General features: G+C 37.6%; 2 protein-coding genes across 7 annotated transcripts in view; one reads left to right on the top strand and one right to left on the bottom strand.

The window, feature by feature from the left end:
* The window catches only part of LOC110464008 (nose resistant to fluoxetine protein 6-like), a 35498-nt gene extending 22954 nt beyond the window's left edge, over nucleotides 1-12544 (bottom strand). Inside the window, exons 1-7 of one of the 2 annotated variants that reach the window (XM_021519012.1) lie at nucleotides 12007-12544; nucleotides 11290-11447; nucleotides 10240-10327; nucleotides 9343-9421; nucleotides 7170-7402; nucleotides 3457-3630; nucleotides 252-345 (exon numbers count right to left, since the gene is read on the bottom strand). In XM_021519012.1, the coding sequence (XP_021374687.1) occupies nucleotides 252-345; nucleotides 3457-3630; nucleotides 7170-7402; nucleotides 9343-9421; nucleotides 10240-10327; nucleotides 11290-11447; nucleotides 12007-12361 (1181 nt within the window). In that variant the 5' untranslated portion in view covers nucleotides 12362-12544. Of the gene's footprint in view, nucleotides 1-251; nucleotides 346-3456; nucleotides 3631-7169; nucleotides 7403-9061; nucleotides 9117-9342; nucleotides 9422-10239; nucleotides 10328-11289; nucleotides 11448-12006 lie in introns of those variants that run through there. The other variant, XM_021519013.1, reaches the window with a different exon arrangement.
* A 23436-nt stretch (nucleotides 12545-35980) lies between these two features.
* On the top strand, nucleotides 35981-70429 carry LOC110464011 (zinc finger protein 62 homolog). 5 transcript variants are annotated; one of them, XR_002464459.1, is made up of 4 exons: nucleotides 35986-36197; nucleotides 52912-56013; nucleotides 62401-62527; nucleotides 70343-70429. XR_002464459.1 is itself a non-coding variant. In XM_021519018.1 (2 exons), exon 2 carries the CDS (start codon nucleotides 53351-53353, stop codon nucleotides 55064-55066), a length of 1716 nt encoding a protein of 571 aa, XP_021374693.1. In that variant the 5' UTR covers nucleotides 35981-36044; nucleotides 52912-53350; the 3' UTR covers nucleotides 55067-59107. The 5 variants fall into 5 exon arrangements, 2 of the variants coding, with proteins under 2 accessions (XP_021374693.1, XP_021374692.1); XR_002464458.1 differs by having other exon boundaries at nucleotides 62401-62520; nucleotides 70343-70427; XM_021519018.1 differs by lacking the exons at nucleotides 62401-62527; nucleotides 70343-70429 and having other exon boundaries at nucleotides 35981-36044; nucleotides 52912-59107.
* Nucleotides 70430-72089: the final 1660 nt, after the last annotated feature.

Here is a 72089-nt window from a genome sequence, read left to right as displayed (position 1 = left end):
GGTTTAGTTTGTTTGTTACATCCTATTTGTACTATGGTCCTTTAAATACGTGCCAGGTGTTGGTGGTGGAGGAAAGCCGGGGTTCCCCAAGAAAAACCACCAACCTACGGCCAGTACCTGGCGACTGCTCCGCTTAAGGTCTCGAACCCGCGACCCAGTGGTGGAGGGCTAGAGGTAGCAGAATGTCAGACTCCTTAACCACTTGGCCACCACGGCCCCTCCCCCGAGTACCAAACCTTGTTTGTATTTACCTCATAAAGAAGAAGGTATCCACGGATACCGTTCCATTGAGGATCGCCTGGAAGCTGAACCGCTGTATATACTTTCCTGCTTCTACAACATTATCTGGAACAAATACAAATATTGTTGATGAATGACAAAACTTCTATTTTAAGATGAAAAACACTGAGCTACATCAAAGTTGTCTGTTATTAAATGATGTAGCACCCCTCAGGCTGTAGAACAGTTTTCTGAAGAAAGGGGTTTCACGCCTGTTGGGCTAGCTACAGAACAGTTTTCTGAAGCTAAGGGTTTCACGCCTGTCAGGCTAGCTACAGAACAGTTTTCTGAAGCTAAGGGTTTCACACCTGTCGGGCTAGCTACAGAACAAGATTTAACCTAATAATACAGCAGACATCATTGAAGGTTGCCATTCATTTTATTCACCAACTGTACATGTCTCGCAATCCAAAGTACAGGATTGATACACGCCTCTCGCTCAAAGTTATTAAGGATGATCAATCTCATGCATTGCATACACTACAAAGGGTATCTATAGTTTAAACATATTTTATAATACAAAGATACAAAGGGTATCATTTCACCAGTTATAATTGTGGAGTACCACTTCAGAGCTGTTTTATTTGGAGTATTCTGTCTTCTATTTAGAAGATGAAACAATGGAACAGTAGTTTTTTGGCCTAGAGTTACTTCCCTTGTCTAGGTGTTAATCTGTCTTTTTGATGCTGCAAATATTTCTACTTCTTTGATCAAGACGTTAACAAATTATAGGATTGGCAGAAGATTGGTCCTAATTATAAGTTGGATCCTAGTACTTTCATGTTTTCTTCCCTTGTTAATTGTTTTTTTTAAACTAGAATGTTTTCAGGTCACAAGGGCCNCCCCCCCCACACACACACACACACACACACCCTAATAAGTATTTTTAGAAGCAGAAACCTTGATCTAGACCTTTTTTAAAGTTTTAAAACCACTATTCCACAACTATGTATATCACAATGTATAGGAATCCATGTCAAATATATTCCACTGAAGAGACTTTTATACTTTGAATATTCTCCCTTCAGCGCGCTGTAGAAGATAAAACAACCAAAAAGATTTTTTTCTGGCTTCGAGTAACTTCCCCTGTCTATAATTCTTTGTTGGCTTTGTGGCCCATAAATCAGAAACTCATTTGATGCTGTGTATTTATATATAATTCCTGGTGACCGCATTGGTAGACTGTAGTCTCTATATCTAAAAATCATGACTCCAGCAGTTTTTCTGGGTTTTTTTGTGTGTTTTTTTGTGTTTTTTTTCTATTTTCAAAAATTCTGAATATTAAACAATTATAACTCTGTAAAATGAACTGCAACATATAATTTTTATGCCATTTTGCCTTTGAATAAATCTTATACAATTATGAAAATAGTAAAAAGTGTAATATCAAAGTTTTACTTTCTACACAAACAATGTCCATATTAAACGTGTCGCAACAATTCAAGACCGACTGGTCCCTTTGTCTGCCTATGACTGAGTGAGCGATTTGATTTGTATTTTTTACTTGTAGATATTGTACAAGTGTGACAAAATTGTATATTTTTTATGTCACTCGACCCGAGAAATTCCGCCTATCGACAGAGAGCATATAAACACTGCATCAGATGGTAAAAGATGCAGTTTCACTAGACAACTAGACTCCTACTTGTACAGGTAAAGATGCAGTTTCACTAGACAACTAGACTCCTACCTGTACAGGTAAAGCTGCAGTTTCACTAGACAACTAGGCCCCTACCTGTACAGGTAAAGATGTAGGTTCACTAGACAACTAGACCCCTACCTGTACAGGTAAAGATGTAGGTTCACTAGACAACTAGACCCCTACCTGTACAGGTAAAGATGTAGTTTCACTAGCCAACTAGACTCCTACCTGTACAGGAAAAGATGTAGTTTCACTAGACAACTATAGACTCTTACCTGTACATTTATGTCACTCGACCCGAGAAATTCCGCCTATCGACAGAGAGCATATAAACACTGCATCAGATGGTAAAAGATGCAGTTTCACTAGACAACTAGACTCCTACTTGTACAGGTAAAGATGCAGTTTCACTAGACAACTAGACACCTACCTGTACAGGTAAAGATGCAGTTTCACTATAGACAACTAGACTCCTACCTGTACAGGTAAAGCTGCAGTTTCACTAGACAACTAGACCCCTACCTGTACAGGTAAAGATGGAGTTTCACTAGACAACTAGACCCCTACCTGTACAGGTAAAGATGCAGTTTCACTAGACAACTAGACACCTACCTGTACAGGTAAAGATGCAGTTTCACTAGACACATAGACCCCTACCTGTACAGGTAAAGATGAAGTTTCACTAGACAACTAGACTCCTACCTGTACAGTTAAAGATGCAGTTTCACTAGACAACTAGACCCCTACATGTACAGGTAAAGATGTAGTTTCACTAGACAACTAGACGCCTACCTGGACAGGTAAAGATGTAGTTTCACTAGACAACTAGACCCCTCCCTGTACAGGTAAAGATGTAGTTTCACTAGACAACTAGACGCCTACCTGGACAGGTAAAGATGTAGTTTCACTAGACAACTAGACGCCTACCTGGACAGGTAAAGATGTAGTTTCACTAGACAACTAGACGCCTACCTGGACAGGTAAAGATGTAGTTTCACTAGACAACTAGACGCCTACCTGTACAGGTAAAGATGTAGTTTCACTAGCCAACTAGACTCCTACCTGTACAGGAAAAGATGTAGTTTCACTAGACAACTAGACTCCTACCTGTACAGTTAAAGATGCAGTTTCACTAGACAACTAGACCCCTACATGTACAGGTAAAGATGTAGTTTCACTAGACAACTAGACGCCTACCTGTACAGGTAAAGATGTAGTTTCACTAGCCAACTAGACTCCTACCTGTACAGGAAAAGATGTAGTTTCACTAGACAACTATAGACTCTTACCTGTACATTTATGTCACTCGACCCGAGAAATTCCGCCTATCGACAGAGAGCATATAAACACTGCATCAGATGGTAAAAGATGCAGTTTCACTAGACAACTATACTCCTACTTGTACAGGTAAAGATGCAGTTTCACTAGACAACTACACTCCTACCTGTACAGGTAAAGATGTAGTTTCACTAGACAACTATAGACTCTTACCTGTACAGGTAGATTTAATTCACAAATTAAAGCTATTTGCTTACCGGCAGTCATTGATAAACTGGCAAAGAGGTAGGTATGTCCGAGGATAATCCACCACATACTCAGCACACGCATACCGTTGAGAGAGGTCAGATGGCCGGTGGCGGTGGACGTGGTCAGCAGTTTTCTCGTGTTGGTCAGTATGGAGAAGGATACCATCACCTGACAAATCTTTACTGTGTCACAGAGAAAAAACAATGATTTTTAGCCTGTGCAACACATTCAAAAGTAGACATTTTTTTAATAAAATCTGCATTATAAGAGAATCTAAGACATTGAATCAGTCGATCACCGAGAAATATGGCTTCCAAGGTAATTATCATGTAAGGTTTGAAATTAATCTCTTACTAGTTGCTACAGAACATTATGGAAAGATGTTTAAATGGAAAAAAAGATCTACTTACTACAATCATTATGCTTACATATAATATACTTATCAGAAATAATGCATTAATATAACTGCTCAAACAAAATGGGGGACTAGATTCATCTATAATCAGGAAACTTGGGGGAAAATATATGCTATTCCTTTCAGGGTAACAGAAAATACAAACTTGCAATGGTTGCGATTTAGAATTAATCATTATTTTTTAACAACCAATTCTTAATTATACAAAATTGGACTTGTAAATAACCCACAAAGTGTTTTTTGTATCATAGAAAGGGAGACAATTACCCATGTTTTATGGGAATGCAGGGAAGTACAAAAATTTCTGAGCAATTTTGAAAGACTTTTAAGTGCTCTTACTATTCCTTTCTCACTAAATAAAGAATCAATGATCTTTGGTTTATCACCTATATTAACCACTCTTTTGTTTTATGTTATACATTGTCTTCTGCAATTAGAATAAGTAGCAATCACTGCTGGTGCAGGTATACATGTACAGTGTAAGTCAGATTGGTGTTTTTTAATGTACTTTAAAACTCTCTCTCTCTCTCTCTCTCTCTCTCTCTCTCTCTCTCTCTCTCTCTCTCTCTCTCTCTCTCTTGCATTAGTGATTGTATAAAATCAGATGATGATGAGGATGAGGATGAGGATGAGGATGATGGCGAGGATGAGGATGATGGCGAGGATGAGGATAATTTCAATAGTCGATATGTGTGAATGTGTGGATGTGTGTTGATGTGATGTTCTGTATAATGTACATGTTCTGAAATTATTGAAAAATTAAAAAATTAAATAAAAAAATATATGCTTATATAGATCAATTCTGCTGTATCTGTCTTGGTGTAACTTTTGGTTCATGAATACTAACTTGAAATTTGAAGATTCATTTTGTTTGCAAAAGGTAGAGTTTGCAGTTTTCACTATATAATATGATTGCAGCATTGCATGTTAACAGAAATGTGTCATGTTGGCAGAGAAATAGAATCTATCACTCTAGTGTGTAGTCAGAGAAATAGAATCTATCATTCCAAAAATGTATGTAGAAGAAGAACAAGATGCCCAAGGGCCTTATAAGCGGTCACCTGAGTTATATCATAGGTACTGGTAGCTTTATTTTATTGTTTAGATGTGATGTGGAAATCAGCATGTAAACTAAGTGAAATACAATACTTGTCATGTCATCAATGGATAAGAATTTGAAAATATTGGTAAATGTTCCCTTTGGGGCCCCGCCCTAGCCCCTGGGGATGGGGCAGGAATCCCAATTTTACAAAGTAATACTCTCATTCACCCAAGATGATTCTGACTAAGTTTGAGTAATTTTCTGCTGAAAATGGATAAAATATATACCGAAAAGTGTTATTTCCCTATATAAACTATATTAAACTTTACCCCCTCCCTAAGGGAGAACGGATAGCTCGGGGTCCTGAAATTTACAATTTAAATAAAGCCCCTGATGATTTTCTTTCCATGCAGAGAAAATGAATGTAGTACCTCTGAGTCTGGAAGTGAAAAATTTGGAAATATTGGTTAATTTTCCATTTGGGGCCCCGCCCTGGCCCCTAGGGTTGGGGTAGGAATTTCAATTTTACAATTTGAAACCATCTCCCTCCAAGGATAATTCTCACCAAGTAAAAATAATTTCCTACAAAAAGTTGTCAAAATATACCCAAAAGTGTTATTTCCCTAAATAAACTATAGTAAACTTTACCCCCTCCCCAAGGGAGAACGGATAGCTCGGGGGTCCTGAAATTTACAATTTAAGTAAAGCCCCTGATGATCTTTCTTTCCACGTAGAGAAAATCACTGTAGTACCTCTGAGTCTGTAGAAGAAAATTTTTGAAATATTGGTTAGATTTCCCTTTCGGGCCCCGCCCTGGCCCCAGGGGTTGGGGTAGGAATCTCAATTTTACAATTTGAAACCATCTTCCTCCAAGGATAATTCTCACCAAGTAAAAATAATTTCCTACAGAAAGTTGTCAAAATATACCCAAAAGTGTTATTTCCCTATATAAACTATAGTAAACTTTACCCCCTCCCCAAGGGAGAACGGATAGCTCGGGGGTCCTGAAATTTACAATTTAAGTAAAGCCCCTGATGATCTTTCTTTCCACGCAGAGAAAAAGAGTGTAGTACCTCTGAGTCTGAAGAAGAAGATTTTTGAAATATAGGTTAATTTTCACTTTGGGGCCCTGCCCTGGCCCCAGGGGTTGGGGTAGGAATCCCAATTTTACAATTTTGAAGCCTCATCTACCAAGGATGATTCTGACCAAGTTTGAAAAAAATCCATCCACTGGTTCTTGAGAAGAAGTTGAAAATGTAAAAGTTTACGCACGACGCACGACGGACGACGACGGACGAAAAGCGATTAGAATGTGAAAAAATGTGAAACTTTCTTAATCATTACTCCAGTTTTCTGGTAAAATGGTCCAAATCAACAAATGTCGCGGAATGATGAAATATGGCTTATCTTTGCAGATCAGTTGTCAGTCTCATGTTTTATTGGTTTTATTCCTTTTATTTTTTTACTAAAAAAGATTTCAGCAGAATCTGATGTGGAGAATGGCTTTGTACATTATGTATCTGTGAAAAGTAGATGAAGATCTTGGTATTTCGGAATTGTTAATCTTTTTTAGGTGATCATGAAGTGACCACCCAATCCTGAGTAAATTCTTACAGTTCTATAAATTTTGCAAAAATTTCAGATGATCAAGAAAACTTACAGTCACAATAATTCATTCAGAAATATGGGTGTGTCATTGAAATGTTAACAGAATTTTGATATTTTTCAGATATAAGTATCCAGGAGTCCTAATGAAGGTAAATCACATAAGAATTCCACTGAAGGTTTTTAAAACATACAGTAACATTCTCTAATATCATTTTGGATAAAAGTTTAGTGGGAAGGGTCAGGGAACTGTCGCTATTCAGATAGCTCACTAATTGGTCATAGCAACTGCATTATAGCTGGGGTTCGTGGTTTGAATTCTAGACTGGATCTCTTGCATTTTCACTCTGCTTTTGATTCATTTTGTCATTTCATCATAATTATTTCCTCATAAATGTTCTGCAACTTGTGATTTTCTGTTCAGAAACAATCAATCAAAGCTTTACAAAATGTCTATAAAAAAGTTTCTAATTCATAGCTACAGCGTTTGGCACTGATGTGAGGACATTTTGGATGTGTTACTGTACTTATTTTAGCTCATTCACCCCTAAATTTCATAATGGACTATTCCAAACTTTGAATTGGAAGAATTCAAATGTGTTTTCAGGGGTACATGAGGTAAGAAAGGCTGACATTATGTGAGAGTAACCTCCCTTTACCTCTTTGCCTACTGGGTTGGGGTGGGTCCAGTAGTTGGTCTTGGACCTGCCTCTGGTGTGATGCTGGGTGAGAGAGTAAACCTGTTCTTTCGTTTGCTTCACTATTCTCATTTAAGTTGTCATTGCCACTAAAATCAAAGATCTCTGATTTTTTCCTTTTCTCAGCGTAGGTCATCACAAGGTCAACCAAGGTTCCCATGGCAACCAAGAAAGCGATTATACCACAAACAGCCCTATAAATAAAAATATTAATTTTAGCAACAGCTGATGTCTAATTTTTCATTAATTTTTGTTCAACAAAATTTGTTTTTCTATTCTCTTGCCTTTAATTGATCATATAATTTGACTGAAATGAATTTTTCCATTTGAGCACTACACACCATAGTGCTACTTCAAGATACAACATTTTGGCTTTGCTTGAGATTTTCTTTAACATTGCTGTTTCTCAAATGATCTGCACATCAAGTTCAGTCTTGAGTGCTTAATTCACAACCAACTGTAGCAGAACTGGACTGGGTCATTCACTGGCGACCAGGCTACTCAGTTAGTAGCTACCATCTAGATTTTGGAGGGTCTTGGGTTCAAACCCCAGTTTAGCAGTGCATTTTTCCTTTCCTGTTACATTGCCAAATAAAAATACCCACGGGGTTGGTATAGGGTCTTGTGAGTCTTCAGGGTCGAAGACTTTGTTAAAGGAGGGAGGAATGTAGTGGAACTGGACGGGTCAATCACCATCAACCAGGTAGCTTAATTGGTAGAGCATCAGTCTAGAGTTTACATTTACCTGGCAATAAGACAATGCCTAGTAATACAAGCAATCAATACCTACTGCACTTCAGTAGAAACAACAACACGCTCTCCTATTGTCATATTGTAATAGTAAGCCCACCTCCTACTTGGAGTCAGAGATTTGTTTTGGCTTCCAGGGCTGTTTACAGGATAAATATGGTAGTTTATTCAGCCATATTCATTTTCATTTTGTAAAACACTTTTTCATGATGCATTGCATTATTTCAAAACCCTTAATTTGAATATTTAATGAAATATAAACTGAATCTATACATTATCAATACAGTTTTTCTTAGTTTATTTTTTCTCCCAAATAGGCAAATGCATGCTGTTTCTCCTAGCTAAAAAGTGCCTTATTTTCCCAAAATGACCAAAAACTGAGGAATATATTCTCAATTTCAGTACAAATAATGCTGTATTTTCCCAATTCATAAAGGAAAAATCAAGGTAACAAAAACATTGCAATATTCTGTAATTCAAAGTAATTTTATCTAAAATAATTTGCCCATGATCAGTGATTGCAATCTTTTCTCTTTCCTATTTCCTCTCTTATTTTTTCCCTCGTTTCTCTTTCCCTAAGCTTCCTTTCCCATACTTTTAATTTTGTGCCCTAAGTTTCCTTTCCCATACTTTTAATTCTGTGCCCTAAGTTTCCGTTCCCGTACTTTTAATTCTATGCCCTAAGTTTCCTTTTTCGTACTTTTAATTCTGTGTCCTAAGTTTCCTTTCCCGTACTTTTAATTCTGTGCCCTAAGTTTCCTTTTCCGTACTTTTAATTCTGTGCCCTAAATTTCCTTCCCTGTACTTTTAATTCTGTGCCCTATGTTTCCTTTCCCGTACTTTTAATTCAAAGTCCTAAGTTTCCTTTCCCGTACTTTTAATTCTGTGCCCTAAGTTTCCTTTCCCGTACTTTTAATTATGTGCCCTAAGTTTCCTTTCCCTTACTTTTAATTATGTGCCCTAAGTTTCCTTTCCTGTACTTTTAATTCTGTGCCCAAAGTTTCCGTTCCCTTACTTTAAATTCTGTGCCTTAAAGTAAGTTTATCCATAGCCCCTTTAAGTTTGGTAATCATACAGAGATACTGGTCACATGTTATACATACAAAGCAGCTTTGGCTCCTGTAGTAAGCAACATTGGTTCCTCACACGACATATAGGTCTGGANTGTGCCCTAAGTTTCCTTTCCCGTACTTTTAATTATGTGCCCTAAGTTTCCTTTCCCGTACTTTTAATTATGTGCCCTAAGTTTCCTTTCCTGTACTTTTAATTCTGTGCCCAAAGTTTCCGTTCCCTTACTTTAAATTCTGTGCCTTAAAGTAAGTTTATCCATAGCCCCTTTAAGTTTGGTAATCATACAGAGATACTGGTCACATGTTATACATACAAAGCAGCTTTGGCTCCTGTAGTAAGCAACATTGGTTCCTCACACGACATATAGGTCTGGACAGGCTCCTTTGCAATAGCTGTAAATATGAAGCATGATTTTTTTAATAATCGATTGCGATGTCACCTTGTGACATTTTGTAGAGATTAACTCAAGTTAGCTCGGTAACAATTTATGTCTTACTGTTAATTCCTAACTACTGTAAAATCAAAATATTTCGTGGGACATTAAATTTCATTTATTTCGTGGATAACAAAAATCCATGAAAATAAATCCCTGCGAAAACATAAATTTGGTATATGATATAGATGGGGGAAATCAGAAATCAGCAAAATATAATGTCCTTGAAACAGGCTAGTGTATGAAAACACGAAATTTTAACCCGATGAAAATAAATGATTCTACAGTATGAATAACAGAGAAGAACTTTGACTTTCCTAAATCACTTAAGCTACAGATTTTAGTCATCATGTGATGAATGCATGGATGATTTTTAAAACTGAACTGTCTTCCAAATATTTGTTACATTCCACAATCCATAGGGATATCATTTTGTGGTGTTTAAAATTGATGATCATGTTAGCTCAGTCAAAATCTAACCTAAAATCTAAGTCAATGATGCAGAAAATATAGGTCACAGTGACCTAGGTTTGTCCCATACTTCACAGTCTCTCGTTTTAGCCAGGTCAAACTAACTTTGTCATAATCCATGTACACTTGGACATTTAATATGGCTTCTTCCGGGTTTTGACATCTGAAATGTTCAGAAAAACATGTTTTCTTTTTATGTCATACTCTGGTTAATATCATGTTTTCCCCTGACAAATGAGAAGTGAGATTTAGCAAAATCTACTGTATTACTAATTTTTAAAAATGTTCACATGAGGTTTAACTTACCATAGATAACGTAAACCCAAATGTTGAGGTCTTTGGCTGTGCAAGAGTGAGGCACACATACACCATTCATCAGGAGTCGACCTGGAATCTGAAACACTCAAACAAAGATGGACTTCAAACAGTTTCAAATCCTTAAAAAAACTTCTATTTTTGCTATCTTCTATGGATACCTGTACTAATATTCTAGCAAGTGCCCTAAAAAGTAAAAAAAATAAAAAAAAATCTTTTAAGATTCTTACTGATAAATACATGAAATAAAAAAAATGCTATTGTTATTACAACCTTTAATTCTTAATATTTTTATTAACAATGGAGTGATTCCTAAATGTTGCCATCACGTTACATGCAGAAGAAAAATGATCTGTGCCTTTAGATCTGCTTGGAGGACAAAATAACGACCTGAAACTATTGATATATTATCGATTTTAATGGAAAATCGATCAGTATGCCCTTTCCGATTCCAATTATCAATTACAAATTCCATAATCAGTTCATAACTTAAGTCAAGTGCAAAATACATATATATGACATAAAGATTGCATTGAAAGTAATTTATTTTTATGTTTTTTATTGTACTTAATGTAGATAAAAGTCAAAACTGGACAAAAGTTTGTTGTAATTCAGACATTCGTTATAAAAAAACGAACCTTATGTATAACAGCTCTGTCGATTGATGTAAAAATATTTTTTTCAGTTTATTGGGGTATTCAGTCTTGTAAAACTGAAAATATTATAATCGCTCTACTTAACTTCTGAATAAACACTCTAATAATCAATTTTGATTTTAAACCAATTGACCATCTCTTCCCCAGACTTTCTTTTTGGACATTTTATCAATAAAAGGGAAATAACCACTGCCAAATAAAGTGTTGTGAAACTAGACTGGGTTGGTTACCAACAACCAGGTAGCTCAATTGGTAGCTAGAGCATCTGTCTAGAGTTCGGAAGGTCCCAGGTTTGTATCCCTGTCTGGCCATGCATTATTTCTATCCTATTTCAATAGTGAGTCAACTTTGACACAAACAATGAACATTTTAATTACAATCATACCCCTGTTGCAGTTGCACCCATACAGTATTTTCCACTAATCTGTCGTCCTGTACGATTGTTAGCCGGCGACAGGATATCGATACATTCATCATAGCTACCAATCCATGCCAGCTTGCCCTGCATCACTCCACTAGGTAGCTTTCCAGCAGAGTCAATCACTGAAAAGAAATTATGCTTCTAATCATTCTATCCCAGTAACTTTGGTACTTCGGCTTTGTGTAGTAAAATAATATAATTATGATTTAAATTTCCAGCGGGTCAAATATGATGAGGAACAACCTGACATTGATTTTTTTTGGGTGTAAATTGCACACAACAGTTACTAGATCCTTCAATGAGGGTTATCAGATAATAGCAAATGAAAATAACCCTGTAAAGCTACGGGGTACATTCAAACATAACAAAGAGGAATAACGTGATAAGGAGTGTATCAGAGTGCATAAATCTGATGCTACAAATTGACATATAGCCTGAGTTTCAACTGGCCCTGACACCAGACTTAGACATTTTGACATCTGTCAGTCAAAATGCCTCTGTCTGATGTCAGGGCCAGCGTAAACTCGGGCTAATAGACCCATTTACCCGTCTTCGCTAGCCAAAGGTTACAATCCAGTCTTCCTACTCTAGGTAGATCGTACTGGATCGGAACCCTTGGCATTGACTATATGCAGATACAGCTAGGCCTGTATGTTAACTTAAGTGCTAGTTTGTACTTACTCTGTTCAGCATACAACTGCCCTTGACTCAGATCACTAAGAAATTGGAGGGTGTCATTACAACACTCGGCAGATATCCCCTGAAAGCATATTGAAGCATCACCCGCATTTGATGGTTCCGAATACTGTCGAAACATTTCCGCCAAACCTCCTTGTTTCATGTAAGAGTTCATATTTGTCATCATATCATTTTCGTGACCTCTTGAATATAGCGGGACTTTAATCCCGCCAATATTCATTGTCTCGAAGTCTGGGTGCTGAAATTGCATGTATGCGTCCACGCTGTGTACGTAAACAAACACTGGCAGCAGCCATTGGAGACAAAACGAAAGTAAAGAAAACTGACCCGTGCCCATATCTCCGGTACCTTATCAGCGTGTCAGTGTTATGTAAAGAAGTGTATCACTGTTGATAAAGTAGACACACTTGACAGCGCTCGATTACAAGTGTTCTTTCAGTGCGATAAAGCGTAAATCAATCATGTGACCATCAGTAAAGAATTACCCTCACGATCACAAGACATTTCCGGAAACAAGATAAGCATACCAAAATTCGAAGCGAACAAATTGGAACTTTACCGGATATGGGGAAAACGTATCACACGCACAAATCGATATATAGACCTAAGAGAGATTGATAAAAATAAGAATATTGATTTAAATTTTTATCTCTCTAAAACATTTTATTATTCAACGAAAAACGTCTGTAGTGAGGATTGGATTCTTGAGAGAAAAAAGGCAAGGCTCCGTCGTTGTTCCAGCCCTTACTCGGTCCTTCCTTTGTCGATCTTGGCCACAGTTACGGTTCTTTCTTTTTTCAATTATTGCCATTGGATAGTGTTTGTGAATGCATTTTGCTTATATTTTGAACAAAAATCTGGGTAGAAGTACACAGGTTGTTGGTCTTTACATCTATAAACAGTAACATATATCTATTCTTAGAAACTATAAATGAAATGGACTTCAAAAATCATGACCCAGATCAATTTTGGACACAGAAAAAAAGTATAATGTATTACAATCCTTTAGTCGTCAGCTCGTCATATAAAAATACAGTATATCCCATTGTATCTTCATTCAGGGGTGTTGCCCTAGTTGCCCGCTCAATTCAGTTCTGTACAATTTCAATCAAATTTATTACCAAATGCACATTGCATATAGGCGTACGCGTACAGAAATATACATATTGATCAATACTTTACAAATATCTCGTACAATGGCGGAGAACATATGCAATAGATTCAATTCCATACATAATAATTACAAATTCATGAAATAGTCATAAGTTGGGGAAAACTTTAAGCTTTTCCTAAGGTAACTTAGCGGACTCTTATGAAGCATAATTTAGTTGTTTATGAAATAATACAAATAAAGCCTTAAGCTAACCAATTTCTAGGAAATAACAAAACTTCGAAGTCAATCATACAAACTCAATATGAAGGTAGAACGATTACTATATATTATATAATGAAAGGAGATTATAACTCATTGTGAAGTAAAAGACATAGATCTAAATCACTTTATACAGTAACAAAACGTTTATAGCAAGACTTTAATATAGCGTTGTACAGTGTTAGCATAGTTAAAACCGTGTACAATCTTTTCTGCTGTTGTAAAAGATAAGCTCTGACATCTGAATAAAAATCACATACAATCAGAAAATTCAGTACAGTTACCTCTGCTCACGAAAGTGATCATCGGATACATTCAACTATTATTAGCTAAATCATTATTCTATGGTTTTATATATATTTACCGTGGTACATTTAATGTTGTGCATGTCCTAAATTTACCATCGTTTATTATTTTTTCATATTATTCCCAAAAAGAGATTGGACAGGAGTGCATCACGTGTCCACCGATAAAAACCGATATTGACTTGGAGCGCGTGATTTTTGTTAAAGGACTGGGTGTTTCTAAAAATAGAATTATGACGTGTCTCCAAACGAACGCATCATCCCGCTACCGTAGATTTTTGTTGTGATTTTTTTTTCAGATTGCTAACATTACTCTTTTGAAAATAATAAAACAATTGTAGCCTTTGACTTCGGTTGACAACTGGATTTATCGACCCGAGAAAAGATATATTAACCTCGGACTGCGTCCTCTGTTAATATAACTTTTCTTGGGTCGATAAATCCAGGTATCGACCTCAGCCAAAGGCTATAATTGATTAATATTTTAGAATTTTGTATCATTAAAATGAAGCACGTTCATTTCCTTTGAACAGCATTCCTTTGCATAGTTATAGCTCTGTCTCGTCAGAGAAGCTTACGTTTCACAAGTTTCACACGTTTATTGTTTTTCCTCAGATATATTAAAATGTACAACATGAGGTATCAGAGTATAATAATACACACGTGATGACAAAATGGACGGCAAGTTCACAAAACAGTAACCATGATACATATTACAACAGTTTGTTATTTTTTTTCCAACAAAAGACAAATTCCATTTAATACTGTCGTGTTACAAAATGACAACAGACCACTCATTTAAATTTGAGACGGATTTTTTCTATTATACAGAGGAATATATTTTTCTCTAATCTCTACAATTATTAAATTTGTACATTTGAATAAATAAATGAAATTCGTCCCCTAGATCATTTTTACATAGAGTGCATTTTCGGTCTTGTTTTTCAATATTAAGCCACCTACCCGTTTCAATGGGAATTTCATATTAAAACATCTAAATTAACATAATATTGACCTGTTTTTTTCAGAAAGGCTCAAGTTCATGTTTCCTCTTAAAGTTACCATAGAGTTCACCTCGAGATGAATTTTGAATGCCATCTTTGTAAAAAAAATGATCAATAAAAATGTGTTTGACAGTGTTTTTAATATAATATTTACTTATAGGTTCCTGTTTTATAGAAATAGAACTTTGTCCGACTTCATCACAACACATTTTTATATATTCTAACCATTTAAACTTACACAAATTATTGGCTTGAAGTTTGAACATTAGTCTATACATATGGCAACTAAGTTTAGAGGTATTCATTAAGAGTTAGCTATAAAAAGTCATCATTCTCAACTTAACAGCTATCTCAAGAGGATATTGACCTAATTCACCATAAATCATAAAGTTTGGAGTCGTAGTTCGCAAGCCCTAAATTCGTCTGCAAAATTTCAAATGAGTGTGTTCTACTATTTTAATATTTTGGTAACCCCATATTTCAGATCCATATAACAATATAGGACTAACTAGGGTATGAAATAATTTAAGTTGCAAGTCTATTGGAAGATGTGGATTTTTTATATTACGATACACAGAAAAAATGGATTTTGGGCTTGCTCACAAAGTTTCCGTTTACATTTCAAAAAGCTACCATTGTAATTAAATGTCACACCCAGATAGCTAAAATTGTCCACTTCTTCCATAACTTAACCGTTAATTCTAAATACATGGTTATTATTAGATTTGCGTTTACAGAATACAAGAATTTTTGTTTTCTTCACATTATTTTCTAATTTCCATATATCACAGTATTTCTGAAAAACTTTAAGAGCATTTTGTAAACCTTCAGCAGAATCAGAAAGAAGAATTGTATCGTCAGCGTATAATAGGACGAAAAAATTCCACAAACATATTCAGCTCAGTCTGAAATTTATCTTTCAATTATTCTAAGGGGAGTGAACTATTGGCTCTAAAAAGTCTTAAGCCTGTTGTTCATAATATGTGTAAACAGTTTCCCGAGACAACTTATCAGTGTGATACCCCGGTAATTGTCTGGGTCTTTAGGGTCACCCTTTTTCTTATAAATTGGTTTTATTATCCAAATTTTCCAGGATTCAGGGGACACTCCAGAGTTAAAAATAAGGTTATACAGTTTACATATTACTAGACGTGCTTCATTAGGTAGATATTTGATATGTTCCTTCAAAACCTGATCGATACCCGGTGACTTACCACTTTTGAGATCCTTGATACTTTTATTTACTTCATCAGGCGTAATTTCCCTATTTAGATCATCATTTTAGATCATCATCATCATCATCATCATCATCATCATCATCATCAGTATCATCATCATCATCATCATCATCATCATCATCATCATCATCATCATCGTCATCCTCATCATCATTGTTATTTAACTCTTTGAAAAAGTTACATAGGACATCTAATGAAATTTTATTATCTTTGTTTTCGTCATAGAATTTTTTTTAAGAATTTTCCGAAATTCTCCTGGATTGTGTTTGGCCGACGCGCGTAAGTTGTGCGCACATTTCGATATATATATTCTTTAAAAATATTGTTTAATTGTTTCCGATATGATTTAGCTCATTTGTTCATTCCATTCTTACTTTCATTACATTTGCTTAAGCTGTGCCTTGATCGGTTCTTGTTAAATGCAGATCTAGTAGTTTTACATTTCTTGTCAAACTATGGTTTATTTTTAGATGTTACTTTCGGTTTTGGCCCGTTACCAGCGCTTACATACGTTTTAACCCCCCTAGTTTTCCGAGCCGTGTCTAGCATAATTTTACAAAATTTTGAAACTCTTTCATCAGCTTCATTTTTTTCAACAAGATTGTTGTTACTCAAAGTATCAATCCAGTCACTTATTTCATTCATTGCATGTATCACATCATCAATCGACTCTCAGTATATTGGTTGTTCTTTGGGCTTATAACCAATACAAAATTTCAATCGACTGTGAACATCTGAGAACATTGGATTATAATCACAAATTTCAAAATCAACAATTAACTATTAGCTATATCAACGTTAAACAGTAGGTAGTCAACGACACTCACTCCTTTACAGGTGACCTTACCAACACTTTTGTCTTTGTGGAGACGACCATTGCCTATGAATAACGAACATCGTTTGCACATTCTCTTAAGCCATACTTATTAGCGCGACCTTTATCTTCGTTAACACTATCGATAGACACATTACAGGACACCAGCCTCTGGTAAGCGTGGATATCCATTTGTGTCAATATTAAGGATATCAGTAAGGTCCTCATCAGGTAAAACATAATGACCATTTGTTTGGTACGACCATTAAAATCACCCACCAACAGAACATTTAAGGTGTTTATAGAAAAGCTGGCTAATTCATTTTCTATTTCAGAAAAAGAATCCTCTGATGCTTATACAGACACTTCCGTAGGTACATGCACACAACCCACTAGAGTACAATAGTTATCTATATCTAGTTTAACCCACTGTACACATTCGGAATCAGATTAAATGAATTTGACAATTTTCATCAGACGAGATTTGATTATTACCGCAATTCCCCCAGACCTGTGCTTCAGTTTAGATCTATTTTTCAGGTGATAACTATAACCGCTATGGTCCTTTAATTCATCAAACTCATCAGTTTTAGACTCAACGCATACAATTATATCATGTTCAGTTATCAAGTCATGAAATCAAGGTTCAACAATGATAGGCGGGGCTTGGTTCATATGCATGTGCTGTGATTGTCTTTTTTCTTTAAACATATATCATTGTCAAATAAATTGGAACAAGTGATTGAATTGGGCAAAAGTTAATTTACAACTTACCATAGTCTTCTCCCGTCGTACATTTACCCTTACATGGTTTTAATAATAACAGGCATAAATATGAAGTCAATATATATAATATTCACTTAGACACAAATACACGATATAAAACACCGTTCAGGAGGAGCGGGGGAATAAATTATAAGATAAAATAATAAACACTGGGAAGAAATAATAAGATAAAATAATAAACACTTAGTTGTCTATTTATCAAATTTTAGATTAATATTTAAAATTCATTTGTGCATATACACATGATACATGATGTAAAATACAGATATAACAAATAAACACTAAATAGTAAGAGTTTACAGTCAAATACATCAATACTGATACTTTACATTTCATTACCATTACACGTTTTAAGCCACAAAATACAAGACAAGCTAAAATATTAAATTTAAGAGCTATGTCGAAAAACTGACCATATCTCCCCAAGTCGGCATTTATGAATACGGGAAAAACATAATGAACAAATAATTTCTTGTAGCAAAAATGCATGGAAAATATATCAAACCACTTGAATATGAATTTTTGAACTGCTGAGATATTATGTATTTGTTAATACAATACTGTAAAAATGTAATGGGGTTTCCCAGACTTAAAAAACTACTTTCATCACTTTCCCATCCAAGGACCAATTTTTAAATTTATTTTTTGATTCCGTGATGTAATATGCAAAAATAAATCGTATGACGGTAAAGTGCTCAAAACAATGAAAAACATGATTGATAAAGTTTCTCAAAACTGTTTCTCGGGTTTTAAACAGACTATTAGTGTAGCCGAATGTGTAACACTGTTTACTGAAGTGAACGGTACAAGTTCGAATCCACGTTCAGATTATTTTTTGTAACATTTAGGCATGCGATCTTTTTCCTTAATTAAGTAATGAAATATTTTTCAAATCAATGGAACATTTTATTGATATTTTAATAACATGTCATCAAATTCCTGCACACGTGTGGACAGTACAGCTACGCATTATAGATAAGACATCATTTTGGATGATATTTATGAATTGTTTTACCCTCTAATTGGCACTAGTAATTTTATTTATTATTTGAACACAAACAAATGATGCCGAAATAAACAAATATGTGGGATTGTTGCGTCATAATAAAGAAGGTCGAGCAAACAAAAAGAACTGTTATTATCGCAAATATATACTACAGTCCGACAGTCAAGTGTCACACATTCCCATCGTTCGGTTCTCAAGGTGTGCTTATAGATAATGGTAAAACTCATCACTATCTCACTAATTAGCATAGGCTGTGATCACGTCTAGCTCACCAGGATGAAAATAATTATAGATATTAAAGGATTTTTATGATAGTTATAATATACTTCTAACATCTAGGAATTTAGATGAATTTCATTTTTTAAGGTTTAATTATCAACTGTTAAACACCATATTCTTAGTCACACATAATCATTCTTACTAGGCTTTAAGACATCTTATTAAATTTTACAATAATAAAGAAAAGTTTCATTTTATAACTATTTATATTACTATTTTAATAATATGTTTAAAGTACAAATTTATTTCAAAATAAAATAACACATTTCATCTTATTACATGTCATATCAGCAGCACAAGGACTACAAAATGGATATATTTAATATATATACATTTATATATATAAATATTATTGAAATATTTCAAATTAACATTTGCTATTAAAAATTTGAAAGTCTTATATGATGTATTATTAAATTATATATGATCAGCTTCCAGCTTATATAGAACACCACCCTACTAGATAGAAGGGTTAACCACAGGTAAATACTGCCAGTACTACTCAGAAACAGACTATAATCCTTCTAACAACATTTTTCCCCCCGTGTTATTTTAAAAAGTGGGGGAACTGAGAACAAGACCATAATTTCTAGGGTCGGCAAGAAATTTTTGAGCAGGTCGGGATACATGAAACACACTTTTTTGCCAATTGCACTGTGCAGGTTTACCGATGCAAGATATTTTCTTCACATTGAATGAGGAGGAGTGAGATGATGAATACGCAAAGGCAGTAAACACGTTGACTAAACATTTCCAAACTAAGAAAAATGTTCCCTATGAACGTTATGTGTTTCGATCTATGGGTCAGGGCGATGAATCAATCGAACAGTTCATTACTAGACTAAGAAGACAGGCGGTTCTCTGAGAGTTTGATAAAATCGATGAACAAATACGTGATCAAATAATAGAGAAATGCAAATCTCATAAACTCATAACTAAATGTCTGGAGAGAGGCAAGGAATTGACATTAGATCAGTTACGTACTATAGCTTCTACTATGGAAAGGGCTGATGTCCAAGCAAAAAAATGGAGTCCCCTCTCAGTGCAGTCAATCAAACAAACTCTGGAAAAGACAAGGACGCGAGACAGTCTACCAGTGGTATGAAGTGTTTTCGATGTGGTCGTAAGGGTCACTTTGCGAAAGATCCAGGTTGTCCAGCGAAAAAAAAAATGTAACAAGTGCGGTAAGATGGGACATGTTCATGCATGTTGTAAAACAAAAGAGCAGAGTCGTCAGAAAGCGGAAAAGTCATCAATGTCAAAGGTCAGAGGTAAAGTACACTGTGTTGAATCGGACGATGAATATGCATTCAGTGTACAACACATGGACTTGGACAGACGCAAACTCAATGTTGGTGGCCATACAGTGGATATGATAATTGACAGTGGAGCGACAGTCCATATCATTGACAAGCCTACATGGGAGGGCTTAGAGAAAAACAAATTAGTGTGTCGTTCAGAAAAGACGGACAAAAAGCTTTATTCATATGGATCTGACAAACCGTTATCATAACTTGGACAGTTTACAACAACAGTGTCTGCGGAGGGAAGTGATGATGAAATCGAGGCTGACTTATAAGTACTTGATGGCAAAGTTCAGCTTTATTGGGGAAGTCTACAGCAGCAGATCTCAGAGTTTAGAAAGGAATTTGGAAACTTGCTGACTACAAGCTGAAGCTTCATATTAACCCATCTGTAAAGCCGGTGGCACAACCTATGTACAGGATTCCTTATAGATTACAAAAAAAGGTTGGTGCTAAACTTGATGAACTTAAGGTTCAGAACATTATCGAGAGAGTGAATGACCCTACACCATGGGTTAGCCAAGCTATAGTTGTCCCAAATCCTAATGGCGATATCAGGCTTTGCGTGGACATGAGACAGGCGAATCTTGCTATAGTCCGTGAAAGACATCCTATACCAACCGTGGACGAGATTCTGTACAATATGAATGGGAGTACAGTATTAAGCAAGCTAGATTTGAAATATGGCTATCATCAGATTGAATTGGAGGATTCGTCGAGAGAGATCACAACATTCGTGACTCATCAGGGATTATACAGGTATAAGGGATTGATGTTCGGTATCAGTTCAGCTCCAGACAAATACCAACAGATCATATCACAGACACTTCATGACTGTAAAGGAGTTCAACATATATCCGATGCTATTGTGGTTCATGGCAAAGATCAACGTGAACATGATCAGAGACTTGAGAAAGCATTGTGTAGACTCCAGGAAAAGAACTTGACCCGAAATAAGGAGAAAATGTGAGTGGGGAATGGACAAGATCACATTTATGGGTCATGTACTGTCAAAACATTAATTGCGCCAACGTCTGATCGAGCCAAAGCCATTGTGAATGCTCAGTGACCACAGAAAGCATCTGAGATAAGGAGTTTTATATCCATTGTGAACTTCAGTGCTAGGTATATTCCAAATTTGGCTACGGTGTCTGAACCGTTGAGACGACTTACAAAGTAAAATGTCAAGTTTGTGTGGGGACAGGAGCAAGAGGACTATTCTCAGGTCTTAAAGGAAAAACTAATGAACGCAGATACATTTGGACATTTCTGTTTAGGTGCAACTAAAACACAGCTTGTGACTGACGCGAGTGATGTGGGTTTAGGTGCAGTACTTATTCAGTAATTTGAAGGTGAAACTAAGGTTATCAGTTATGCGAGTCGGACATTTTCTGACGTTGAAAGAAGATATTCGACCACAGAAAAGGAAGCCCTGGCAGTGGTTTGGGCATGTGGAAAATATAACATGTATCTGTATGGTATTGACTTTGAGCTTATAACAGATCACAAGCCATTGGAGATACTGTATGGTCCAAAATCCAAACCTAACGCACGAATCGAGCGATGGGTTGTGAAGCTGATGTCCTACACTTTCCGGTTAAGATATCAGACTGGCAAACAGAATATTGCTGACGCATTGTCGCGACTAGTTGTGAAGACGGAACATGGCAGTACATCTGACCTACAAACAAAAACAGAACACTATGTTAGGTCTCTTGCAGAGAGGAGCACACCAAAGGCGATGTCAACCCGCTATGTTGAGGAAAAATCAAAATCAAAATCTGATCCCGGGCTTACTCAGGTTAGAAAATCATTAGTTGAAGGTCAGTGGGATAAGGGATGTGTGAAATAGTATGCAGTGAAGGAAGAGCTGTCCCAGATAGGGTAGTTGGTGTTACGTGGGACGCGATTGGTGATTCCATCGGCGTTGCGAACAGAATGTATTAAATTAGCTCACCATGGGAATTGTCGCTACAAAACAGCAGCTTCGAACAAAGGTGTGGTGGCCAACTTTGGACAAAGACGTGGAGGATTAAGTCATGTCATGGTTGTCAGGTTGTAAGTGTGTTGCCACGGCCTGAGCCAGTAACGCCTACTCCAATGCCATCAGGACCATGGCAAGACCTATCCATATATCTTTTGGGTCCTTTGCCGTCGGGTCACTACGTATTTGTTGTAATTGACTATTACAGTCGGTAGTATGAGGTGGACATTACCAAAGATGTGTCTAGTGAGAAAAAGATTGCCGCGCTCGAGAACATATTTGCGCGCTACGGCCTTCCTGTATCAATTACATCTAACAACGGGCCTCAGTTAGTATCAGCAGCGTTTGAGGAGTTTCTGTGTGATAATGGGATTCATCACAGACGTGTCACTCCACTTCATCCAGCGGCAAATGGAGACGTGGAACGGCAGAACAGGTCTATCATGAAAAGAATACGTATCGCCCATGCTGAATCACGTGACTGGGAAAAAAAACCTTAGAACTTGCCTCTTAGCGTACAGGAGCGCACCTCACAGTTTAAGTGGTGTTTCCCCGTCGAAACTTATGTTTGGTCGGAAGCTGAAGAATAAGGTGCCTCAACACGATATTGAGCGAGACAATACCTTGGATTAGGGAGTTCGAGACAGAGATGGGTGCGCAAAGGTAAAAAAACAAACTCTATGTTGATGAAAAACGTGGTGCAAAAGAGTCAGATCTGGTCGAAGGAGATCAAGTAATAGTCAAACAGGCGCGTAAAGACAAACTGAGTTCTCGGTTCAACCCAACACCGTTCAAGCTACAAAGAAAAGTCGGTAATCANTTAAGTCGTAGAATTGATTTTTTCGCCCTTAAGTGTTTCTCAGTGCAGTGTACCGTTGTTTCACCAGATGCAGTATAAACGCAACAGTACCAATGTGAAAAAACTATCTCCAGAGCTCAGACTGTCATGGAAAGTGTCCATTCATGTCTGGTGATGATGTTGTGACAACTGATAATGATGAAATGAGTGCGTGAAAAAACTCAGCCTAAGTGGTTTGATGATTTGGAAATGATTTGATTTTGTGTGTGCGAATGAAGTTTTAATTTCGTTTGAAGACAATACAGTGACATTGTAACAAAGTGTAGATTTATTTCAAACATTCTAAGCAGGAATTAGCTTACATGAACTGTGCTCATTTGAACATTTTGAATTATATGTGTTTGTATCACAATTATGACGAAAAAAATGGATAGTTTAGAACCTGTGGAAAAAAATAATATTTGTTTTCCCATATTTTCAGTCTTAAGGGAGGAGGAGATGTAGTATTTTATAGGTTCAATGTACCAAGGGAAGTAACTCCAGTTTCATTACATGTGTGTATGTGTGATTAGTTATTGTTCATTGTTATGATCCGGGTACTTCTTAGTATTCTTAATATTCTTCCATCATTGGAAATCTCGATTGAGATTGTTGCGATGCCTCTTCTTTTTGCTTTACTCGCGTTAACTTAAAAACGCCTTCACTTCCGGTTGCGCGCATGCTTAATATGTAAAGTTTAATTACAGTTTATGTACACGTAATGTTCAATGTTTAATAAAAGGAAGCACTGAATTTCCTGTGATGAGTATTCCAGTGCTTGTTCAGTCGATGCTTGAACGTATTGATGTTTTCTGCGGAAACTACTTCATCTGTAAGGTTGTTCCATGTGTTGACAACTCTGTTGCTGAAGACATTTTTGCTGATGTTTAATCGGAATCCTTTTTTGTAGAGCTTTTTGGAGTGCCCCCTTGTGGGGTTTACTTCCGGTGGTGCAAACATGTCGGGCCGTTTGACGATGTCAATCCCGTTCAGTATTTTGTATAGTTCTACCATATCTGCACGTTCCCTTCTGTATTCTAGTGTTGGTAGTCCCAATTTCCGTGATCTGTTGGTGTAAGACATGTCCTTAAGTTGCGGGATTCTTTTCGTGGCTCGACGTTGTACGTTTTCAATGGCAATTTTGTCTTTCAACAGCATCGGGGACCAAACGGTGGATCTATACTCTATATGCGGTCTTACCAGTGTCTTGTAAAGGGCAACACATGTATTGGTATATTTAAGGGTGATGGTCCTGCAAATTATTCCGAGTATTCTGTTGGCTTTTGACACGGAAATGTTGGTGTGATGGCTGAATTTGAGAGTACTGCCGATCGTAACTCCTAGGTCATTTTTCTGTTGTAACTTTGGTAATATTGGTTACTTCCCCTTTATTGGTTATCTCATAGGTTGATGTTTTCGCTTTCTCCATGTGTTTACACATATCGATGTTGAGCTCCATTAACCAATTTTCTGCCCATTGACATATTTTGTCTATGCTGTTTGGCAGTTGTGCGGTGTCTTCCGGTTTGGATATTTTTTGGTATATCTTGGTGTCATCAGCAAACATCTTTATAATGCAGTTGACTACTTCTGGTATGTCATTTACGTATATAAGGAACAGCAGCGGACCCAGTACACTCCTCTGGGGTACCCCGCTACGGACTGGTTGGGGGTTGGAGTGCTCACCAGTAATTACTACCTTCTGTGTCAAGTTTGATAGATAGGCCTTTATCCAATTTAGCACACGTTCCTGGACTCCAGCTTGTATAGTAGGAGACGGTGTGAATCCTTATCAAACGCTTTAGCGAAATCTAGGTATATGACGTCTGCATTGTGTCCGGAGTCCATGATTTCCGTCCAATCCTCTATTGATTCCAACAGTTGTGTTGTGGTGGAACGTCCCGCCCTGAATCCTTGCTTGCTGTCTGTTATAAGGTTGTTTTGGTCTAGATGTTGTAGTATGCTATCTCGTACAATTCACTGCATGATTTTGCTTATGTGTCGGTAGTTACTTGGGTTCTTTTTAGATCCTTTTTTGAAAATTGGTGTCACATGTGCTTTTTTCCAGCATTCAGGCAGTGTTCCTTCTTCGAGAGATCTGTTAAAGATTACATCTACTGGTTCTGCAATCTCGTCGATTGTGTTTACTAGCACCCTAGGATGGATATTGTCCGGTCCTGCCGATTCGTTTGGGTTTAACCGCTTGATTGCCTTCTTAACGAGCTCGGGCGATATTATAACGTTGTCCAGCGCTTCTTCATATGTCCTTGGGGCTAGATTTGGTATGTTGGGGTCACCGTCGATGACAAATACACTAGCGAAGTGTTTGTTGAGGGTTTCTGCTGTTTCCTTATCATTTGTTGTTAGTGTTCCATCAGTTTTTGTCACTTTGTTGATGGTACTTTGTGTCTTTGTTTTGGAGTTTACGTATTTGGTTGGTGTTTATGTTGTCGGCTAAACCTTTTTCGTAGTTTTTCATTGACTTTTTCAATGCTGTTGCAGCTCTATGTCTGGTGTTTTTAACTTCCTCGAAGTTTTCAGCAGTTTTGCAGGTGAGGTACTTTGTCCATGCTCGGTGTTTATTTTGAATGGCCTCTAACGAGTTGTTGTCTATGTAGGGCTTTTTAGTAATCATGCCTGGTCCCGTCTTGCTCACTGGTATAGTTTTTCGGCAAGGTAGTTCCAGGTTTCTACTACACCGTTCATTGACTTTAGCTCGGTTATATCCATTTCTCCCAGATCTTCTCTGATGTTGTCGTGGTTCCCTTTGTGGTAGCATGGCTTGTTCGTTTTGTTAGTTTTAGGCTTGGAGTAGCAAATGAATTCAAAGGTCAATACAATGAGATCGCTCTTGCCTAACCCTGGTAGGTAGTTAATTTCATCTATCATATCGTTTTCGGTGGTTAATACAAGATCTAGTAGCGACGGGTTTTGTCCATCTCTATACCGTGTTGGTTGATTAACGTGTTGTGATAGAAAACAATCACGATTTTTTTCGATGAACGTGCAGGCAATGTGATTGTTGTTTGTACGCGAGTTGTAAAATGTCTCCCATTTGATTTCATTTAGATTTAGATTGAAGTATCCTACCAGTAGTAAGTGTGACGCATTCATTGCTGATATTTTATCTAGTAGGCTCAGGAGTTTTGCACGGAGTTGGTCATTGCTGTTGGGGCTTCTGTAGATGCAGCCTATGGTCAGGCTGTCATGCTGATTTAACGTGATTTTACTCAGAATGTATTCCTCGCTGTCGCAGTCGATCTGTACTTCGTCAGCACTGAGGTGCGATGCTGTATATATGACTACTCCTCGTTTTTTACGTTTACCGAAGAAGGCGTTATAATTGTCTAGTTGGAATATCTGTTCGTCTATCGGTTGTAATGCTGACTTGGGGTTTATTTCCGTTAGGCAGATTACATCTGGATTTTCCTCAGTTTTGTATTGCTCCAATTCAACCTTTTTTGATAAGGTTAATACATCGACATTGGAATAGTAACAGTGAAGCTAATTACAGTTGAAATGACAGTATGTCCTTGTATTTACATTGTTTAAAAGGGTAAAACTGTTGTCCTATTCTCGATCGACTGTCGGTGACGTTGGTACGTGATCAAAGCTGTCCTCTTCCCTAAGTGTACCAACCTAACAGAGACGTTGTTATTTTGGCTGCAGTATGGTAGTGTTTGGTCACCCGACGTGTCTAGTGAAGGTGGAAGTTCTTGACTAATTATCGCAGCAGGGCTAGATGCAGATTGTCTTGCTGCTCTCTATTAGAGTTTTGTGTATTTCTATCCGCTCCCAGAGTGTCCATGGGTTCCCTTGCAATGGGGCTTGGTGCCGAATGATGTGCAGGAGTTACTCGCTCTCGTCTGTTTATGGTTTGTTCATTACGTACCCTTTGCACCCTTGATGTTTGTCTCTCTTGGATTTGTTCGCGAGTTCTGTCTTTGGTTAGTATAACTCGCTTTAGGTGGTCTGGAGCTTTAGTTGGTATCTCTCTTTCCTTTTCCAGTAGAAATTTGCGTTGCTTTTTGTTGGACAAAATTACAATTAGTGGCCTAGTTTTGTTTGGGGTATATTTCCCAAGTCTGAAGTATGTGACTGTCTCCACGTCGTCCAGTCCAAGTTTTGTAGACAAGGTTATGCAGTCTTGTTCGTCCTTGACCTTGTTTGCTAACATGTTTTCAGAGTTTTTCTCAGGTAGATTAAATAGTATGATGTTCAGTTCTCTAGCTTTGCGGTCCTCTAGCTCTTTGGTTCTTTTGTCAACTAGGCTGTTAACGTCTTGACTTATTTCATCAAGTATTTCTTGTTGTGCGCTTGACATGTCGTCCGAGATCTGCTTCCTTGTATTTAGTCCGTAAGTCTTGATTCAACACCTGTGATTCTTTGTTCGTTGGATTCCCATATATAGTTGCCTCAAAGTAGTGTTGATATTGTCTAGAGTTGGTTTCATGTGTGTGCAACTCCTACAGGACCATGACAAATTGGCTAATTCTCCATTCTGGATACAGGCGTATACTGTGTCTGATATACCGGTACATTTTTGGCAGAATTGTAGCTTACATCCGCTGCAGGGTATATGGTTTGATGTGGCTTCTAGTTTTGCCTCGCACTTTCCGCACATTTCCATGAACGTATCATCTCGTGTTCCGTTACTGCGATTTATGAACGAGAAGTTACCCCGTCGGCCATTATTTATAAGTTGTGCAGCAGTGATGAGATAATCCCACCTACTACTTAGCTTTAAGTAATTGTGACGGAACGGTGTGACTGAGTTAGCAGTTGATTAATGTATACAATACAAGTTATGGTGAGTGATGAGATAATCCCACCTACTACTAACTTATATTACTTAAACCGACATTGCTGAAGGAGAAGAAGTAGTGTTTAATGTCCGATCAACATGAAGATGGCCAGCAATAATGTTGGATGCAAGTTGTCGTGTAGTGATGAGATAATCACACCTACTACTGATCGCTTGTAAGTTGATTATAATAGGCAGTCCTCGTCTTCGGTGTCCACTGTCAACATCAGAGTATCCCCGTTAGGGTGAACCTCCTTGATTTGGTGTGCATCTTTCACTAACAATTTAGTCCACACTTCACTAAGGTTTTCCCCCGGGTGGATTCCGTCTTTCAATAAGCTGAAGTTGTAGGAGTACCGTGGCAATTTCCTTTCTGTTTACGACAACGCAGGATATTGTTGGTTAGTTTTACGGTTGACTGGTTGTTTTCTGTATTCAGTGCATTTATCCTGTCGTTTAGTATCTTATATTGAAGTGAAATATATTTGTCCTGCTCTTTCGAATCATTGGTATTGGGAAGACCTTTGTGTTAATTCCAGCTTGTGGTACTGAACGGGGGGCTCTCTAAAAGCTTTATTGTGGCTCTTCCATGACTTTTGTTTACGCATTCGATGGCTCTATTAAAGTGGTAGATTATTTCGTTTATTGTGTCCTCATCACTGTCCGGTGTACTCACTACGATATTTCTTCCTTCTTTTTCACTGATGTCGCAGGTCCCGCTCCATAGGTAAAAGGAAATGAATTTATGTCTCTTAATTGCCTTATAAATACGCTGTATTATCAAGTCAACAAGGCTAGATGTTCTTGCACCTGACATACACCAGAGTTCAAACGGGAAATATCCACCACTAGGGAAATGATTTCTCAATGTAAACCCCTTACTGCCCAAAACTAGGATTGCCTTTCTGGTGCTATATTCCTCCTCAGTGTCGCAAATACTGTCAAGTGCCTTGTTTATCCTTGTCACACTCATTGATAAGTTAGAAAAGGTTTTCTACTCACAGTTTTGACAGCTACACCCACATCACTTTCAGAGAACACGTTGATTTTTCAAACTGGCCGCCATTTTCGTTTCACCAACCAGAAACCCTGTGTCACTTGAAGAGGGTTTCACTAATTTGCGCCATAGGAGATTTAGCGCCATAGGTGCGCCATAGGAGTTTTTGCACGCCATAGCAAAATGGAAGTGTTTTATCCACGATTTTTTTCGATTTTTCCATTGGTATACTCATTTAACATGTTTTGGTAAAGTATCATTTAAAAAAAAGTGTGAACTTTGTTAGAAAATCGATCTTGATTACGAAGCTCTTTTACACTAATTTGCGCCATACGTGTTTTTCACGCCATAGCTAAATATAATAACTATTTTCAGCAAATAACTGTGTTTTTCCTTTGGTATATGCAATAAACAGGTTGTGGTAAAGTTTCATTCTTAAAAAAATGTTTATTTTGTAAGGAAATCGACAAAATATTTCTTCGCGATTCAGAAGTCAATTTCAAGGGAAGTAACTCATACATTTGCAAAATACGCCATAGCAATCAATAAGACATGACTAGTACTTGAGTGGAAAAAAATAATTATTTATGCATGTAAACATTGGAATAAATTACAATTTAAAATAGTTAGACATGAACAAATTTTATATTAATTTTAGAATTTATTTACAACAGTTTATTTATTACATCTACTTAAATATCAATCACAGAAACATTAAAGTGAATAATTTTTAAATATTATAAATATATATTAATTTTATTTAATGAACAGATTAATTAATAACATATGTACAAAACAATTATAATCTTTATTGAATTCACCAATTATACATCTAAATCTACTTGGCACATTTGAAAACAGAACACATTATTGCATACATTGTCCACATCCAAAGTCTATCTAATAGTCACACACTTAAAGTACACAGGTTTGATAACATTGTCTCTATTACCACTGGCTGCAATGTTCCCATCGTCAAGGCGGTACAGTTTCATCCCAGCTCGTAGGTAGTTCGGTAAATCGAGGGTAATGATGTCCCAGTACTTGTCTCAAAATACTATTTGGGTTAGGCACTGTCTTCGTTTGTGGGTTTTTAACTCTACTGTATTTTTAAATCTTAAATCTATATCTCCATTTTCTTCAATATAGAATCTCAAAAAAGGTATTTCTCCATTTGATAGCTGCAATTCCCTCATTATAATCTTTTCATACATTTCATAACTTTCTTACTTATAATTGATTAATGATGACCAACTGAGGATGGATTGGTGATGGTGAACACTGGTTCATATGATCAGCCCTAAAGAAAACACTATTAATTGGTTGCTGAGAGATACTGTCATGATGACCTTAAGGTAAGAAACTTTTATTGTAATATAGGTCAGATATTGCAAATGAATTCCATTACTAGATCATGAATAAGTAAATGGTGATAATGGTTAATACCAAATAAATACTTGAAAGAAATTTAAATAAATTCCTCAAATCAGAATTCATCCATGGCTTGTCTCCAGGCCTAATAGTAACATTTTTATTTGGAATACATCTATAAGCAAAATCAAGAAAAATATTGGTAAAATCCTCACTGGCTAAATGGACTGAATTATAATTGGCGAAGAACGTATTCCAATCAATTCAAAATTTGCTCTTTTATATAACCATACTTTCCTCTTATATACAGGTTTAAAATTAAAAGGAACAAGAACATCTGCAACACACCCTTCATGGTCAGTATATAATCTGTCAGTTTCTATAACTGAAGAATCTATACAAGTTAGAGAATCTGATAATAAGATTGGATCTAGTAAACCATATCTAGTAGGACTTATCCTTGTAGGTTCATTTATGTCATTGTTCAAGTTAAAAGTATCAATAATATCAGCAAAAACATGATTATGGGACATTGTTAATAAATCCACATTCAAATCTCCTAACAAAATAACGTTACTAGTAAGGTCAAAAGCGTTATTTAAAGAAATACGAAGAGTATCCCAAAAACGGTTGGCATCATGATAATTTGATAGATAGGCTGATCCTATAATAAGTTTCATTCGATTTGGAAGAAGGATTTGTAACCATATAACTTCTAAGTCAGGAACTTCATAATCAATTAACCTATCAACTTTAAAAGTACTATTCATATATACTAATACACCCCCTCCTGCAAAATTTCTGTCAAGTCTGAAGGGAGGATGAAAACCATCAATAATCAATTCACTGGTAGGGACTGTAGCATCAAGATGTGTTTCAGACAAACAAATTATATCATATTCACCTGCAAGATTTTCTATATATTCAATTTTGTTTCTAACACTTCTAATATTTAAATGAAAAATTGAGAGTTCACCAGACCCCGGGCCAGGATTGGATTCAACGTCCATATGTTGTAACAGAAGTAATATTAATATAAACAGAAACTCTACATTGTTTACATTGGAATATAAAACAAAATTTACTAGGCATATAAAATGTTTAAAAAGTTGTGAGAGAACACCTTTTAAACGCGAAAAAGTAAAACGATAGAGGAACGAATATGATTTTTTTTAAAAACATGTACCATAGGCTCTGGAGTAAAATGTACCAATAGCCACTCTGTGTGACATATAATCGTTACCCATTATCAAAGACTTGATAGACAAGCATAAAAGAGTGGCATATTGGATTTAGCAGAGAGAAATAAGGAAATATCCAGCAGAAGATCATGAACACTATATACATATTAGAAAAACAAACAAATAAATACAATTGTGGAATATCAAATTCCAACCGTAAAGACATCAAGGTTGATTTGTGAGTTAAATTTGGAATGATTGTGGTGGGGGATCCACATTTTAATATAAGGACCGATGCAATCGAAATGACGAAAAAAAAAAACAAAAAAAGAACCAAGGAGAAAAGAAATATAACTTGGGAATACTAAAATTTCATAGAAATAAATTTCGATAGATTGACGATTTCAATAGTTTGTCAATATAAAACAGTCTAGGGAGAAACAATCCAATACAGACGGCACAAGTGATACACTGTCCTACTGTTCTCTAAACCATCAACTTATCTAATGTCACTGACATCCCGTCCTGTGAAATCCTGCTCCTGGTCATTCCTTCCTTTCTGACAAAAAGTTTCCACTAGGCCGTCCATGTTGGAAATAACTCCCGTGCGACTTTACATAAAAACTAGTATCAAGATCATACTATGTATATAACCAGATTCATAAATTCTTTATCGACAAAACATACATAAATACAATGTATTATCAAAACGTATTTACATAATTGTTATATGTGCCTACCTAACAACACCGATGTATCCCGAATCAACATAACACTATATAGATATGACCTACATATTTAGCTATACACTTACATGTATGTACAAGTACATAACGAAAGACATGTAAAGATACCCAACGACACTCACTTGTTCAGACACACAGCGACACCTACATGTACATATACACAACGATATCAACATGTACATATACACAACTACACCCACATGTACATATACACAACGATACCCACAGGTACACAACGATACCCACATGTACATATACACAATGACACCCACATGTACATATACACAACGATACCCTCATGTACATATACACAATGACACCCACATGTACATATACACAACGATACCCACATGTACATATACACAATGATATTCACCGTCTCCAAGATATAACGCTATCTAATGTAATTTGTGTGTGATATATAATACGTCATTGTAATCATTATATACTTTATAACATTTTATACAACTTTTTCGGTATGTTATAGTTATTACACGTATTTTACAACGTAAACAGCAGGCTGTAAGGAGGCAGTACCCAAATCGGATCAGTACCCAAATCGGATCAGTACCCAAATCGGATAACCTTTTTGCAAAAGTACTTATAAATAAATAAATGTGTCAACAAATCAGTTATAAAAATGATGTAGTCTTAGAATAGATAGCCATGTACCATTTTTTTTTGTCTAGAGATATTTAGTTTTTAAGTTCAAATAGCACAAGAAAACGTAATTCAAACTCAAATGTCATTGTTTTTATCACGTTTTTTAAAAAAAAATGGCGCGTGCGACGACTATGCATTCTGTTTTGGACTATAGGAATAAATTCACACTATAGAAATACTTTTTGTCATATAAATTCTAAAGGTCATCATAAAATGTTAATATGCTGACAAAAAAAATATCCTTTGAAGCGTACGATACTGTAAAATTCAAGCCTTGATCCGATTCGGGTCCTGACATTCGCAAAAACCGGAGACACTAATTGGTGACTTCGGAGCGTTCTATAAATATATCAAGGGAGTCCAGGGTGCTAATTTCGTTAGTAAGAACACCCATCAATATTCTTCATTTGATACAACCATAAATGAATACAATTCCTCCTCAGAGTTTTCAATGATTTAATAAAATGATGGCTTGGAGATCCGATTGGGGAGATTGACGTTCCTGGTGTCATGACTCTAGATTTATTTATATGGAGAATTTATTCTCTCAATTTTTTTTCTGAAAAAAGGGCTAAGTAAGGAAGGTACCAAATGTGAATTAGCTGCTATTTGTTATACTGCAAACAAAATGAAACTTCCGATAAAGTTGACGTGCGAGTAGATAGTTCATTAGTTGCAGAACATATAGCTAGCAGATGTACCATCGTGGACGTGGTTCTATCCTGGATCCATTATATATGTCCGTGTGACTTTATTTATGTAATGTGTTTATTGCTTATTTTATTTGTAGACTTATGAATGATTTTTTTTTTTAATAAAGTTTAATTCTTAAATAACCGTCGTTTTTTTCATATGCAGACACGGAAGGTCAAATGTCAATACAAATATTATGTTAAAATGTTAAAACAGTACTTTATTTAACGTAACTGTCCTCTGTAATAAATTGAAACTTTGGTTGTTTAATATGTGTGTTTCAGTAAAATTATCTCGATCACGTTTCTCGTCCAGTTTTTTGGCGATTCTTGCGGTGTTCGGTATTGTTAATATGTCATTCGTAGAAGTACAATGTAAAAAAGTCAGTTTTCTAGCACACATGCTTAGGGAACTTTTTCACTTGTTAGGTTTGAAGCTTGATGATGTGATTAATTATTTCGAAATTGTTCAACATTTACGTAAATTCAACATTTACGTACATCATCCAACTATTGGAAATAAATAAAACTATTGGATCCAAGGACTTGGACTTAATATAATTCCGTGGTACATCACAGTACTGCGTCTGTTGATTTGTATAAAAGTATCTAAACCCTGAATCAAATCGGGAACTTCAGAAGTTTAAAGCTTGATTGATTTGCAATTGTTGTTTTCCAACCATTTTGTAAAACACCATGCGCTTGATCGTTGGTAAAATCTTTTCTGACCAGTATGTCTCCATACCTGTTCTTTACGACTCATCGATTTTTTGTGAGATATTAATAAAGTTTTATAATAAATAACAATTCAACAAAGCTTCTTTGCGTTATTCTGTTATAGAATATACATAATTGGCCATTTTAGGACCACCATCTTTCTCATAAGTGCATAGAAACTCGAAAATAATGCACCCCCTCCAACCCCACTGTTTACTATACTGCTCAATAAATACGTTTTCATTTTTAAAGAAATACGGATAATCATAAACATATTGTTAAATGTAAGTGATATATCAATTCGTGGAATTAGATTAGATCTAAGTCCGTGACTAATTTAAGTAAAAAAGACTAAGTTATATATTAATTTAAGTAAAAATTAAAACGTATTTATTCTGGTGCAAATGTTTAAATATAAAGTAATATAATTGTCAACGTAATTGATTATACCATCACAGTAAGTCAGTGAAACAATGCTTATACAGCAAATGATCCGGGCTGACCGTTTTCAGCTTATACGATCAGAGTCCTGCATACATGTACACTTTCTAGATTAATTTAGAACTAAAGACGGGGATTAGTTTGAAGACGCTTCATGATCTGTAGAGTTCTATACACACACGTGTGCCACGCAACAGATAGTAAACATTCAATTCATCATAAATCGGTAATTTGTTCAAATATTTTGGAATATAGGTACATCCAAGTCATATAAATAACATATATTCTGATTTTATTTACTTTATTAAGCATTTTCAATAATTTTGTCTGGCGACGATTTGTTAACTGTACAGTTTAACGCAAACATGTGCCACGTCGACGATCGTAAAATTCAATTCATCATAACTCGGTAAATATTTCAATTATCTAATTGAAATTTGGTGCATTATAGTGATATAAACAACACATCTTCTGCTGACGCTTACTTAGGCTTCATTTGGTATCTTTTAAGATTTTGTCTGGCGACGCTTGTTGTCGGTTGAAGACGCTTAATTTTGAGGGTGACCACAAGAAAGTACAAGGATTTATAGTTGATTGGTGAAGTTATGTGAAGGATGGAGGGTTTATGCCAATGGCCGCCCATATACCTCTGTGACTTAACAAAGTTTTGTTTAGGTAGCAGCGGATCCCGGAAAACCCAAATGCTGAGAAGTATTTAAACTCATATAAAACAGTAAATGCCCGAGTATTTTACCAATAATTGGATGAGGCAACAATCAAGTACTGTCTATTTAGGTCGCAATGTACACCATCTCAGGGATGTGTAGTGGACTACACATCCCTGACCATTTCAAAGAGTATAGGACACAGACCATGGGGTATGTGTGTGTGTGTGTGTGTGTGGCGAAGACATCAGGATGAACAAAACAACAGAGATCTCAATTTTAATTAAAGAATTTTCAAGAACCAAGAATTGCGTTCAAATTAGCCAAAACGACTGAACACGCGGCAGTAATAAAAAAACTAATGTGCACCTAGCGATGACATAGCTCCTTACGACCAGACGATTTTTATGTATGGCCCAACCATAAACAAATCCTATGGCATACAGACATATAAACTGATATACATGGACGATTGCAATGTCTGATGATGACTAATCTGTAACACATCACAGAGAACATCCTATCGTTACTAATTATAACAACAAACAACTTCTACATTCTGAATTTTAGAGAACAGCGTCCCTGATAACAGATACCGCCAGTATCGTGTACACGTGTGTAATGGGAAACCGGAAGTGACTCTAAAAATCCAATATGGCGGCTTTATGTTGATTCTTGTTTAGCTCATACGGAGCGATTATGGTACGACCGTCTCCATTGCGCGCGCAACCGGTACTTGTCATTAAAGGCGGCCATTTAACTGTTGGACTGAGATTGAATTCGGGGTTTTGGTTAGAGCCGACACTACACATGGTAAGCCAAAGTATACGTTTACAAACCAAATCCGGTCAACGGCTTCAAATTTCGATCATTTTAGGCCACTGTTAAGGACTTTAGTACGTACCACATCTACAGCGGAAGTTGGCAATAGGCCTATATTGGGGATGGACTTCAGCGGAACATGAGGTAACTATATACTTAAGATAAGAGACAATGTATTATGTTATATGACGTGAGATGGTCTATATGGAGCGAGTGATGAATGGGCAACGGACATTCAGTGACCGTTTTTTAGCCCTTAAGGTAGAAATTACCGAATAATCAAATTAGAGCAAAATAAAACGGCCAGTCAGTTGGGTTCTATAGACGTATCAACCCATCCAAGATGGCGGCACGGGTCAGAGGTCACAATGTAAACAAATGACAGTTCAACATGAGACCGGCCTCGCATGAGACATGAATTAGATTAAGATTTACACTTATTTTTTGTATTGAACGTTATATATACTTTATAGACAACGGATCCTAATGATCAGAATCTAACTTTAGATGATTTTATTACATGGAAACTTCCCGATTTACGTCATTTTTTTTACCAAGCGCGGTTTGTCAAAAGACGGAAGCAAGAAATGGCTGTCGGCATAATGTTTTGGTGCATTTACGATTAAGCTACCACTTGTCCAAACCACGGAATTAAATTAAGTCCGTGTCCAAACTGATGTCTGTATTTTAAAACAAAATCAGGAAGATTACTTTAATTTGGTAGATGTAGACGATGGACATACCGGACCCATTGTTATTACACACTGGGTGGGTCGAGGAGAAACTGGGACCGTTTATATATGTACAGACTATTCTAAATGATTACAAAATCGGAAAGGCTTATGAGTATTTTCAGTCTGGTCACTTTCAGGAAGTTTACTACCATTCCATATCAACTGCATCGGCTGTATTTTGTCGGCCAAATGTACACCGTGTTGTCACAGAAAGTGAAGGGCGACTCACATACAGTGTGGGTTTGCTGTTGCAAGGAAAATCGAGCAGTAAAATCGGCTATGAAACCAAGACAACTTGATACCTGTAGGTGATTGTGTAATGTTTAAATGAAAGCATTAGTTAACATTCTATTTATCTTTTTGAATGCAAACTAAATGCTAAACAGCGAGTCATACCCTAATATGGACAATATAAATATATAAATTTTCTAAAAATATATTAGTTAGCTATGAAAACTATTTTAATTAGTGATAAATAATATAAAGTACTGCTTATAGATATTGTCCTGTACATAACACTCTTGTCAATTATGTGTAATAGACTGGGCACATTCAAATATCAAGGAAACAGTTTTATGGTTTAAAAATATATCAATTATCTCCCTTAGACTAGGACATTAAATATGATTGTGATGACTCAATAAACAAAAGCAGGTTTCAGTCAAACTTGAAATTGACCTCAGTCTTAGTGTATTGTACATGCTCTTATAAGTTATCTTGTGACAAATATGGAACCTTTATTGTGCAATTTGTTGGAGTATAAAAAAATATCACCCAAATATAAAATCTATTGCCAGGGAACTGGGACCAGAGGCCTAACAATCCTACAAGAAAGAAATGTTGAAGTCTTTTTATAGTACAGTGTCCATTTCTTGACCAGAATCACTTTCATTTAGGAGCAAGTCCAGACCTGTTGGTCACTTGTTAGTCCTGTGGGGATGGTGTTGTAGAAATAAAATGTCTCCTTGTTACAAAATGTGCTAAGTGTTCAAGGCTCTGCTCTTGTAAGCTTCAAGTCTATTTATGGCTCTATATTTTTGGCAAATCTAAGGGCAGCTTTCCATCACAGGGAGAAAGGGTTGTGACTTTTATATGTAGCAAATTGTATACACATGTAATTATTTGGCAAACACACAGAAATGATTTTATTTGACAGCTCCCTACTATTTGCAAGTACTTGACAGCTTTATATTGTTTTATGTGAAGTTTGTAGTGCCTGAATTTTTTTCAATTAAGGCCTTTGAAAAATCAAAATGAAAAACACAGATCTGCCTGTCATGTCAGAGGCAATGGACATTGATCATGCCCCTGCTACAACACATTTCTGCCCTGTATGTAATTAAAAGCATGTAATCAAGGAAGGACACAGCAAGCATACAGAAATATGGGGATCAAAGCATTGGATGTGATTATTGTCATCTTTGGTATCACTTTGCATGTGTACAGATGAATAAGCTTGCATCATCACAGATTAGTAAATGGGCATGTCTAAAGTGCAGTGTTATTGGCAGAGTTTGAGAGTTTAAAGTACAGACTTTGCAAGTTAGGCAAAATATAAAAGCCTTGTTTAGGCCTAAAAATAAATATATGAGGTTAGATTTTGTATGCAAGTCGAAAATGTACAGTTGGTTTGACTGCCACATTATATTGCATGTATATATAATATATATATTATTATATTCTTGCTTAATTGATATTCAATAAGAACTCTTGATAGAATGTGCTTTATATTTTAACCATACTTGCACAATTTCATGTCCAAGTATTACCAATAACTCAATAAGGTTCAGATAGAGTATTGGGAGAGATGGATACAGTAGGTATTAAGATAATTGTAAATTTTCCTTTTTTTGGGCTGGAATATTAATAAAGACCTGTTCAGTTTCCATTTGCCTGATCAATCATCCGGAGAGCCAGGTCTCCGTGCTGGTCATATTTCTACTATTATCAGATCAACCGAACTATTGACACGATTGACCAGACACCACCCACGCACAGTTGTATGTCTGATAAGTGTTTCACACTATATTTAATTATTGGGGATCCTTAGAAATATTTGCAGTACATTGTAATTTGATCCTAGCAGTGTCAGTGTGCATATAGACCCTGAGAATGTCACTAATTTCATGTTCCAAATTTTGCACTTTTAATTACAAATTATTAAATATAAATACACATATGTATCACTGGATAAATGTTCTCTAAACAAAATATTGTGATACAGAGATACACATATCAATATATTATTACAGCCCTAAAATACCTGGTACTTTTGTTAAAGAAGAGTTGAAGCTTTGTGGATCTTAAGAGTAAAAGTTTGGCTCACATATATCAAAACTGGATTATATTTGACAACACAGTGCTAGGGCAGGTGAACTAGCGACTGATATAAACACAACATTAATTTGTAAACATTGAAAGTTTGGATGATCATGAAAAAGCAATAGTGGGATATATTGAGGAACAGGTTCTAGTGCTGCTGATAAAATTACTATTTACTTATACTTCGGTAGAGATGGATGCATATTACAACTTCCAGCAACCACTTTTACAATATCATCCAAGTGGTGCACAAGAGTAAGAGGTACCTCAAATTTGAGGATCCTGAAGGTTTTTATTCATCTGATTGCATGTTCAATGTAAATTCTCTGATTTGCAATGGCCTTTGTAAGATTCACTTCAGCTCTTGACATTTGAGAAGCTCTCCTACACCCTGGAGGAATAAACAGTTCTGCCCAACTCTTCTCGAATATAAACCCCCTATCTGCCATGACCGAATCATATCGTTCAAATATGTCAAGAAACCCAGAGTATGTAGTGATATGTTTGTCACTTGTTTGCCGCAAAATTGATGAGTCCAGAATTAATGCTGACAAGAAACTTTCCTGTGTTAAGGTGCTTGTAATTACTCCATGTCTGAGCAGCAAGTTCAAGATTGAATATAGCCATGCCCCCTTCAAATACTAAACTATTTTATTTCCCGATTCATTACCAATGCACAATTAACAGGGGTCGAGTCTTGGTCACACTAGTCCACTAGTCCTTGACTAGTTGATTTCAGCAAGGACCAGTGAATCACCGAACTGGACCTTTGGACTTGTGAAAAATATGATTATAAAATAACAATATTACTTTCTAAAATTTAGAAAAATGCTTTAAATATTGCATGATAATTGTCAAAAAAAATCCTTTAACTTAACCATATTTGTATGGCAGTAGTTATATTAAGTCTTCTTTTGATGTTTCATGCTGTAGATCACAATGTTTCCTGATCAGGAAACCTTATAGAACTTTACATTGACAAAGGACTAGTAAATAATCTTTTCAACTAGTCCTGTGGATTACCAAGCAAAAAAGTTAGTGTCCATCCCTGATTAATCTACAGAAAATACACATTTATACTTACTTTTTTATTTTTTATTTGTTATGTATCAGCTATTGTGAGATGCACTCATGTGGTTTTCCAAGTTATAACCAGTACAAAAATGACTTTCCAACATTGCTTGTCCAATAATACCCCTATACAGGCCCCAATGAAAATTTATATTTTACTCAAAAAAACTTGATGACGTTATTTATGACACAATCTGAGACAAGAAATTACATTAGCACAAGTTTGACAAGGCGTATAAACGATTCTTTTGTTATCGTTGAGAAACGATGAGGTTACATTAACGTTAATATTTGCCAAACGGAAAGTGGAAAAACGACATCATCGTCGTTTTTGACGTTAATTTTCAGGATGGCAAATTTAAAGAATGCTTTGAATTTTTTCCTGTATCGGCTGGAAAAGGTCAAAGTTAAGTATACCAGAAACAGGTTTAAAGATGATGTATCGGAGAAAGGAAAAATAATCAATTTGATTGACTTGTCCGATAAATACCCCGATCCACCAGTTACTGGGGAGAACTGAGGCATTCAAGACCTCGCTCCAGTCATCTTGCAGAGTGAATGTGGATCCTGTAATTAGTTTTAACTTTTTAACCAGTTTTTAACGAACTCGTGTGGAAGCCACGCCACACAAGTCTACCTGCAAGTTGATGCTGTTCGACGGCCCTTTGCAGTATAAATGTAAATGTAAACTGACACTCCCATCTGCGACCCTCCAACAAATTGCACGATCGCTGATTTATTATGGTGTAAGTGCCAAACATTGAAGATTTTCCCAAAAGAATAGATGTACCTGATTTCGTACTCGATGTTCGTATAATTTTTCAGTGTGGATATATCGTTTAAATAAAGAAATCGTAATCGTATCAAAGGACTCCTAATTGGCCGCCATGCAAGTTTTTGATAGTGCATAAGCGGTTTTTCCCCCATGACCTTTGACATAACACTTTGAGGCCGCTTAAGAAATTACGTGTTGATACGTCTATTGTTTAAACATACAGTCGTGTATTACATGTTAGTCTACAGTAATGTACCTAATATTGTATACCTGATCAGTCAGATTGTAATGAAAAACAATACGTTACACTGAAAACTAGAGATCTATCTTTTTGTCAGCATTGAACAACGACAATATATAGGTCTAGGTCTAATTATGTACTACGCCTCTTTGTTCCCTCAACAGGCCCAGTATCGTCTAGTCATATGTTTCCGCGCGTTATGTATTTCCGCGCAGCCCTGGACCCGATGAAAATATAATAGTGGGCAGCGATTTGGAAGTTTATATTTGTTCATGTTCAGGACTGAGTCTTTATTGCATATCATGTAAATTGACATCATATCAGCCGATACCAGCCATCTTTCACGCACAGCATTAATCAGTTTCTTCAAGTTACCAAAAATTTACTATCGCAACTAAGAAAAGACAGGTATTTCAATGTTAATCATTGTTACACACACACATTTGGAGCTGTTCGTATCAGTACGGCTCGTGTAACACAAATATACAAAATTTTACTTGTAAATTAGTTAAATGTTTGAAGGTGGCGAAACTGCCTGCACCTCTGAGCGAAACCACGGAAGGCCTGATGACGTCACAAATGTTGCTGCGTGACATCATTTAGGCGTGTTTACAACAATGTTTATTTATAGGCATTTCAGTCAAATCTTCCTCTGTTCTGGTGCTCGTCAACGGTTTAATTTGGTAAATGCATTTTTTGACGAATAATTAACTGAAACCCTCACTAATGTGACGAAATTGCCTCGTAACTATGTACATGACCTGCTGGACACAACACCAGGATATTTTAGACGTTTTTATCTTGCTCAAAATGAACTCATACCTGAAAAAACGGTGTTATATTTCATTCATGAAAATCGAACCAGTCTTTTTAGTAGTCTGACACACGTACGAAAATGTCGTATGCAAATGAGGTCACATCTCCTCTCCAATTTTTTTCCACTTCCGACTAGCCAAGGAGACATTCTTATATCAATAAACACTGTTTGTATTGAAAGGTAAACCTTGTAATGCAATGAACTTCCAGTTTTCACCAGAACAAAATGAGAAATAACTTACCATCAACCAACCGATATAAGACTTCAGAAAAAAACCCACCAGAATATATTATAACTAAATAAATAAAATAGATAAATTAATAAAATTACATGAATTCGTTCAAGTTGACATATTGAAAAATCAATAAAAAAATGTGAAAGTTTTAAAAATTCGTTTTGATAATAAATATGATAAAAGATAACAAAAATACTTTCATAAACGAAGCTTTTGTTCTGCGGGTCACTATATAATTTCTTTTTAATGTATCAAGTTATCTTTTTTTTGAACACTAAATCAAATTAGACACATGGAAACATATGATGGCTAATTCTGATGGGAGAAATTTGTAAAAAAATGTTTGTTTTGATTTTTAAGTCACCTGAGCTTTAGTGTTGTTATTTTTCGGGTCGATATAATCAGCTCATGGTCCTGACAAAGTGTTGTTATTTTTCAGGTCAATCAGAAATCCAATATGGCCGCCACGGCCGCCATTTTGAAAACCTATTTCAAACTTAAAGTCAAGTTCTGCTGGACCAATTGAACTTAAAGTTTGTAGGAATGATCGACTCATGGTCCTGACAAAGTGTTGTTATTTTTTTGGCCGATCAGAAATTCAATATGGCCACCATTTTGATTTTTTTTTTTATTAAACTTAAAGTCAAGTTCTGCTAGGCCGATTGAACTGAAACTTGGTAGGAATGATCGACTTATGGTCCTTACAAAGTGTTGTTATTTTTTTGGCCGATCAGAAATTCCATATGGCCACCATTTTGATTTTTTTTTTTTTAAACTTAAAGTCAAGTTCTGCTAGGCCCATTGAACTGAAACCTGGTAGGAATGATCAACTTATGGTCCTTACAAAGTGTTGTTATTTTTCGGGTCAACCAGAAATCCGATATGGCCGCCACGGCCGCCATTTTGGAAAACTATTTCAAACTTAAAGTCAAGTTCTAATAAGCCAATTAAACTGAAACTTTGTAGGAATGATCGACTCATGGTCCTAACAAAGTGTTGTTATTTTTCGGGTCGATCAGAAATCCAATATGGCTGACATTGTCGCCATTTTGAAAAACTATTTCAAACTTAAAGTCAAATTCTGCTAGGCCGATTGAACTGAAACTTGGTAGGAATGATTCACTTATATTATTATCCTGACAAAGTGTTGCTATTTTTCGGGACAATCAGAAATCCAATATGGCCACCACGGCTGCCATTTTGAAAAACTATTTCAATCTTTAAGTCAAGTTCTGCTACGTCGATTGAACTGAAACTTTGTTTTTCAACAACAAAAATAAATACTGTAGGACTCAGGTGACCGTTAAAGCCCATGGGCCTCTTGTTTTTAGCTCACCTGGGCCGAAGGGCCATGTGAGCTTATGCCGGCGTCCGTCCGTCCGTCAATTTTTTCTTTTGAACGACTTCTTCTGAAGAACTGTATGACCTAGGGTCATGATATGTGGCCAGTAGGTAGCTGGGATGAAGTGCTATAAAGTTTCCTCATTAAAATGACCTTGACCTACTTTCAAGGTCACTGGGGTTGAATATGTTAAAAACTTCAAACAACAATATCCTAAGAACCATTTGGACTAGTGTCATGATACTTGGGTATGTTATGTAGACAATCAGTGCAAATCTTTGTCTCAATTACAGTAATGATGTCAAAGGTCAACTTTAAGTGCAAGTTGGGGTCAAAGGCTTTAACAATCTTCTTTTCAATTTCCATAAGGCTCAGGGTCATGATATTTGGCCAGTAGGTACCTGGGATGAAGTGTTATAAATTTTCCTCATTAAAATGACCTTGACCTACTTCCAAGGTCACTGGGGTCAATTATGTTAAAAACCTCAAACAACAATATCCTAAGAACCATTTGTACTAGAGTCATGATACTTGGGTATGTTATGTAGACCAGATGTGTGAATTGTTTTCTTTATTACAGTAATGAGGTCAAAGGTCAACTTTAAGTGCAAGTCGGGAGTCAAAGGGCAATATGAGTTAAAAGCTTTAACATTAAAATTTCAAGTTTCAAACAACAATATCTTCAGAACCGTTTAAGAGATGTTAAAATATCTTGTGTTCTAGTTATCAAATTTGGTCTTAAGCTACCTATATGTCAGTTGCATGTAACAAAAGAAACTGGTGAGCGATACAGGCCCTCTGGGCTTCTTGTTTAAAAATACGGTTTTATGTTGCTAGTGTTTTGTTTCCATTAGTAGATTGTATATGTATATATACATGTTTATGACAGTCATCCATAATTTCAACAGTTTTCTGTCGATATAAGAGTACGAAATCGCGGATGCTTCTTAAGTGCGCAGAAACCGGTAACACAAGGATACACTAGGCCGAGCTGTATTGAGGTATAGTTTCTCAGATTTCAATTTTCATGAAATCAAAGCAAAGTCGCATAAAACAAAAAGGTTTATGGTAATGTTGACTACAAAAAGCATCACTAATTTTCAAAAAAGGATACATAAATATTCAATGTCTTTAGTTATCAACCTAAAGATAAAATCATTTTTTTAATATCAGCTAGCGACTTTGTTTTGTTTTCCTTAAAAAAGAAAATCACATGAAAATAGCTCAAAAGACCTATTTCGGATAGGTCAATACAACTGTTATAGGTCTTCACAGCTATAGAGCTCAATTGGCAGAGTGTACTAGCTGTGAACAATTAGGTCGCAAAATTGACAATAGACTAATAGACCGACCTTCAGGGTGTAATCTCCAACCCGAGGGGTGATATTCTTCGACTTGATTGTCTTACCGGAGGCTTTGTCTATTCTTTGTTGATGACATGACTCGCTCCGTGTAGACCAACTTGCGTCTTACAACATGTTGATGTTTTTCCAGCAAATCTGAGGTTATCTTCCAAGGTCTGCTACTGTTGACGTGATGTCAATGCATTGATGACGTGACGTCATGTATTGTATACTATATTGTTATGACTTAAAGTACTTAAGATGCGCCATTCTGCATGAGGCTATCTCTCCGTAGGGGTGACAAGCTGATCTAGCTCTTCCAGCTAAAATGGAAGATACACCTGTGTATAACTTGTTTCATAATTGTTGTAAAATAAATAAAGTTTATATTTTATATTTACAATTTCAGTTCTGTTTGTAGCAGAACTGAACTTGGTCGATAACAGACTGTTGGCCACCAGGTAGCTCAATTGATAGAGCTTCCGTCTAGAGTTTAGGGGGTTCCGGGTTCGAAACCCGCTCAGGCCGTTTATTTTTCTATCTCCTGTTACAGTATATACGTAGTACCTATGACAAATAGGGATGTCACAATAAATCAGAAAACAGGTATATCACAATACACCGGTATATCACAATACACTGGTATATCACAATACACTGGTATATCACAATACACTGGTATATCACAATACAACAGTATATCACAATATACCGGTATATCACAATACACCGGTATATCACAATACACTGGTATATCACAATACACCGGTATATCACAATACACCGGTATATCACAATACACCGGTATATCACAATACACCGGTATATCATAATACACTGGTATATCACAATACACTGGTATATCACATTACACTGGTATATTACAATGCACCAGTATATACCAATCCACTTGTATATCACAATACACTGGTATATCACAATACACCGGTATATCACAATACACCAGTATATCACAATACACTGGTATATCACAATACACTGGTAATTATCACAATACACTGGTATATCACAATACACCAGTATATCACAATACACTGGTATACACATTACACTGGTATATCACAATACACAGGTATATCACAATACACCGGTATATCACAATACACCGGTATATCATAATACACCGGTATATCACAATACACCGGTATATCACAATACACCGGTATATCACAATACACCGGTATATCACAATACACCGGTATATCACAATACACCGGTATATCACAATACACCGGTATATCACAATACACCGGTATATCACAATACACCGGTATATCACAATACACCGGTATATCACAATACACCGGTATATCACAATACACCGGTATATCACAATACACCGGTATATCACAATACACCGGTATATCACAATACACCGGTATATCACAATACACCGGTATATCACAATACACCGGTATATCACAATACACCGGTATATCACAATACACCGGTATATCACAATACACCGGTATATCACAATACACCGGTATATCACAATACACCGGTATATCACAATACACCGGTATATCACAATACACCGGTATATCACAATACACCGGTATATCACAATACACCGGTATATCACAATACACCGGTATATCACAATACACCGGTATATCACAATACACCGGTATATCACAATACACCGGTATATCACAATACACCAGTATATCACAATACACTGGTATATCACAATACACCGGTATATCACAATACACTGGTATATCACAATACACCGGTATATCACAATACACTGGTATATCACAATACACCGGTATATCACAATACACTGGTATATCACAATACACCGGTATATCACAATACACTGGTATATCACAATACACCGGTATATCACAATACACTGGTATATCACAATACACCGGTATATCACAATACACTGGTATATCACAATACACCGGTATATCACAATACACTGGTATATCACAATACACCGGTATATCACAATACACTGGTATATCACAATACACCGGTATATCACAATACACTGGTATATCACAATACACCGGTATATCACAATACACTGGTATATCACAATACACCGGTATATCACAATACACTGGTATATCACAATACACCGGTATATCACAATACACTGGTATATCACAATACACTGGTATATCACAATACACTGGTATATCACAATACACCGGTATATCACAATACACTGGTATATCACAATACACTGGTATATCACATTACACTGGTATATCACAATACACTGATATATCACAATACACGGGTATATCACATTACACCGGTATATATATATCACAATACACGGGTATATCACAATACACCGGTATATCACAATGCACCGGTATATCACAATACACTGTTGATAACATTCTGACAACAACAGTTGAAATTATCATAAAATTGAGCCCATCTTTCCTATGACAATATATCACATTACACCGGTATATATATCACATTACACTGGTATATCACAATACACCAGTATATCACAATACACCGGTATATCACAATACACCGGTATATCACAATACACCGGTATATCACAATACACCGGTATATCACAATACACCGGTATATCACAATACACTGGTATATCACAATACACCGGTATATCACAATACACTGATATATCACAATACACGGGTATATCACATTACACCGGTATATATATCACAATACACGGGTATATCACAATACACCGGTATATCACAATACACCGGTATATCACAATACACTGTTGATAACATTCTGACAACAACAGTTGAAATTATCATAAAATTGAGCCCATCTTTCCTATGACAATATATCGGGATACGTATCGCAATATATTCATTCTGTATTGCAATATATCGTGATACATTCTTGGCGTATTATGACACCCCTTGTGACCAACCCTTGTATCAAGCATTTGGTGTTTGCTTGTCCAAGGGATACTCAAACCTGGGTTATTAATTAGTTGTGTGGGGGCGATCTCTTAGGAAATGGACTAGGTTGATTGTAGGCGACCAGCTAGGTATCTCAATTGGTAGAGCGGGCGTCCATCTAGAGATTTAAGGGTCCCAGCTGGTTCGAAACCCAGTCTGGCTGGCATTATCTATCTCCTGTTACAAGTTCATTGTCACAAGTCACTCCTAGTACTGTTGTTGTTGAATTTATATTAATTAGCACACACGAAACTTTGAACTATGGATTTTGATAAGTTTGTTAAGGATGCAGAATTCTTGCCTGTTTAGGTTTTGCTCTCCTGGGAAATGTGTGAAAGAATCTGGAAACATGCGTTCAACAAATGCAAGAAGACTGAAATGACAAGCTGTGGGGAAAAGCAAATAATAATAATATACAACATTTGATGTAGCTCTCTATCTGGCTAGAATAAGCCACTCTGAAGCTCTTAACACAGTACATAGATATACAGTTTATACAATCAATACAATTAGCATATATATATATATATACATTAATCAATACAATTTTAAGAAATTTGCAGGAGCTGCTTTATCAGGCACTTACTACTAGTCCTATATACATGCCACCTGGCTATGGTATCTCCCTATGTGTATGCATGTCTGTGTGTGTGCTGGAGATGTATTGTATTAAACTTCCTTATCATTTAGTAAAAATAGTTGTAAATGATACTCCATAGGTATGGCCTATTGCTCTTTTCTCAAACATTTCCCATAGGCATTCTCTAGATCTTAACGTTCATGGTATTATCATCATCATCATCATCAAACTTTATTTCCTCCAAAAGGGAGATATTTGTGTACAAGAAAAAAAGTAAAAATTACAAAAAGGACAGAGAATGCCGCGGTAGGGCACAGCTAAAGAACTGTGTCCTCACGAACGCGAGTAAAAGTCTTAGTCATGGTTTCTTAAATCATTCCATTCTCGTGAGTTCGCGAAGCGCGCACGACAAAGTATGCTGCATGCATCAGAAACAGTTTTTGTGTTGTATCATCTTGAAATTGGGGACCTGTTTTTGCACCTAATAAATTGTGAACAAAGGTAGCATTGTCATGTTGATCAATGTAACTGAACACATTCGATCCAAACCTATACAGGGTCATCTGTAGAAAATGAGACCAGAGTTCACTGGTGTACTCGCAGGTACAGCAATAGTGGGATATGACGTCGCAGAAATGTTGGGAACACTTGAAGCATTGAACGTTCTGGTCAGGTGCCGAAGGCTTTGCCAATAGTCTACAATGGGTAAATTGCTTCTATGTCTCTGTTAGATTTTGCCGCTCGCAACATAATGTACGGGTTGTAGGAGGAGTGACAGTTCCTAAATATATCAAAATCACGGTTGTTTCTCAGTCTCTTTCACAAACACTTCTCACATTTTCCGTTTTCAAATGAAGGAATGAACATAATCTTCTTGTTAAGAGAGACTGCTCATTCAGAACAAATTTTCCCAGAAATATTAGCTTCCTCTTATCAATAGCTGCAGAAATTCTAATCAAACCAAGTATAGGCTCAACAATATCTGACCTGGATCAGCTCCAAGAATGACCTTAGCAGCGTAATGTTGAAAGCGACTAAGTTTCGCGAGGTTGGTATTACCGAGTTGAACCCAGTGCTCGCATCCATATAGAATTGACGGTAGTATCACTTTTTTTTATAAAGACTGATTTTTACTAGAGGATTGATATCACATGCTGAGGGACAAAGCCCTATGATAGAATGTAGCGTCTTTCTCCCTTTGTCACACGCAGCCTGGATGCGTTCTGCGTTAGACATTTGTGAGCTTACAATAGTTCCTAGATGAACTTGAGAGGAGGTGGTCTCAATAGTGACAGGTCCAAGCATCCAACTAGCATCAGGCTGTCTTGGGATGTAATTTCCAATAACAACAGTTTTACACTTTGAGTGATTAAATACGAATTTCCACTCACGACTGTATTCATAGCAAATGTTTAGAAGCTTTTGAAGTGAAAGCGGGGAAGTTGTGATCAAGGATATGATGTCGGCTAACGTCAGATTTCCAGTTAATAAGCATTGGACTTTAGCACCAAGCTTACTATTCTCTAACTTGCAAAATAGGGAATCGATGAATGTTTGGTATAGAAATGTGGACAGTACTCCTCCTCATTTCTATACCAAACATTCATCGATTCCCTTCTTTGCAAGTTAGAGAATATTAGCTTATAGCTTAGGGTTATGATTATATTTCACAGGATATTTTGAAGCTGATGCTGTTGGAAATGAAAAGCAACAATGAAATTAGTCAAGCAGAACAATATCTACATGATAAATCTAATTTCAATATAGATCATTACAACACGGTAGGTACCTGCGGGTATATATATTGAAATAGGACAGCAGTTCATGATCACATGACCGTAACAAGACAGCTACTCAAGAGCTGTCATAAATTACATTCCAATCATAAGCATTAATCAAGGAGTAACGGTTGTGTCTTACAAAGATAAAGATCACCTTCAAAATTTACCTTTCCAGGTGATTTATATATGATTTCAATTAAATGAACAGATATTTAAGTGATATTTGATGAAATGCAAGCTATTCTTCTACAGTCATATAAAAAATGTAAAGAGCTTGTTTTTCGTTTCATTTGCTGAAAGCTGTACATATACAGGTGTAAATGAGGTGTTTACCGTACACCAGCTGTTACCCAAAAACTATAATGATGTCATCAAACTTTTTACTATGGGCACTTAAAACCCTTTCATCACTTGTGCCTTTTTTGTCTGGACCACATTTTGTACAAGTTTTTACTGACATGTAGTATAGGATCACCAAAGTTAAGGGGCATATATACATGTATTCATCTGGGCATGGCAAAGTATACGTTTCCTGTATTCAATTAAGATCATGAAGCCCCAGAGTTATGTCCCTTTGTGTATTTCTATATTGACAGGCCATAACTCTTTCAATGTTTAACTTTGGACTGCAGTATTTGACAACATACATGTATATACATGGGGGTAATGCACTTTATTTGTGGCCCCCTTGATTAAAAAGATAGGGCCCTCTATTTTGTTTGTCCAGAAATGAAGAGTCGGGTTGGTATCACAAGCAATTTTCATATTGCCATATATTGCAATGTTTCAGCAAATATTGCAAAGTATCACAATATATTGTACAGCTAGAAATTTAGTAAATTTACAATGATTTTATAAACTGGTAGAAAATACTTAAAATGAGCATCAGGTCAGCAATGAAAATTGGAAAACTATTATACTCAAGGTTTTGGAAGATATCATACCAGCATGCTGCTTTTAGATAAAACTGATTCAATCTTGACGTTATTTCTTTACAATTTTTTCATAACTTAATTGAAACCCCCCAAACAATTAATTGAAAACAAATTGCAATATATTGTATGTATTTGGTACTGCATTATTATTGCCCTTAACCCCGGCCCTGACATATGTATATAGCTACCCATGACATGCATATATACCGTATATAGTTCCTGCAAGTTTTGACTTGGGTTTGTACTTCATTGTTTTTCCGATTACCATCAAAGATGGCCACCATGAATTTTTGAAATTTTTGGGAATTTAAAAATTTCTAAAGGTGTTCGCTAAAGATAGCCAATGTCACCTATCCTATTTTACATGTTTTATAGAAGTTTTCCAATGCATTCCAAATATGGCATGAAGTTGTATGATGTTACTGCGAACTCAATGATGACATCCGTTTTCTAATTCGACAAAATGTCTGACAAATTAGACTAATGCATCTGCTGACATCTTCAAAATTAAAATCCAAAATATGTCAGTCTCTCAAAATGTAAATGCAGAATGAAATGCTTTGATTTTGAAGATGCTGCCGCTGTGGAGAAGTTGTTTTTCGGAGATGAGAAATGTTAAAAAAAAACCTACCCAAAACCAATGTTTAGGGACTGAAATGATAAAAAGAGTTTATATTGATGGACATATTCATTTAAACTAATGCATCTGCTGACATCTATGCAGAGTGAAATCCTTTGATATTGAAAATGCTGCCGCTGTGGAGAGGTTGTTTTTAGGAGATGAGAAATTTAAAAAACCTACTCAAAGTTTTGGGACCGGAAAAATTTCGTAAAATCAGGTGCTTGGATATTATTTGTTTAAATGATTATGTTGTCTTCAGGGTAGGCCAAGGAGAAAAATAAAAATGGTCCTGAGTGAAAAAATTGTTAACAGGTTCTTCATTTTGGGATTACCCCTGATCCATAAACCAGGCTTTGGTCCCAGGAATCATCTCCTTGAAGCCTGATGATTAACATTTCCACAAGGTAGTGATGCCACTGAAAGTTGTGTGGTATAAAGAGACGACTATGCTACCGGAATTAACCACAGGGTCTGTCCCAGCCCTTAGGGAGTTATTCACTGGATCATTACACAGAAACGATGAGATGCAGATCATTTTAGGAAATATACTGTTGCTGACTATAAAAGGAGGAAGTCACCTCCAAGATCCAGCCTCACCCATTAATAATCATTTCTGAGTCAAATGTTTGTAAAGGTGGGATCCTTTTAATTACTCGATATCCATATATACATTTGCATGGTAAAAAAGAGTCCTACACAATCATGTTATCAGAATTGGCTCAGGGGTCTGGCCTTGCGCCTTGGAACTCGGACACCCCTGTGAAAATTTCTAGAACAGTTCCAGAACAAAGTTTCGCAGGGGCAGTGGGTCACAGCAACAGAAGAGTCAAGTTACAAAGACATAAGTTGCTGGATGAGTTGTGGTTGGGTTAGGAAAGGGGCGGGAGATTCTGTCAACACTTTGGAAAGATTGCTTGTCCTTAAATTTCATTGTAAATTACCTGATAGGTATAATAAAATTACGAAATTTTTGCATGGTGCAATATGTTATAACAGATTACACTATAAGGAAACAATTGGACAAAATTCGTAAATATGATCATGATCTTAGGATCTCAACAGTTACATATGAAGCAAAGATGAGATTTTATCTTGCCTTTCATTTCTTTATGTTTCAGATTCATTCAAGTGATTTGTCTGGGTTAATTGAAGCTCATGATCAAAAATAGTTGAATGAGAATTTTTTACCGAGCTCAACTTTTTCCGTTAAAAAGAGAGAGAAAATAAAATACAATCCGAGCGGAGATTTTTAACTGGACAACAATCAAAAGAAGACAACGCTTAGTCAGGAGATCAAGAAAAGACAACTCCCAGTATGTTAAGCATAATGTCTGGAGAGTTTGTGTGAAAAATGCATTCAATGACAAAAGAGGACAAAAACAAATTGAACAGAAGATCTAGAGGAGCCTTCAAAATGTGAAATCTGTAAAAAGGTTCAGGCATCCATCATGCTTAAAGCAACGCCACACGACACATTAACTTGATAAATCCCTTCAGTACATATGGTAAGGAATTTCAGCCGTCATCTATCCTAACGACTCAATATCACTACAAGAAATGGATCTTGCTACTAGTGTAAAGTCTTCGGTAAGGAGTGTAATGAGCTCTGGTAATGAATCTAGTCAGTTATCTAACCCACTAAGAGCAGATGAACCATACAAGTGCGATGTCTGTGGAAGAGGTTTTGTTGATTCGTCAACACTGCAAATTCATATCAGGACACACACAGGAGAGAAACCTTTCAAGTGTGATGTGTGTGGTAAAGGATTTAAAGACTCATCTACGGTAAATAGACATTTTAAGATACACACAGGAGAGAAGTCTTACAAGTGTGATGTGTGTGGTATGGGATTTAATCAGTCATCTTCACTTCAGAGACACATCAAGACACATACGAGAGAGAAGCCTTACACATGTGATATTTGTGGTAAGGAGTTCAGCAAGTCATCAACATTTCAGATACATTTGGGGACACATACAGGAGAGAAGCCTTTCAAGTGTGATGTGTGTGGGAACGGGTTTAATCGGTTATCGCACTTAAAGCGACACCACAAGACACATACAGGGGAAAAGCCTTACAAGTGTGATGCTTGTGGTAAGGATTTCAGGGAGTCGTGTACATTATTGGTACACCTCAGGACACACACAGGAGAGAAACCTTACAAGTGTGATGTCTGTGGCAAGGAATTTACTGAATCGTCTACACTAAGGAAACATCTTAAGATACATGCTGGAGAAAGGCAGTATAAATGTGATGTATGTAATCGAGGGTTCAATCGGCCATCGCTCCTGAACACGCATATCATGACACATACAGGAGAAAAACCGTACAAGTGCGATGTATGTGGAAAGGGATTTAGAGACACTGCTACGCAACAGCGACATATTAGAACACATTCGGGAGAAAAGCCATACGGATGTGATGTATGTGGTAAGGGATTTGCGCGGACTTCGCAGTTAAAGAGACATCAGATGATACACGAAGGAGAAAAACCGTACAAATGTGATCTCTGTAGTAAAGAGTTCAGCGAATCCTCGAAGCTTCAACGGCATTTCAGTGTTCATACCGGAGAGAAGCTGTGCAAGTGTGATATATGTGGTAAGAGCTTCAGTCGGTCGTCACACCTAAAGACACATCGCAGGACACATACAGGAGAAAGGCCTTACGCCTGTGATTTCTGTGGGAAAACTTTCAGCGATTCCTCAACGCTACAGGTGCATGTCAGAACACATACAGGAGAGAGGCCTTACGAGTGTGATGTCTGTGGCAAGAAATTCAATGAATCGTCTACACTGCAGATACATCGCAGGACACATACAGGAGAGAAGCCTTATAAGTGTGATGTCTGTGGTAAGGAATTTACGCAGTCTTCACATCTTAAGATACACCTGAGGACACACACTGGAGAGAAACCGTACAAGTGTGGTGTCTGTTGTAAGGAGTTCAGGGGTTCGTCTCTGCTACACAGACATCTCCGGACACATACAGGAGAAAAGAAGTACCATTGTAATGTATGTAGTAAGAAATTTAGTCGTTCTTCCCACCTGAAGGCACATCTAGGGACACATACAGGAAAGAATCTGTGTGAGCCTGATGGGGCTGGTAAAGATAATAATAAAGATTCCTTTTCACTTCTGGTTCATTGTGGGACACAACCTGGAGAGACACCCTGTAACTGTGATATATGTGGTGGGACGTTTAGTGTTAGGTCTGATCTGCTAACACACTATAAGACACACACAAGTGAGGAGGTAAATCAACTTAAGGTCTGATCTGCTAACACACTATAAGACACACACAAGTGAGGAGGTAAATAACAGCGTTGGATCTGATCATGAGATGGCATTAAGTGCATCCTGGCATTACCAACAAAACCAGTTAATGAGAAACATCTGCGGTGCCTCAGAGTTAGTTGGTGAGAACGTTGGTGTTAATGAGACAACTTCGTTAGTGAGACTACTGATGTTAACAAGATTACTGATGTAAATGACACAACCGATGTCAATTTGTGTAAGGGCAGCTACTGGAGTTAGTGAGACTCGTGGTGTTAGTGAGACTCGTGGTGTTAGTGAGACTCTTGGTGTTTGTGAGATTCGTGGTGTTTTTGAGACCCGTGGTGTTTGTGATACTCTTGGTGTTTGTGAGATTCGTGGTGTTTGTGAGACTCGTGGTGTTTGTGAGACCCGTGGTGTTTGTGAGACTCGTGGTGTTTGTGAGACTCGTGGTGTTAGTGAGACTCGTGGTGTTAGTGAGACTCGTGGTGTTTGAGATTCGCGGTGTATGTGAGACTCGCGGTGTTTTTGAGACTCATGGTGTTAGTGAGACTACTGGAGTTAATGAGACTCATGGCGTTTGTGAGACTTGTGGTGTTTGTGAGACTTGTGGTGTTAGTGAGACTCGTGGTGTTTGTTGGGCTACTCGTGATAGTGAAACTTCTTGTGCTAGTGATACAACTAATGTTAGTGGGAATACCAGTGTTAGCGAGACTTCTGGTGTTAGTGAGATCGAGACTTGAGACTTCTAGGGATTTAAGTGAGATTTCTGGTGTTAGAGACGTTGATGGAAAACATTCAGGAATGAAGACGCCCAAGTCTGATGAGGGTGGACTGGTGTTTACATGTTCAGCGTGGAGAATATCCTACAGAAGTATACGATGACAAAAATGGAGAATTCATAGCAGTGCTATACAAATCGGCTGGGATTTTTTCAAATGTAGTTGGTAAGATATATTTGACTGCATGCAAAATACTCGTTGTTTAGTAGAAGTAAGCTTGGCTAGATGGTGTCGTATGATAGCCCGTAGTAGAAGTAAGCTTGGCTAGATGGTGTCGTATGATAGCCCGTAGTAGAAGTAAGCTTGGCTAGATGGTGTCGTATGATAGCCCGTAGTAGAAGTAAGCTTGGCTAGATGGTGTCGTATGATAGCCCGTAGTAGAAGTAAGCTTGGCTAGATGGTGTCGTATGATAGCCCGTAGTAGAAGTAAGCTTGGCTAGATGGTGTCGTATGATAGCCCGTAGTAGAAGTAAGCTTGGCTAGATGGTGTCGTATGATAGCCCGTAGTAGAAGTAAGCTTGGCTAGATGGTGTCGTATGATAGCCCGTAGTAGAAGTAAGCTTGGCTAGATGGTGTCGTATGATAGCCCGTAGTAGAAGTAAGCTTGGCTAGATGGTGTCGTATGATAGCCCGTAGTAGAAGTAAGCTTGGCTAGATGGTGTCGTATGATAGCCCGTAGTAGAAGTAAGCTTGGCTAGATGGTGTCGTATGATAGCCCGTAGTAGAAGTAAGCTTGGCTAGATGGTGTCGTATGATAGCCCGTAGTAGAAGTAAGCTTGGCTAGATGGTGTCGTATGATAGCCCGTAGTAGAAGTAAGCTTGGCTAGATGGTGTCGTATGATAGCCCGTAGTAGAAGTAAGCTTGGCTAGATGGTGTCGTATGATAGCCCGTAGTAGAAGTAAGCTTGGCTAGATGGTGTCGTATGATAGCCCGTAGTAGAAGTAAGCTTGGCTAGATGGTGTCGTATGATAGCCCGTAGTAGAAGTAAGCTTGGCTAGATGGTGTCGTATGATAGCCCGTAGTAGAAGTAAGCTTGGCTAGATGGTGTCGTATGATAGCCCGTAGTAGAAGTAAGCTTGGCTAGATGGTGTCGTATGATAGCCCGTAGTAGAAGTAAGCTTGGCTAGATGGTGTCGTATGATAGCCCGTAGTAGAAGTAAGCTTGGCTAGATGGTGTCGTATGATAGCCCGTAGTAGAAGTAAGCTTGGCTAGATGGTGTCGTATGATAGCCCGTAGTAGAAGTAAGCTTGGCTAGATGGTGTCGTATGATAGCCCGTAGTAGAAGTAAGCTTGGCTAGATGGTGTCGTATGATAGCCCGTAGTAGAAGTAAGCTTGGCTAGATGGTGTCGTATGATAGCCCGTAGTAGAAGTAAGCTTGGCTAGATGGTGTCGTATGATAGCCCGTAGTAGAAGTAAGCTTGGCTAGATGGTGTCGTATGATAGCCCGTAGTAGAAGTAAGCTTGGCTAGATGGTGTCGTATGATAGCCCGTAGTAGAAGTAAGCTTGGCTAGATGGTGTCGTATGATAGCCCGTAGTAGAAGTAAGCTTGGCTAGATGGTGTCGTATGATAGCCCGTAGTAGAAGTAAGCTTGGCTAGATGGTGTCGTATGATAGCCCGTAGTAGAAGTAAGCTTGGCTAGATGGTGTCGTATGATAGCCCGTAGTAGAAGTAAGCTTGGCTAGATGGTGTCGTATGATAGCCCGTAGTAGAAGTAAGCTTGGCTAGATGGTGTCGTATGATAGCCCGTAGTAGAAGTAAGCTTGGCTAGATGGTGTCGTATGATAGCCCGTAGTAGAAGTAAGCTTGGCTAGATGGTGTCGTATGATAGCCCGTAGTAGAAGTAAGCTTGGCTAGATGGTGTCGTATGATAGCCCGTAGTAGAAGTAAGCTTGGCTAGATGGTGTCGTATGATAGCCCGTAGTAGAAGTAAGCTTGGCTAGATGGTGTCGTATGATAGCCCGTAGTAGAAGTAAGCTTGGCTAGATGGTGTCGTATGATAGCCCGTAGTAGAAGTAAGCTTGGCTAGATGGTGTCGTATGATAGCCCGTAGTAGAAGTAAGCTTGGCTAGATGGTGTCGTATGATAGCCCGTAGTAGAAGTAAGCTTGGCTAGATGGTGTCGTATGATAGCCCGTAGTAGAAGTAAGCTTGGCTAGATGGTGTCGTATGATAGCCCGTAGTAGAAGTAAGCTTGGCTAGATGGTGTCGTATGATAGCCCGTAGTAGAAGTAAGCTTGGCTAGATGGTGTCGTATGATAGCCCGTAGTAGAAGTAAGCTTGGCTAGATGGTGTCGTATGATAGCCCGTAGTAGAAGTAAGCTTGGCTAGATGGTGTCGTATGATAGCCCGTAGTAGAAGTAAGCTTGGCTAGATGGTGTCGTATGATAGCCCGTAGTAGAAGTAAGCTTGGCTAGATGGTGTCGTATGATAGCCCGTAGTAGAAGTAAGCTTGGCTAGATGGTGTCGTATGATAGCCCGTAGTAGAAGTAAGCTTGGCTAGAGTGTGTCGTATGATAGCCCGAGCTATGTCGTATAAGTGTAGTTTTTAGTCATGTTTTCAAAACAAATCACAGCAGTTTGTGTGATATAATATATATATATAATAAATGGTTTTAGGTATATATCGATGACAGTGGACAGTAAAAGTGTTCTTGGATTCTGTAAACGTACATAGTTATAACAGTCGTCATATTTTAGCGCTTTAAACGATACAAATGTTCAGCTGACTATGCCTTTTAGAGTGTATGTATGTTGTTTTGTATGGTGTGCATGTATGTTGTCGCCTTTTTATCATTCCGCTGACCTATCCAAATGTGATATTATGCTGAACTTCTTTTGTGCAAAGGAGTGCTTTATATAATACATGTACTGGCAGTATATCTTTCCAGGTTTTGATTTGATTTGTATTTTCAAATATTTTCTGATTGTAATGAAAGGAAGTGGGAGTGGTGTAATGGGTCAGCCATCCAGATAGGGGGTGGGAGTTGGGTAATGGGTCAGCCATCCAGATAGGGGGTGGGAGGGGGGTAATGGGTCAGCCATCCAGATACGGGGTGGAAGGGGTGTAATGGGTCAGCCATCCAGACAGGGGGTGGAGGGGTGTAATGGGTCAGCCATCGATATAGGAGTGGGAGTGGTTTTATGGGTCAGCCATCCAGACAGGGGGTGGAGTGGTGTAATGGGTCAGCCATCGATATAGGAGTGGGAGTGGTGTTATGGGTCAGCCATCCAGATAGGGGGTGGGAGGGGGGTAATGGGTCAGCCATCCAGATAGGGGGGGGGAGTGGGGTAATGGGTCAGCCATCCAGATAGTGGGGGGGAGGGGGGTAATGGGTCAGCCATCCAGACAGGGGGTGGGAGTGGTGTAAGGGGTCAGCCATCCAGATAGGAGTGGGGATGGGAGTGGGAGTGGGGGAATGGGTCAGCCATCCAGATAGGAGTGGGGATGGGGGTGGGGGGGGGGTAATGGGTCAGCCATCCAGATAGGGGGGGGGAGTGGGGTAATGGGTCAGCCATCCAGATAGGGGGGGGGAGTGGGGTAATGGGTCAGCCATCCAGATAGGAGTGGGGATGGGAGTGGGAGTGGGGTAATGGGTCAGCCATCCAGATAGTGGGTGGGAGTGGGGTAATGGGTCAGCCATCCAGACAGGGGGTGGGAGTGGTGTAATGGGTCAGCCATCCAGATAGGAGTGGGGATGGGAGTGGGAGTGGTGTAATGGGTCAGCCATCCAGACAGGGGGTGGGAGTGGTGTAAGGGGTCAGCCATCCAGATAGGAGTGGGGATAGGAGTGGGGATGGGAGTGGGGATGGGGTAATGGGTCAGCCATCCAGATAGGAGGGGGGATAGGAGTGGGAGTGGGGTAATGGGTCAGCCATCAAGATAGGAGTGGGGATGGGAGTGGGGATGGGAGTGGGAGTGGGGTAATGAGTCAGCCATCCAGATAGGAGTGGGGATGGGAGGGGGAGTGGGGTAATGGGTCAGCCATCCAGACAGGGGGGGGGAGTGGTGTAATGGGTCAGCCATCCAGACAGGGGGTGGGAGTGGTGTAATGGGTCAGCCATCCAGATAGGAGTGGGGATAGGAGTGGGGATGGGAGTGGAGATGGGAGTGGGAGTGGGGTAATGGGTCAGCTATCCAGATAGGAGTGGGGATGGGAGTGGGAGAGGGGTAATGGGTCAGCCATCCAGATAGTGGGGGGGAGGGGGGTAATGGGTCAGCCATCCAGATAGTGGGGGGGAGGGGGGTAATGGGTCAGCCATCCAGACAGGGGGGGGGAGGGGTGTAATGGGTCAGCCATCCAGATAGGAGTGGGGATGGGAGTGGGGATGGGAGTGGGAGTGGGGTAAGGGGTCAGCCATCCAGATAGGAGTGGGGATGGGAGTGGGAGTGGGGGAATGGGTCAGCCATCCAGATAGGAGTGGGGATAGGAGTGGGGATGGGAGTGGGGATGGGAGTGGGAGTGGGGTAAGGGGTCAGCCATCCAGATAGTGGGTGGGAGGGGGGTAATGGGTCAGCCATCCAGACAGGGGGGGGGAGTGGTGTAATGGGTCAGCCATCCAGATAGGAGTGAGGATAGGAGTGGGAGTGGGCGAATGGGTCAGCCATCCAGATAGGAGTGGGGATAGGAGTGGGAGTGGGGGAATGGGTCAGCCATCCAGATAGGAGTGGGGATAGGAGTGGGGATGGGAGTGGGAGTGGGGTAAGGGGTCAGCCATCCAGATAGTGGGTGGGAGTGTGGTAATGGGTCAGCCATCCAGATAGGAGTGAGGATAGGAGTGGGAGTGGGCGAATGGGTCAGCCATCCAGATAGGAGTGGGGATAGGAGAGGGAGTGGGGTAATGGGTCAGCCATCCAGATAGGAGTGGGGTAATGGGGGTAACCTCACTTTCTGCACCCCTGGAATATGTCATAGCAAAATCGAAATGATCAAGTCAAGTCAAGTCAATTTTGTTTATTATAGTGTCATATATCACAATTACATCCTACAAGTATATAGTTACACAGTATAAAAACATATAGTTACATAACAGGGATCAATCATCTTAATGTAAAAATATATAGACCATATCATAATTTTGTTAAGAACAGCTATAATACGTGATATATTAATAAATCAAAACAAACTATCACATTTGCCAAGCCAGAGAGCAGGTGATTGGGACAGCCCCTACCTAACAAACTCCTGGATTTTGTACTTACATATTATATACTATAATAGTTAAAAGGTTTCTTTTACATTTACTGAAATATCAATGTACATCGCCTTTTGGACGAGACGATAAGACTGGTTTGATCCTTTGATGTACATCACAAAATAATCTTGCGGTCGCATAACGGTAAAACTTACTGGTATTGAAGTCGGGCGTTGCTCCTCTGTAATCGTCAAAGGACAATTAAGTACCAGCCTAGTGATGATTAGTGATCAGGTTTTTTTAACCGACACCAATCAAAAAACTAGCCGCGTGCCTTCAATTTTGCTATGACATGCATTTTCCAGGAGTGTAGAGATCGTATCGAGAACGTTAGTCAGCGTGTTTGAATGAATTTTATTTAATTTAATTCAAAATTGTAATTTAAGGTAATAGGATTGTGTCGCCATTTCTCAGTAGAGTTTCTTCAAATTTTGTGGTTATATTGCTTTGAAGTAAAGAAAATTTTCTGCCACAAAAAAAATATAGGTTGTCAGAATTTTAAGGATTTTAAATGGAAATTTATGTAAAAAGGAGTGAATTTTGAAAAAAAAAATGAAACACAATATTTTGCAAAATTATGTCAATAAAAATGATACTGACATAGGTTAGTATTGCATTAATGTATATCAATTTCATAAATGCTGAAATTGTGTAAAATTAATTATCTATAAACGATTGAAAATCGACATTTTATAATAATACTATATACACATAGTAATTGCATGTAAGAGTAATCGTTCTTGAAAAACTTCACAGTAGTGAAATAGGTAGCCGGTTTCCTTAAGTACAGAAAAATGGACACATATGACTCATTGATAAAAAAAACAACTGAATTAATGCCGGTATTGCTTTCAAATACTTTAATATTGAAAGAACACACTGTTCTGTCAATAATAAACATACAATATCTATCAGTTTAATATTAAACATTAGAATATGCGGAAATTGTGGTACTGTCTCCCTACATTGGATATTCAACTAGGGATGTACTTCCTATTTCCGTTTAGCAATACACTCCTATGACCTTAATGTTCCCGACCCGCTTCACCGGTTTGGCTTGTTAAGTTCTGGTTGTCAAAAGCAGACACCTGTAGCGCTTTATATGCCATTAAACCTGCCAAATTGTCCTTTGAAGCATTTGTCAGGTAATGTACTGTATTAACGCTATTAGCTCTAAAGCTTAGTAATAACATGTAGCAAATGTTTTAGCTGTGCGAGCCCAGAGAGCGTATATATATAAGTACTAAGGTACATTAATAGTGTCGACAGCTGTGACTCCATATATATATTATCTGTTCCGATAACCTTGCCGACAGCTGCGACTCCATATATATTATCTGGTCCGACATGTATAGATATAACGGCCTGCTGTTACATACACCAAACACCAGACCTCCTGATCAGCACCACAGCGACAGTCCAAATGTCAGTGTAACCATGCAGCGGGCACTAGCAAAATCAACAGCAAAGTGAAGGTAACTTGTGAGTACTAATTCATAAAACTAATTCTGAATATTATTAACTTTACAAGCTTGAAACCGCCTCCACCATGAGGTACATAAACGCCATTGTGATTACATCATTTAGCTCGCCAGAGACTGGCTGAAGTGATAATATTATGGAATCTTTCCAAAAAGCCCACACGGAATAGAAATGCCTGAAGGATCCTGTAATACATGTATCTAAGAAACACCACATGCGTGCAGAAATATCATGTTACATATATATGCTTATCATTACCAGGAATACGAGGTAAGGAGGCACGTATTTATAAATGTTTTCCTTGATGCATAGAGCCAGAGACGTATAATACAGAGATTGGCAACTCGCGCAGATCTCGCAAAAACACGCATCCCTGAGAAACGCTGCGAGACTTGGGTTGCGGCATGACTGTTTGTTTTGATAGCTTTTGATAACGTTGGGATTATTTAAGAAAACCACGAAATAAACGAAATTATATCCCCAAATGTTTAAAATCTTTAATCGACCTCTTCTGAATAACCATGGGTCCCAGGATGTTGATACTTTGCAAGTTGCATCCTGAGATGAAAGGCTATAAAATTTGTTTAACATAATGACTTTGTTCGACTTTCAATCACAGGGGTGAAATGTTTAAAAAAACCCACCAGGTTCTTTTGAATGAATTTTAATCATAAATACTGATTTTTTATTTTGCCTGTAGCTGTAGATAACTTTTAAGGTTACAAGTGTGAGATTTATACCAGGTGAGCGATGCAGGCCCATTGGGCCTCTTGTTCCTATCGTACATTTACAAACATTCAAGTATGGACAGTTCTCTATTTAATTCTTTAATTAACTGTCTTTGCAACGATCCATTTCAAAACCGTTACTAATTATAACCCGTAGGGGCTAGAAATCAATCTTTGATGTATTGCTAACGTATTACCAATAATCTCCCTTGCATAAGACATTCATACATTCCATTTCACTTGATTGATGTTCGTTAATTTCGAAGCTCAATCTCTCATCGCCAATTGTGAGCAATAAAAATAAATGTTTGTGAGAGAAATATATATATATATATATATAAAGACGGTACACCTACTACAAAAAAATGTGACATCATAAACAGTTACGTTTCTTCATTTTGTGTTTATCCATAATTTCTTTATAAATTATTATAAAGGACTAGCTAAACATGCAAAGATAGAAAACGTTTCATATTAATGATTTTAACTTATTTACCTGTCTATCAGTTCGGTATTTTAATCTAAATACAAGCAACAGCCTTCTTCAGACTCTGATGTGATAATGATAATCTTCAACATTTGATATAGCGCCCTATCTAGCTAACATAAGCCACTCTAAAGCGCTTTACTGTACATATATATACAATCAATACAATGTTTGAAGAATTCGCAGGAGGTGCCTTATCATGCGCTAACTACTACAACATTGTATATTATACTGAGCTGTTGTACCACAATAGAATTATCTGCATAGATGAGGCGATTACCAGGCGCTTAATCTATATAATAAATTTCATAACCCCCGGATAATCTGTTCTCCCTTGGGGAAGGGACCGCTTTGGCCGAGTTATTAATGCATGGAACCGTCTTGATCACTATATATATATAGGTTCTAGGCCTACGTTGGGCAGTCGCCAGGTACTGCCGTAGCTACAGTCACTGGCCATAAGTATTGGCGCATTTCGGTGTCGTCATATTTGTTTACGCTAAGATCTTATAAGGGAGGGAACAAATGTGGCCAGGTACTAACCGTAGATCGGTGGTTTTTCTCCGGAAACTCCGGCTTTCCTCCACCATCATAACCTGGCACGTCCTCAAATGACAATAGCTGTTAATAGGACGTAAAACCCAAACAAACAAGAATGAAAAAAACTGTTTCCTGGATATTATCCTTTCATGCAATGGTAATATTAACTTGAAATGCTTATACTTGGTAGCTATACCTATTCCGGTCAGTTCTGTTTATCATTCAGATGTTTAGTATTTACATGAGTCCGGCATGTATTTCCGGTTAGATAGTCGCACCGATCGGATCTGGGGATAGGAAGTTCGATGGTTGGTATTCAGGTATAGTATTTACATTATTTATGTAGGAAGATATAAAATATGTGCATATATAGCCACTCTTTTTTGATAGCCAGAAAGTGTTATGATCCAAACAGCTGTGAAATAGGCCTCTGAGGCGACATCTTATAATTTTCATTCATTGGCGAAATAGGATTAGCGTTGAATGAAATCATAGCAAGGCTTGTGTTGAGCAGAGACATATATATAGCCAGTAATACGTCTCTGTATTGAGGCTTCATATAGGTGATAATCTTTTTTTATGTTTCATAGGTCTTTGTCATCACTCTTTTGTCTTTACACCGAGTCATGAATTATGAATGTTCACGCACGGTTGATATTTAATCAGAAAGAGACATCATATTATATTAATGAACGATAATTTCTTTAAAAATAAGGTTATTTAATTTGGCTTTGCAATCTTTATTTTATAATTTTTTATTACAAAAATAATGAGAGAAATTATCATTCCAATCCAATAAAAAAACCGTCAATCAATTTTATCGGAACCATATTTCCCAAGTAAGGAGCGGTCACCTTTGCTTTTTGCCTAGTATATATAGGTACAACGGGACCGTTCTGAACGGGCGTTGATGGATTACTCGGTATTTATTTAAGTATATTACAGGTAAATATATTTTGAAAATTACAGGTAAAATGTAAAAAGAAATCTTGTCAAAGAACCTTTTAATGCACCCGTTGCACAGCCAAACTCGTACCCATATTGCGATGTTTTGAGATTTAGTCGTTCAAATACCCCTTTGTGGGGCCCCACACACTGCCACGTTCCATCACATGAATTTACCTGTGTTGTTGCTCTCACTGCTAAGTAATTATATATAGGTCCCGGAGTCAGTTTAAGCCAAGATCAACATGTACCTACAGTATACATGTGTATAAGGACTTCACAACTGAATACAATTCACCGAGATATTAGACTACCTCTGATCGTTATTTATTCATGGCTTCTCCAAAATGTGTTTGGCTTTGAAGAAAGTAAAGGTTATTGCATGATTTTCGAGTAACAAGGGATTTATTACACCCGAGCGGACGAGCGAAGCGAAGGTGTAATAAGTCCCGAGTGACGAGAAATCATGCAATAACTGGCTTACTGCATGCTTCCGAACTCGAACAAAACAGAAAAATTAAGTAAAAAATGTTCACCTGGACAATCTTATTACCTACCCTACATTGCAGATAATTTACATGTACCTGTGAGTGAGTACTAATCAGAACCAGGTAAGTTTGTCTTTATTCTCAATAGCCCAGTCTGAGTGTATCCTTCATAATGGATACAAGTGTTTTTGGATTACTATCCAGCTCAAGTGTCGGGGACGGTAAGGAGTGTCTGTTCAACAATTAGAACAAAATACGGGAAACAATGATGCATTTCTGACTACATTTTCAGTTTAATTTTCAAGATGTGGCAAAGGTACAGGATAGTGAAACCATTTTCATACATACAATGTAAGGGTTTATCAATCCCTAAGGAATTCTAGTTCTTTCAATGAATAGTATTTTTGAATGTTCAGTTTTGTATAAAGAAACAACTCCTAAAGATTATAAGCTTTTCCAGGAAATGCTTATCCTCTCACGTGATAAGGAAATCAATAACGCTTCCAACTCAGTATATTTTTTTTTTATAGTTTTTCAATCATGAAGTTACATTTTTTCCCCTTATTTTAAATGTGTCAACTAAGTTTATCCTTTCCACTGTATTGACTTCATGATTACTTACTTATTGATTATCTCCCCTTTCTTACAGCATTTGTGACCACAGTCCACTGGGCACACCCCCTTTCATGGTCATGTAATCATGATTGGCCATGAAAGGGAATTATGTGTGCAGTGGACTGTGGTAGCAAGTGATTTATTGCCCACAGTTAACCATTGTGAGAGGTGGGAAGTATGCAGTAAATGCCGTTATTTCAATATTAAACGTCAGGTTATTGTTTATATTAGTGAGTGAGTGAGGAATGAATCAACAGGTATAATTATTATCTCTAACAAACATGTAAAACGCTCACAATCGCTGTCGTCAGATTTCGACAACAATCCCCACGTTTTCAAGAGCATTCGATAGCTGATCATAAACAGGCGACCGATCAGAGTTTTTGAGCCTGCGATTATGGTCAGTTTTAGCCGACTATTTCGCTCCGTGCAGAGAGCGTACGTGAGGATGACGTAAGTGTGACATAACCTACCACAAATAATGACGGGGCCGCGGGGCTAAGTGATTAAGGCGTCTGACATTTTGCTACCACTAGCCCTCCACCACTGGGTCGCGGGTTTGAAGCCTACATGTACGTGGAGCAGTCACCAGATAATGGCCGTAGGTCGGTGGTTTTTCTCCGGGATCTCCGGCTTTCCTCAACCACAAAACCTGGCACGTCCTTAAAGGACCATAGCTGTAAAATAGGACGTACAAAATAATCAATAATGACGCGGATGTGGATTTCTGCGAGGCTCCACATTAACTTGATCTCGATCCCAATTTCCGTTTGAGTATTAGACAATTTATGGAAATGGTCAGATGCTTGCAACCGACTCAAATATTATCGGATAATAACATTCTTGATACTGTGAAAAAAATCCCTACGAGATGGACTTTAACGATATTGACACGCCTGAGCTTACTTCACCTCCGCCTAAGTTATGCGGCAGAGAGACTGTACTATTGCTCAAACATTTACACATGACTTTACTCTTCCCGTACCGTAGTCATGTTGTCATGTACACACGACTTTGTACACGACAACAATAATATTGTAGTCGTATGTACATATTGAACATGTGCTTCCTGGTGCCCGTTGTCGTGTACACGCGGTAGAAATATATGCCGTCTCACCCCCTATATGTCGCGTATTTAACTCGTTGGCCATCTCAAGTAAATGTGATCTCTATAGATATATGGTAGATACCGTGATGTTGCAATATTATTTAACAAAGTTTATACCAAAACAACGTCGAATTATGATTACCAAATTACGTATGTCAGCTCACAATCTTGCAATAGAAACGGGAAGATACAGTAATGTTGCAAGGAATAATAGATATTGCAGTTACTGTGACCTAATAGAGATAGAAGATGAGTTTCATTTTCTATTTACCTGCCCACGTCATCTAGACCTAAGGAGAAAATATATTAAAAATTATTACTGGCAAAAACCATCTGTATTCAAACTTATCGAATTAGTTAATACACAAAATGTAAAAGAACTGAATTAGTTAGGTAAATTTATTATTGAAGCTAACAAACGAAGGATTGTTTAACTTATATGTTTGTTTTACCTGATTTTGTATTACTCAATCGTATCATTATATGTTGTACTTATATGAAATTATTTGTTGAAAATCCTATAAGTTGTAAAACTTACGGAAATAAAAAATTGAATTGAATTGAGATGTCTTGTATACACGACAAGAGACTTTGGGATTACCTGTCTTTTGTGAAACTGGTTATAGCACACAACAGTCGTGTAATCCGATCAATTGTCGCTAAAATCAACAGCCATCGCATCAGCGGGCAAGACAGATTTGTACAGGTGCAGGGTACACATTTGTTCACCATATTCCCTGTTGTTTTCGAATTTGCCGCAAGAGGTTACGTTTTGTGGTCTCCAATATAAACAAAATGGCGGCGACTGATACAAACACTTGTAAATCATCACCAAATATGTTTGGAGACTTAAGTAAGTCACGATAAAACCAAAATCAATCCCCATTTGGGACCCGCACTACAACGCTGTTTTGAACGGCAGCACAATTTACCCAAAATGACCCAAAAGACCCCAAAAGACCTAAAAACACACACAAAAACATTAGATATACATAGATATTTATATTTCTGCTTCATGACATTATGTAACATAAAGATGTGTCACGTTAATTGGATAGTTATAGTGATAATATTAACTATACGTATTTGAGTTACTTCCCCTGCAAACAAGTTGACCGTTTGCCTATTCACAGAAGATCGATATTTGTTATATAAAATGGTATTTTTCTCACTCTTTCCCCCCTTTTGAATACAATTGTATCGTTTGTTGCCGGATACATGTTGATCTTTCAGACGTAATCAGCTTAAAGTTAGTCATAATGCTGCGGAAATGAAGACGTGTATGTCTATAAACAAGACATGAATCAATAACAATATTGGTTCATGGTTACCAGTTTATTTCTTGCAACTGTTACACCTCGTTTAAAAAATACATTAATAATCCGCCATTTTCTTTTATGTGCGAGGGCGAGCCTAGTTATGATGTCCGGTCCGGATTCCGGACCGGAGTTGCAGTACGGAAAGAGTTATAGTTTGACGTACAAAATGTACATATTTTTGTTTTGCATTTTGCAGCTGATAAATATGAGCATTGGCAAATATACCGCTATTGAAGTGTAAAAGATTTGCATTGATTCGGTTGCCTTACAAGTGTCAGCTGTAGGGAATTTCCCTTTAGCTCAGCGGTAGAGCATCGGACTGGAGAGTCAATGGTCGCGGGTTCGACCCCCAGCGACGGCACTATCTTTATCACTATTCTTGTCCTACTACACAGACATTACTTGACGTTTAAGTAAATCTGTAAATTTATAGAAGGGCGCTTAAAGCTGAAACTCTCGCCGTGGAACTCGTGTGAAGTGAATATCTTGCATGTTACACCTTTGCTTCACCCTAATAATACTTCGTTATGTATTAAATGTAATTCGTTGTTATAGTGTAAGCTGGTCATAAGTGCTAGGGAAAAGTAAGATCAGAGCTAACGCCTCTGGTTAGGGAATTCGAGATAACAAATGATCAAAGTTCGGTAGCCGGGCAACTTAAAATACCAAGGCTGCAAATATGCACAATTTATTATCTCTTATGCCCGAAGGCCGTCCGTCTGTCGTCGTCGGTTTGTCAACTTTTCACCTAAAGATAGTGGACCTTCCTAAAATATGGCAGATTGAGTGAGATTATGTACAACTTAAAATTGCAGCAGCAGTGTTTCACTTGCTCTACTATTATTGAAATTTTATTCTAAATAACCTCATTTTTTTACCAAAAAACTGGCAGGTGTGAAGATAAAGGAGAGCTTTTTAGCTCACCATCATCTGGTGGTGGGCTATTCAAATCATCGGTATTTCTCTAGAATAACTAGAGGGATCTTTCTCAAATTTTATGTGTAGGTTCCCCTTGGTCCCTAGCTGTGCAGGGCAACTTTTGAGACTGATCGGATAAACAACATGGCCGACAGGCAGCCATCTTGGATTTTGATTGTGAAAGTTTGTTATGGCTATTTCTCGGGAATTACGGGAGGTATCTTTTTCAAATTTATATGTAGGTTCCCCTTAATCCCTTGTTGTGCAGGGCAATTTTTGAGACCGATCGGATAAACAACATGGCCGACAGGCATCCATTTTGATTTTGATTTTGGAAATCGCATTTACTCATTCATCACTGAAGACACATTTCAACTCTTCCAATTCAAAGGTTGGATTAGTTCAATATGAAATTTCAGGGTTGAATGAGTTAACACGTATTGCTTACGCACTGTTTAGCAGTAGTAAAACTGTATTTTCCTCTTCATATTTTAAGTTAAAATATTAGTCATGGCTGCTATGTTTCGAAACACTTTCAAAGCTATTTTATATTGATGCTATGGGTTTGATTTTCCAGTAATAATTAAATATAACGCATGCACATTTATTGGCATTAGGATCCTCAAGAATTGCTGCTAATTTCTATCGTATTGTCTTTATGTTTCAGGTGTCTCAAGTGACGTCTATGTGGTTGGAATACTGTTCTGAAATGTACACGAATATTGTGTTATCACCCCCCAGTGAGGGTATACATCTCTATATATCTACCGAATATTGCAGACATATGCAACATAAAAATTGCATCCTACAAGACTGTGTACCAAACCGTAAAAAGACCATTCATCTGTAACACAGTGGAGATGTGATTTACAAATGTGATGTGTGTGGTAAGAAATTGGGAGCTTCCTACATTGTTCAGAAACATCGCAAACCGCTCAGAGGACCAAAGCCTTTCCAGTGTAATTTAAGTGGTAAGGTGCTTAGCCAGTCAACTCACCCACGAACACATTAGGACGAATACAGGCGAGTAATCTTACCAGTGTGATGTTTGTGGTGAAGAGTTTAAATATCCATCTGGCTGTAATACGCATACTAATCAGGACACAAATAGGAGGACAGTCTTACAAATATATATTTTTTCTAAGGAATTTAATCAGCCTGGTCACCTAAAAAATCATTCAATGAAACAAACTGGAAAATATATTCTTAAACGTGTGATATCTGTGGTAAAGTGTTGACAGCAGTATCTAGTCTCAGATCGTGTGGGGTCTGTGATAATAGATTATTAAACCTACGTACATATCTCTGGCGAAAAACAGAGACGAAGAGAAAACCTTACACCCGTGATGTCTGTGGTAAAGTGTTCAAAGCTGCATCAAGTCTTAAAACCCATCTCAGATCACATACAGGAGGGAAGCTTTGCATGTGCCTGGTCTGTGATAAGGATTTAGTTAATCACCTATCTACGGATACATACAGGAGACCCAAGAGAAATATTACAAGTGTGATGTTTGCGGCAAGTGATTTAGTTATCATTTTCACCTACGTACATTTCAACGGACAGATACAGCCTGTAACAAGGGATTTAGTCATCATTTTCACCTACGTACATTTCAACGGACAGATACAGCCTGTAACAAGGGATTTAGTCATCATTTTCACCTACGTACATATCAACGGACAGATACAGCCTGTAACAAGGGATTTAGTCATCATTTTCACCTACGTACATATCAACGGACAGATACAGCCTGTAACAAGGGATTTAGTCATCATTTTCACCTACGTACATATCAACGGACAGATACAGCCTGTAACAAGGGATTTAGTCATCATTTTCACCTACGTACATATCAACGGACAGATACAGCCTGTAACAAGGGATTTAGTCATCATTTTCACCTACGTACATATCAACGGACAGATACAGCCTGTAACAAGGGATTTAGTCATCATTTTCACCTACGTACATATCAACGGACAGATACAGCCTGTAACAAGGGATTTAGTCATCATTTTCACCTACGTACATATCAGCGGACAGATACAGCATGTAACAAGGGATTTAGTCAACCATGTGAGCTACGAACACATGGGAGAGAACCCCTACTAGTGTGATGTGTGCGGCAGGACGTTCAGTCAGTCGTCGCATCTGAGCACATCTCGTATCACAAAAGTAACGGAGTAAAGCCGAACAAGTACACTTTAATTACATATACAGGAAATATGGCTCGCAGTTGCCATGGTCGTAGTGATGAGTTTAGTAAACCACATAGCTTGCAAGTGCATCTCAACAGGCTATGCAAGCTTGATACGTATTGTAAGGCCTTTCAGATTAGCCATCCACCCTGTGGTGATATTTAAGTATACAAGCAACTCGCATGTTACACTGTTCTCCCGTACTTATCTACAGA

Source organism: Mizuhopecten yessoensis, unplaced genomic scaffold (genome assembly GCF_002113885.1).
Source record: "Mizuhopecten yessoensis strain PY_sf001 unplaced genomic scaffold, ASM211388v2 scaffold10951, whole genome shotgun sequence".
Taxonomy (NCBI): domain Eukaryota; kingdom Metazoa; phylum Mollusca; class Bivalvia; order Pectinida; family Pectinidae; genus Mizuhopecten; species Mizuhopecten yessoensis.
Note: the sequence above shows the minus strand (reverse complement) of the source record. Positions and strands in the feature narration are given on the sequence as shown.

Coding starts and splice junctions, on each gene's coding strand:
- LOC110464011 (XM_021519018.1), top strand. CDS start 53,351: ATGGATCTTGCTACTAGTGTAAAGTCTTCGGTAAGGAGTGTAATGAGC.